The sequence below is a fragment of the Nycticebus coucang genome, unplaced genomic scaffold (genome assembly GCF_027406575.1).
Source record: "Nycticebus coucang isolate mNycCou1 unplaced genomic scaffold, mNycCou1.pri scaffold_43, whole genome shotgun sequence".
In the NCBI taxonomy this organism is placed as follows: Eukaryota; Metazoa; Chordata; class Mammalia; order Primates; family Lorisidae; genus Nycticebus; species Nycticebus coucang.
Window position 1 is genome coordinate 2,414,229 of NW_026515577.1, and position 71,554 is coordinate 2,485,782.

Consider the following 71,554-nt stretch of genomic DNA (forward strand, 5'->3'; position numbering starts at 1 on the left):
GCTCTGTGCCCTTGGGCAAGTGCTTTGGCCTCTCTGAGCCTTAGTTTCCTCCAGTGAGAGGGAAGACGATGATACTAACCACAGGGGCTTCTTGGAGGTGTCAGTGAGGGCTGTGAGTACAAGCACAGTGAGAGCTAGAAGCCTCCAGGCAGGTGGGAGCCATGCTGCGGACAGGAAGTGCATCTGTCTCAACCCCTCCAGCCACTTCTGCCCCCTCCCTCCATTTCTCTGACTGGCCCAGGATGCTGGCAAAGGGATTGCCAGCCTGGCAGGGAGTTTAATTTTAGAAGAAGAAGCCAAAGTAAGGACAATTCCATGTCCTACAGATCACAGTCCAGAGACTTGGCCTCCATATGTGTATGCCCCAGAAAAATACAACATGGCTTTTTCATGTCCCTTTCCTTCTCCTAAAATAAAATTCATAGATAGAAACACTTCTACACAGATAATTTTAGAAGCTCAGTAGAATCCCCTAACTGAAATGTAACACAGACCTGGACGGAACATACGCAGAGTATAATACACTGCAGGTTCCTGCTGGGACACGGGGTGTGACCAGGGAACTTGGCAGGTATCTGGTTCAACCACATGATCACTTATGAAATTCCTACAAATGCCCGCAGACAATGGAGGGCCCTATGGCAGCTCAAAGACCACAGGAGAATACTAATGGGATTTTCAGAGATGGAAGATAGAAATCCAAAATATAATTATCCATCAATTAATAAAATTGTGCCATGCTGGGATAACTCAATATACATTGAATAGTTGTCCTTAGCTCAAATGATATTAAATAGGTTTTGTTCCTATATAAATGCTCAGCAGATGGTCAGAATTCAGGGGAACCCAGGAGAATCTTCTCTGAGGGACATTTGTGTGCACCTTGTCTGGACACCTGACACCCAGCCCCAGCTGGGCACCCAACATTTAGGAACTATAAATGCCAATGCAGGTTTCCATGGTGCCGCTAGGTGGCAGTGCCACTCCTGTTGAGAAAGTCTGGCCCCAATTTAGGAATCAAAAATGGGGGGAGAAAATTGGATCCTTTAGGAGCCATACGAGTTTGTAGCAGCACAGTTATAACAGTAGCAGTGGCTCAGCCGGGGGAGATCAGCAGGAAATGAGCACCTGCTGGGACCTAGAGCTGGCAGGAAAGGTCCGGCTAGGAGTGAGATCACACTGAGATGCCGTTCATGAGTCCCTCTGTGTTAAGTCATTTATACAGTTCCTGCCACGTGCTGAGGACACCATCTCTACCCTAGAGTGGCTCCTGGTCTGGAAGCGCAGAGCACGACGTAATTACAAAGTCATGTGGGTCACCACGAAAAGCCATACATGGCCTGAGCTGCCTGGGGAGGGAGCTTCTAGGAGGACGTGACTGGCAGGATAGGTTTGGTGGGGTGCACAGGAGCAGATGGAAAGCTCCCGGGTAGGGGTGAAGGGAGAGGCCTCAGGCTACAGGTGACAGACACAAATGGGTCCGTTTTAGGGAGCACGGCAGGGTGGTGGGAAAAGGGGCACCAGGATGACACAAGCAATGCATCATCACGTAGACCCTGTAGAAGCCCTTGGGTGTTAGCGGGTGGAAGTTTTCACCCATGTGCACCTCCTCAAGGCTATGATCAGGGCTGAGTCTCCATCTCCCATCCTCAGCACTGTGCTTAGCACAGGGGAGGCCTCTGTCAATGTGAATCGTTAAGTATCCTGTGTTGGGGGCCTCCTGCTTCTCCCCTGTGGGACATAGAAAGAAGAAAGTGACAAGGACATGGTGTCCCCTTCCCGCTAAAGGAACCAGACCCCTGCACACAGAGGGGAACACACACCCCAGCTGGTCAGGCAGGGATGATCTGATCTCCTGCTTAACCCGAAGCTTCACACCGGTTCCACCCAGTTTGCTGGGCATCAGATCACAGTGGAAACAGGCAAATCCACGTAGTCAGAACAGATCAACTATTGCCAGGGGCTGAGCAGAGGTGGGAGATGGCAAGTGACTGCTACTGGGTGCAGAGCTCCCTCTCAGAGGGATGCAGTGCTCTGGAACCAGACAGCAGTGCTGGAGAAACAACAGGAAATGTACAAAAAACTCCTGACTTGCACACCTGAAAGCGGTAACTTTGATGGTAGGTGCATTTAAAAAAAAAAAAATCAATGGTGGGAGACGTCTGTGGCTCAGGAGTAGGGCCCTGGACCCAGATACCTGGGGTGTTGGGTTCAAGCCTGGCTCCAGCCAAAACTGCAAAAAAAAAAAAAAAAAAAAAAATTCAGTGGAAACAAAACAAAACACATCTGCAACATGGATAAAATTTAGAGAAGGGCCCATCGACCCGTGAGTGGATTAACAAATTGTGGTATATGTACACCATGGAGTACTATGCAGCCATAAAAAAGAAGGACACTTCACATCTTTTATGTTTACCAGGATGGAGCAGGAACATATTCTTCTTAGTAAAGTATCTGAACAATGGGGAAAAAAGTATCCAATGTACTCAGTACTACTATGAAATCAATATATAATCACCTACACACTCATACGAATGGCAAAACATAACTATAGTCTAGAAAGTAGAAGAGAAGAGGAGAGAGAGGGGAGGAAAGGGGGGCTATAGGAGGAGGGAAGGTATTTGGGGGACCTCACCTAATGTGCATGATGCAATAGTACATTTCAAAACTATTAAAGAATGAGTGCAGTTGTGATGGATGAGTTACTTAGTTCCATGTAAGCATTTCACATTGTATATCAAAGCAGTACCCTGAACCCCAAAAATGCATTAAAGTACAAAGTTTTCATTTAATAAAAAGCAATTTTATGAAATTGGAAAAGGGACGTTAGGAACCATGAGAATTATGATTTGTCTCTTTTTCTGTGACAAATCAGCTCTTTTTCTCCCCTTTTCAGGATATACACCAAGGACTCTTTGTCCAGCAGTTCAGGCCCTCACAGAAGCTGCAGCCAAGGATCAAGCTCAAGCTGTTTGGCCACTCGGGGCCAGGAAGACCACCCTGGTGGAGTCTCTCAAGTGAAGGCTGCTGAGGTGCTGGCCCAAACTGTCCTCCAGTAGCTGCAGCAGATTCCCGCCCTCGCCCCTGGCCACTAAGCCTGCAGGTAGGAGGCCCCTCCAGGGCCCTTGACCTATAGGCAGTGACTCTGCACTGCTCTGTTAGGAGAGAAGGTTCTGTTTCTGTGGCTTGATCCGGTGCCTTTAGTGACTTTCAATTATGGGTCAGGATGGCTGGTGGCCTTATGTGAGTCCCTCTAGTCCAGTGATGGCAAACTGCCCTGATAATAGCAGAACAAGGGCCTCGCAGACATCACAGCCACAGAAACTGAGGCTTATCATGCAACTATGCACGTGGCCCTCCTCAGGGCTCTGTCCTTGGAGGCAGAAGATACAGACCACATGGGCCCAAGCACAGCACAGTGAAGGAGGGCTGGGGGAAACCTCCCCTCTCATGCTTCTTCCTGGAGGGCTGCAGGGACACCCAGTGTTGTGAGGACCTGGAGCAGCAAAGTCAGATCCCCAGGGAGCCCCTTTCCTGCTCAGGTCAAAGTAAGTCAGGTAGTGGCTTCCAAAGGCCCCTCAGTGTTTCCACGTCTGTTGGTCTGGTCACAGGGACCCTACTGGGGAAGCTGCACCATCTCCCTGACCTTCCACAGACAAGGTTACAGAATCACAGCAGGGCTGGCAGGACTCACTCCCAGCACTGCAGAGCTGCCTCTCCTCCTGGGAGAGGGGCCCCTGCCGGGAGCAGAAGACAGAGCCCTCTTGGCCATGGTTGTTCCTGAACCCCTTTTGGAAGGAATTGATTGTTTTGAAGATATGAATAGAGGCCTTAGTAGAGTTTCCCACACAAAGTCAATTTGTGCTGTGTGTCTCGGATTCATACAAAAGAAAACAGGTCTGTCCCTGGGTGGAACACCAAAGTGTTAAAGTCTGCTTTGGTGACTTCCTTTCTCAGTGATGGAGGAGGTCTGAGGAGTGTGTGTAGCCAGGGGACACTGAGATTTACACACCCTCTTCCACTTCCTTTCTCTGAATACAGTAGAATTGAAATGCAGGGAGGCAAGACTAACTAGAAAGGATTTCTAATTCATGTGATGCAATATGGCTGGGACACATGCTAATAATTACTGAGCCCCAACTGTGCCAGGAACTGGGCAGAATAAAGTGCGTGTGACTCCTTAGTCAAGCCACACCACAGCCTTCCAGGGAGTTTCTACCACCATTTTACTGCAGCCTGGAGGGGTCAGGTGGCTGCCCTGAGTCTCACAGCCGGTGAGTCAGTGTCTGGTGCCTGAGCCAGTGCTCACTAGTGATGCTCTGGGAAGATTATTTAAGGCACTCATTTTCCAGATTTGATGATCAGGGCCCTCCTCTGTGGGTGTCCAGGTCAGTGTCACCTTCTCGCTCTGCTCCTCCCACAGTTCCTTCCGTCACCCCTAGAGAGAAGCAGCTTCCTCCTGCTTTGGGGTAAAGTCCCTGTACTGTGAGTGGGTATAAGCAGGGGTATGTGTGTGTGATGCAGGTGTCACTGACCGGGATTTCTGCGAGGCCTCCTCAGGTGTGAAGGTCATGCCCCTGGCATGTGAGGTTCCAGGAGGGAGAGATTTCACCTGTTGCTCCACACTCAGCCTCAGAGGACAGGCACCCCTCCATCATCTCCCTCTGGTCAGTTTTCCATGTCTAGTCTTTGATGCAGCTCGGAGTGGCCGCTTTGTAAACTTGCCCCACCAGGTGACAGCAACGTCACCAGTGCTTAGAGAGAAGTGGAACCTGGGAGCTATGACAGAACATCCTTTGGAGAGGACTAGAGGAGCCCCCAGCTGCCCTCAGCACGTGATCTTAGGAGTCTGATGAGGAGGCTGCTCCCCTGATCCTCGGCACCCCCATAGTCGGAGCAGCTTCCCCAGTCCCATGGCTGTTTCTAATTCAAGCCAACTGGCCAGGGGTGCACGGCTCCTGCTACCGTGTGGTTAGGCAGGGGGACACTGCTCGTCCCTGCCATTCAATCCTTTAGAACCCATCTGCTGTCCCATTATCTCAGGGGCTGCTGGCCATGACTACTAAGGGGAATTGAAGGGAGAGACAGTCCCATGTATGTCCCCTGCTCCTGGGAGCCAGTGTCTTTGTGGTCTCAGGAAGTACAGCTCTGAGAAAGTCCTCTAGGGAATTGCAAGTCTTAAGAGAGTGACATTACCAGAAAGATGCAGGACAAGGCAAAGGGGACCCCAAAAGGTGGTCTAGCTTGTATGGTTGATGCTCCTTGGGGACACAAAAACCAAAGGTGTATATAAACCTCTTTAGAAGCGAGACCCTGGGAAGGACCCCATAGGATTAGCAGGGCTCATACTGACCTGGGACCCAGGTGCTGCCACCTCCTCTCGGGTGATTCCCAGGTTGTGTCATGAACTCATTTCAGAGAAAAGAAACCTGAGCTCAGGGACATCGGGTGTGTGTGTAGGCAAAGTGGAAGGGCCCTGTCTGACAACTGCAGTAATCCATTGAGAATGAAAGGGAGGAGAAAGCCTGAATTTGTTGCTCACCTTTATAATCCAGATATTTCACCTGTAGTGAGATGTTTGCAGTCTTGTGGAAGATCAGAAGCTTTGGCCACACTGGTGTGGCCTCCCTGCCTGGTTAGTGGGGAGGAGGGCAGCTGCCCCTCCTCGAGGGACACAGGCTCTGCATTTCACGAAGGTCTCGCTCACCCCTTCCCCCAACCCAAAGGAGCAGGAGAGGGAGCACAGAAGCCCAAGTCTGTCCTAGAAGAAAATTTAGTCTGTTAACTGTCACATTTCAAATCTGTGGATAAAGGACAGTCCAGTGGAACAGGAATGCATGGGAGGGTGTGACCCCTTGGTAACGTCACCTGTATTCAATACCAGAGGGGTAATTTGGTCCCAGATGTGTTGGGAGTACCTGGCAAGGACAGAATAGGTGTTGGCCCCACTAAGGGCCACATTGCTTAATGCCCACATGGCCCCTCTGCTCCAGAGTTGTGGGTGGAGTTTTTTCCAGACAGTCCTTGGAAGAAAGGGGACTCATTTGCAGTTAATTGCAGCATTTGTTCAAGGTGTAAGGAGGCAGGAGGCTGTGCTGCAGGCCCCACAGCACTTTCTCCCCTGCCCATGTGGGATGAGCTCCTCCTGGTGGGTGCACCTGCAGCCTCTTGTCTGAAGGGGCTGCTGTCAGGAGGCCTACCTCAGCAGCTGACCCCAATGGTGTTTGGGACAGAGAAGATACCACCAGCACTGACTGGCCAGGTCACCAGTCTCTTGTCAGCCTCTCAGCTTGTGTGTCAGCACCAAGCAGCACCCTGGAAAAGCAGAGCTGGGCACAGATATAAAGCACTGTGGGACTCTCAGACAGGACTGTGCATGCCGTGGACTGGATGGCACAGCATGGCTTTGCTGGACAAGTAAGGAAAGTCCACACCTGAGCATGGTCCTCCCAGGATGGGACCTTATTCTGGAAGTAGCTGCATTGTCCCTCACAGTGGCACTGCGCCTGCCTGGTAGACCAGGCTCCGCTCACTCCCAGGCCAGGGGTCTGCAACTTGTGATCTCTCAAGATTTGTCAGGCCCTTTTCCTTTCATAGGGAGATGCCCACGTGGGGACATTTATATCATCAGACAGCAGAAGTTTGCTTCCTTTCAGAATTTTGGCCCTTTGCCATCACCATTCTCTTGAGAATGCTGGAGGCAAAGGCTGAGTTTGAGCCAGGAGACAGGATGGGACATGTGTCCTCCTGGTGGGCAGATGCATCTGACCTGTTTCCAGCAGCTCAGAGCAGGACCAGCTCCCTCAGGAGGCCAGTCAGCCCGGGCTTCCTTGGATGATCAGTGGAGCTTGAGAGGAGGGTGGCGAAAGGGTGGTTGCAGGATTCTGGCTGACACATCTCAGAGCTCCTGGACAGGCATTCAGGCTGGCAGGGACCTCTAGTGAGCCTCACACCACCATTGTCTAGCTGACACATGTGTCACTCAGCCTTGTGGACACTAAGGCTGTGGAGTGGTGCCCCACAGGAGGAAGGGCAACATCAGAGGTCACAGGTGGAGTAAAGTGCAGGAAGGGCACCTGAAGGGACCTCCTGATGCCCCCAGAACAGCCTGTGGGCAGGGCCCTCTGTACCACCAAGCAGTAGTCAGCAAAGGGAAAGATTTCCTTCTGGGACTTCAGCATTTCCCAAGAAATTGTCCCTTTAGTAATACTAAGTATCAACACCATCCTGACCTCTTATCCTCCCAATAAGAACTGTCACTGAGGAGAAATGACTGCAAATTACCAAACAGTGTCTGCTTCACTCAGCAAGCCCCTGCCCACATTATTGACCCTGACAAGTGGTCATCTGGACACAAGGTTTGGCCCTGACAGGTGACCTAGACACAGTTTCCAGGTCATAGCTAAATGAACAAACTTATTTTAGGTAAGCACCTTAGCTTTTGTAAGACTTGGACTATGATGTCCAGAGAAATACACTAAAGTGTTGGCTATTTTGACAAGGTTGGGGAAGCTGAGGCCTTTGGGGCCACATGTGACCTTGGGATCATCGAGTGAAGCCTTTTTATTGAATACAAATTTTACAGAACAAATCCCTTTCTTGTTTGTTGTCTTCTTACCTTTCTCTTTGCCAACTTTTCTGATTGTATAATCTGAAGTGTATGTGTGTGTTTGCATGATTTTAAGAATAAGTCTGATCTCATTCCCCGCCTCCTTTCCCTGTATCCAGCCCAACCTTTGGGTCTTCTTTCTTTCTTTTTTCTTTTCTTTTGTCTGAGAGTCTCACTTTGTCGCCCTTGGTAGAGTGCCATGGTTCACAGCAACCTCAAACTCTTGGGCTCAAGTGATTCTCTTGCCTCAGTGTCCAAAGTAGCTGGGATTATAGGCACAAGCCACAACGCCTGGCTATTTTTAAAGATGAGGTCTCACTTTGGCTGAAGCTGGTCTTGAACCTATGAGTTCAGTCAATCCACCTGCCTTGGTCTCCCACAGTGATAGGATTATAGGAGTGAACCACCAAGCCTGGCCCTTTGGGTCTGCTTTTTCCTTCTCATCTCCTTCTTTAGATTATCCCATTGTCCCCTTGTTCAGTCTTAAAGGTTTGGTTTTACATACAGGATTACCTTTGTGTTTGGAGCACAAATTTCGAATGTCAGATTGCCAAGTGAAATGTCACTTTCTTAGTGCCTTGCAATGTCTGCGGAGTGAATTGTGAACTCGCGATCCTTCCTAGTACCATTCAGCACCTTGAACCCCTTCCCCAGTGTATCTGCTCATAAATACTTAGGAGCACCCACTTGGATCCAGGCCCTGAGGCAGACAGACAGCTCTTCCCACACCTTGCTGGTGGCCCAGAAGGGATGGGAGGCTGGTAGGCCAGTGAGCAACTGGGAGGGTGAGGACACCCTGGGGCTGTGCTGGGCAAGCACAGTCTCTATTCTGTCACCAGGAGAACCAGATTTGCTATCAGCTAGCCACCAACCCCACATATTCCACCATTATTTATATGATAGTCTCTTTAAACTGGCTCACCTTTCCTTATTTACTAAAATACCTTGGTTTAAAAATGGAACACTTAAAATCCTTTGCCTAAAGAGAAAACCAGCACCACTGCCATAATAAAACTAAATACAATGAACACAAACCATGTGATTACAGTCTGACTGCATGCTCATGGCCAGTCCCTGTCATGATAAGGGAAGATGAGCAAGTATTGAGGAGATGCTAAAATCTTAAGGCTGCAAACTGAGACTTGCTGTTAGAGTATCTGAAAGGCCTTCTAGAAAACTTTAAAATGGAAAACTTCTGGGTTTTGTGACTCGGCATTATTTAGTGCCATGGCCTACTACTGCCTAAAATCACTTTGCATCCAACATAAAACAATCCCGTGTGTTAGAGAGAGAAGCCGCCCAGCGGGAGCTAGAGCCATGGAGAGGCACAGCTGCTGTCAGAGAAGTGCAGGAAGCCCCAGAAGGGAGGAAATCCTGGCCCTTCTTTCCTCCCACCCTCTCCAGTGCCTCCCCTTGGCTGGCCCCAGGCAGACACCAAATGACAAGCAAGCCTGGAGACGCAGCCCCTAGGCCAGCCTCTCAGGGTGCAAAGCAGGGCAGATAAGGGTCTTAGGGAGGTAGAAGGGAAGGGAAATGCCACCGCCTCCCTGGGAATTCCTGTGCCCAGCACACTTGGGGGCACACACCACCCAGCCTGAAGCCAGACTAAGGTGGGGACAGCAAGGCGGGAGGGAGACTTGCGTCCTTTCTGGCCAGCAGTCTCTGTGAGCATCAACAAGGCTGTACCCGGGCTCTGAGAACGTGAGCATGCGCAGCTGCAGCATTATGTTGGAGCCTGACCTCACCAAAGGAATGCTAGAGATGTTACTGGTCCTGTCCTGCCAGCCGCACTGCTCCGCCAACGACCAGTCCACCAAGGCCATCGACATCCAGAATACCTATTTGAATGGTATGCACCACCTGGTCCAGGGAGGGATCTCAGGTTTGCCTTTGACAGGGCTTAAGTCATTTCCCAAAGGGAGCTTGTCCCAAAGGGAGCTTGTCCGTGCCCCATGTGTCCCATCTGCAGCTATAGTAATTTACATTCCCACGACAGTGTGTAGGAGTTTCCCTTTTCTGTACAACCTCACCAGCATCTGTTAATTTTTGTCTCGTATCATAGCCATTCTAGTTGGAGTAAGTTGATATCTGATTGTTGGTTTGATTTGCATTTCCCTCACCATTAGTGATGTTGAGCACTTTGTTGTGTATCTGCTGGCATTTTTTCTTTTCGGAAATAGTCATTCATATCCTTTGCCCACTTATTTATTTATATTTTATATTAATATAAGGATACAAATGATGAGGCTACATTATTTGGGTTTCTGAAGTAAAGTTCAACTTGTAGTTGAGCCCTTCACCCAGACGTGCGGCAAACCCTTAGTTGTGCCCATTAGGTGAGAGCTTACCAATCCCCCTCCCTCCTCCTTTCCCCTTGCCCCTTTCCCTCCTCCCCTCTCCCCTCCAACTTGAATATTATTGTGTTTTTCTCTCTTGTGGGCATGTAGTTGTTTATCTATTGGTTTCATATTAGTATTGAGTACTACTTTTAAAGGATTTTTTGTTTGTTTGTTTTCTTACTGTTGAGTTCCTTGTATTTTGTGGATATTAATCCTTTCTCAGACAAATAGTTTGGTAATGTTTTCTCTCATTCAAAATGTTGTCTCTTTGCTCTGTTGATTGTTTCCTCAGCTGTGTAAAAGTTTTTTATCTTTAGTCCCATTCATTTGTTTTTGTTTTTGTCGCCTGTGCTTTTGAGGTTTTAGCTGTAATATCTTTGCAAGAATAGTGTCCTGAATTGTGTTTCTCCATATTTTCTTCTCATAGTTCTATAATTTCAGGTTGTGCATGTAAATCTCCAATCTATCTTAAGATGATTTTTGCATATGCTGAGAGATAGGGGTTCAATTTCATTCTTCTGCATATAGATGCCTAATTTTTCCTGTATCATTTATTGAAGAGGGTGTTCTTTATCCAATTTGTGTCCTTGGCACCTTTGTTGAAAATCACTTGGTGAGGCCAGGTTCAGTGGATCACACCTGTAATGCTAGCACTCTGGAAGGCTAGTGTATTGCTTGAGCTCAGTTGTTTGAGATCAGCCTGAGCAAGAGCAAGACCTGTCTCTATTAAAAATAGAAAAAAAATATAGCCGGGCCTTGTGGTGGACACCTGTTGTCTCAGCTACTTGGGAGACTGAGGCAAGAGAATCACTTAAGCCCAAGAGTTTGAGGTTGCTGTGAGCTGTGACCCCACAGCACTCTACTGAGGGCGATATAGTGAGACTCTGTCTCAAAAAAAAAAAATAGCCAGGGATTGTGGTGCAGGCCTGTAGTCTAGCTACTCAGGAGGCTGAGCAAGACAGAGGATCGCTTGATCCTAAGAATTGGAAGTTGCTGTGAGCTATGTGCCACAGCACTTCTACCTAGGGCATGGAGTAAGACTCTGTCTCAGAAAAGAAAGAAAAGAAAGCAAAGCAAGGAAATTCAATTGCCATTTGTGCCATGGCTCTCTGTGTCTATGTGATATTACCAATACCATACTGTTTTGCAATAATATGAGTAAAAGTCAGATAATGTGATGCCTCCAGCCTTGTTGTTTTCACTCAGGATTACTTTGGCTATGCAAGATCTTTTGTGGTTTCATATGATATATGTGTTTTTTTTTTTTCTATTTTTGTGAAAAGTGATATTGTTATTTATTTTTTTGTTTTGAGACAGACTCTCACATTGTTACCCTCAGTAGAGTGCCATGGTGTCACACCTCACAGAAAACTCAAGTTTTGGGGCTCAGCAATTCTCTTGATTTAGCCTCATGAGTTTCTGGGACTACAGCTGCCCGGCTCTTTTTAGAGATGGGGGTCTTACTCTTGGTCAGGCTGGTCTCAAACTCCTGAGCTCAGGCAATCCACCCACCTCAGCTTCCCAAAGTGCTAGGATTGCAAGTGTGAGCCATCATACCCGGCCAATATTTTTTCTTAAAATTTCTATGGAATAATTAATAATACATGGGATATATAATAAATACAGCTAAAAAACAGGAAATGCTTAGGGAGTATGGAAGTAAATCACAATATCTATGGAAATGCAATAGAAAACAAATGTATTTTAATTTATTCAGGGAAAAGCTTATTTAGAGAATGATCGTGGCACCACTGGTGATTTGCATGAAAAGAAGTTTGGACACCTATATTTCAGCATCTATATTATCTAAAAATACATAGATCAAAAATTTTAAATGTAAAATAAATAAATTTCATGACTTAAAATTTAGGAGAATGTATTTTTAAACTAAGTAGGTACTGGAGAGCTGGGCAAGGTGGCTAATGCCTGAAATACCAGCACCTGGGAGGCCAAGGCAGGTGGATTACCTGAGGTCACAGGTTCGAGACCAGCCTGAGCCAGTGTGAGACCTTGTCTCTGAAAACAGCTGGGCATTGTGGAGGTGCCTGTAGGGAGGCTGAGGCAAGAGAATTGCTTGAGCCCAAGACTTTGAGGTTGCTGTGAGTGGTGACGTCACAACACTCTACTGAGGGTGACACAGTGAGACTCTTTCTCAAAAAAAAAAAAAAAAAAAAAAGATTCATAAGTAGGTACTGGGAAACTTTCTAAACCAAGATAGGAAACCATAGAAGTTTTTGACTTGTTGCCTTCAGCACAGTAGTAATAGCACCAACCACATACACTCAGGCTGGCAGGTTTGAACCTAGCCTGGTCCAGCTAAAAAACAATGATAACTGCAATTAAAAAAAAAAAAAAAAGGCGTTGTGGCAGGCATCTGTGGTCTCAGCTACTTGGGAGGCTGAGGCAAGAGAACTGCTTACCCCCAAGAGTTAGAGGTTGCTGTGAGCTGTGACGTCATAGCACTCAACTGAGGGTGACATAGTGAGACTCTGTTTCAAAAAAAAAAGAAAAAAGAAAGAAACAAAGAAAACAATAGAAGTTTTCAGAGAAAACATACTAATTTAGGAACTTAACATTTTTTCTAATTTTTTTCTGGCAAGTGAATTCCATAAACAAAGGAAGGATAGAATAGACTTGGAAAAAAATATTTTAACACATTTGACGGATAAAAGGCTACAATCCATAATATTTGTATTTGAAAAGCTCACCAAAATTGGTAATCAAAGGGTAAATGTGTGAAATAGAAAAAATGCTAAAGTGGAAAAGTGCTCACATGTTCTCCTGCTACCACTGAAGCCCAGGCACACACTTGGGGAAGGTGTGTGCCTTCCTCCGGTCCCACCTCCTGTTGCATCCCCGCCCCCTTCCAAAACACTGCCCTGTCAAAACCAGGCTTCCTTTCCCATCATGCTTTAGGGATTCTCAGGAAACTCCTCTCTCATGAAAACTTGGCCCTTGAGTACCATCAATCCTTGCTTTCCTGAGTGGGTCACACCATGTCAGAATGAGCACATGGGGGAGTGTCTAGTGAGGCCTGGGAGGACTCTGGTCACAGAAACTAGTGGGCAAGTGATCTGAGCCTGTAGAAGGTCCTAGGCGTCCCCACCGTGTCTGGATTAAGGCTGCCTTCTCTAGACGGGAGAGAGCGAGTGACGATTTTGAATCCAGCTGTGGAGTGATCAGCTGCTCTGCCATTGAGGGAGAGAGGGAGTGAGGAAAGGACTGAGGAAGAAGTGAGTAAACATTAGGAGGTGGTGAATATTAGTTGATTGAATGATTGAGTCCACAATTCCAAAACATTTTTGGAAGTTTCACCATCTATTTGACATTATCAATATAACTAAAAAGCCTCTTATAAAACTTTATGTTTGAGAAATAGATTCGGTTTAAAACAATTGTAAGGAAATAACCAGCTCAGCCAGTACTCAGCCATAAAAGTGCTTACTCCTTCATCAAATCAACCCCGTGCAACATGCCTGAAGGAAAGGTGTCATCTCTACCTGGGTCCTCCTCAGAGCATCCACACTGTGAGCAAGGTCACCTGTCCTGCCCCACCTGTTGTTGGTCTGCCCTCCTATGACTCACCTGTGTGAGAAAATCATCTCCACGCTGCCTTCCTGGAGGAAGCTCAATGGGCTCAAGCAGCTGATGTCGCTACAGCAGTTTGTGTATGACGTGCAGGACCAGCTGAATCCCCCGGCCAGCGAGGAGGACCTCAGGCGCATAGCTCAGCAGCTCCACAATACAGATGAGGTGAGAGCGCCGCACACTCAAGTCTGTCCCAAAGTCCAGCTCTTGAAGGTGGTATGAGCTGGGGAGGCAGAGTGAAAATGACCCAACTACCCATAAAATTTCCAGACCTGTGACTTACATCCAGCCTCAAGTGACCCTTTGAGCCGCAGTTCCCTGCTTTCCTACCTCACGGTAGAAGCAGTCATTTGTCCTGTTTTGTTTGGCTTACCAGCTTCTCCTAGTTGGGGAGCACATTGTCTGCTACCCTGGGTAACTGGGCAGCTCTTCACTCTCCCTGGGCAGCCAGAACTTCCCTGCTATTCCTGGAAGCCCCCAGAAGGGCTGCTTTCCAAGGTATGTGAATGTACCATTTCTGAACAGATTCTTTGGGTTCACAATTGAAAAAGGCAGTGAGGTGTTCTCATAGAGACAATGTTTGAGACTTGACTAAGACAGAGATATAGTGCAGACACACAGAGTAATAAAAATGCAAGGAACACATTAAAAAAAGAAAAAAACAAACAAACAAACAAACAAACAAAAAAAAAAAAAAAAAAACAGCCAGTGATGCCTGCTAGAAATCACCCCAAAATGGGAGTCTTTGCTCTGGCTGTGTTACATTTGGCACTGGGGTGTGGTTTGGAAATCTGTTCTGATTACACCACCTGCCCGACCCCAGAAAAGGGACAAAGCTTTTGAGTCCCTCCATGAGGTGAAATCAGGAGACACAAGGTACTCTGGGCCAAGAAGAGTGATCTGAGTATTAAAACTGGAAGCAGCCCTGAAGTTATTGAAAGCCAGAAGCTGCCTTTGCAGTCTCGGCTGCCAGGTTTGCCTCTGTGAACCATGTGTTCTTGAGGCTAAACTTGAATCCAATGACCCTGAAAACTAGAGCCTCGGGCAGTAATTTTGTCAGCCAGTAAACTCCCAGTTCTACAGCAGCTGATCTGCTGACTCCTCCAGGAATAGTTTAAATGATTGAATATGAGGAAAAAGACAGGCACAGGATCAAAGCATAGATTATAAGATACTACTGGATATTAAAAAGTATTTTCTTTGTAATAAGAAACTCCTTTCACAGAATTCCCTTGCATTCTAGCATTTGACTAGCACCTTTCTAGATGGCAGCATATAATCTGCTTTCTCTGCCATCATCCCTCTCTGCCCTGAGACTTCACAGTACACGCAGACTTAAAGAAAGATGACAATAAAGGGGCGTCTACACCATATGCCCCTCCCCCAGCCCCAGCCCTCCCACAGTCTTGCCTTCTTCTGGTCTCTGATCTTCAGATCTCACTCCCATTTCCTCAGGAGCCCTTCTGATGTGTCCCTTCTGGTCCAGGGCCACACTGCATTTGGTTAGCTGTGTCACCTCCTCACTCTGCTCCACCGGGGGACAGTTTTCAATCTCTGTCTTTTGTGACACTAAGCAGACAGAAGTCTTTAGGAGGAAATTGCAAAGGGTGTTCCACCCAATGCCATGTCAAATACTTCATAGATATTGGCTCCACCTTCAGGAGTTGTTCCACCTAGGCTAATTTTTAAACAGAATCCTAGACAGAGGCCAAGTGGAAGGTTTAAGCCAGGCTGTGGGTAGAAATGTACTCCTGTTGTGCACAGAGTCTGAGCCTCCCTGGGAGGAAGGCGTCCACCTTGGGTGGCCATTATCCATAGAACTAGCCCGAAACAGGAGGGAAGACAGGATGTGGAACTGATGGGTAAAGGGAAAGTTACTTCTGTTTTTAGCCACATTTTTTTTTCCTTCTGACTTCTGATTTTTTAAGGAAGTAAGCAACCATAAACCTGAAGTCACCTCTGGTCACCATCCCCCATCTCATTGCTCCCCCCATCTCTGGGGCTAACAGTTATCATGGCAGCCTACCTTTCCAGACCTTTTTGTATGGTTGATTACAATTTACATAATGGAATATAACCTTCTGAATCCTTTTTGAAAAATCTTTTGAAAAATGTAAAGACTTCAGCAAAGTTGCAAGAGTAGTGCCACAGACCCTCATGCATGTGCCCTATACTTCACTGGCACTGTAACCGCTGTGCAATGGCGCTGAGCCCATTCACTTTTTTTATGTTTCTATTTATTTTGGGATTCAGAATCCAGTCTAAAATCACTCACTGCATTTGGTAGCAATTTCTTGTATTTTTTTCTTTCATTACTCTGACCTTTGTGAAAACTCAAGGGTAGCTGTTGTCCACAATCTCTCTTCTGACACTACCTTGATGCTTTTCCCATTTAGTGTTAACTCTTTGAGAGTCACCCTGGGTCACCCCTCAGAACATCAGCTCAGACGCTCTCACTGGGGTCAGGTCCTTTCCTGCTGAATGGCTGGTGCCCCCAGCCAGGGCTCCTTCCCTAAGCTGGACCGTCTTTCGCCCCCTCTGGCATATCAACATCATGCAGGGTGAGGTAGTCCAGGACGTGCTACTCCTGTACCCCCGCTGGCTCTGCACCAACGTGCTGGGAAAGCTGCTGTCCATGGAGACCCCGCGGGCCCTGCACCATTACCGGACAGCTACACCGTGGAGGACATCCAGCGCCTGGTGCCCGACAGTGACGTGGAGGAGCTGCTGCAGATCCTGGACGCCATGGACATCTGTGCCCAGGACCTGAGCAGTGGGACCATGGTGGACACGCCCGTGCTGGTCAAGACAGACAACCTGAACCGCTCCTGGGCTGATGAAGACAAGATGATGGTGTACCGCGGCATGCACATCATGCCAGTGGAGCACCTCACCCACTTTCCGTACTGAATCTTTCACAAGGTGCAGGTGAACCTGTACCAGTGGATCCACCAGCAGAGCACTGAGGGGGTCACAGACATCGCCTGTGGGTGAACGGCTACAAGGGGGCCAACTGCAGGCCGAGTTACTGGTGCTCCTGGTCAACCACAGCCAGGGTATGGAGGTGCAGGTGTGCGGGCTGGAGACGGGAAAGGTCAAGTGCTGCCTGCTGCTGGACTCGGTGTGCAGCACCATTGAGACCGTCATGGCCACCACGCTGCCGGGGCTGCTGACTGTGAAGCCTTACCTGAGCCCACAGTAGCCGGGAGCACCATGAGCCCGTCATGGTGAGACCTCCCTGAAAAACACCATGGGTACAAGGAAAGCTTCAGCAGCATCATGTGCTTCAGCTGCCACGAGGTCTACTAGCAGGCCAGCCTCGGCATGGACATCCACGTGTCCGACCTGAACCTCCTGATGCAGAGGAAGCTGAGTCGTCTGCTGGACCCGCCCGACCGCATGGGGAAGGACTGGTGCCTGCTAGCCATGAACTTGGGCCTCCCGGACCTCGTGGCAAAGTACAATAGCAGCGAGGCTGCCAAGGACTTCCTTCCCAGCCTGATGCATGCCCTGCTGCAGGAAAGGACCTCCTACCCCGACAGCGCAGTGAGCGTCCTCATGTCCAAACTGAGGGAGCTGGGCCACTGGGACGCAGCGGACATTCTGCTGAAGGCGTCCTCTGTGTTCAAAATCAACCTGGAGGGCAAAGGCCCGGACACCTACGCCTCCAGCTGCAACAGCGGCACCACCTACAATTTCATTAGCTCGGTGGTGGCCCAGTGAGGTTAGCTGTGACCGCAGAGCAAAGGGGGTGCGGCCCATCCTTGCACCCGAGATGCCCAGGGCGTTCCTTCCCTCACCCCATCCCGAGGGCTGCCCTCCCCTCCCTCCAGCTGGCCCTCGGCCCCTGCTGCCTTCCTTCCTCTCACCCATTCCCTTGTCTGTGGACAGTCTTCTAGTTCCAGAACAGAGCAGACCTTGACTTTGGCCATTTGAAAAGCTAGTGTAGCTCCTCCGTATTTTGGACATCATCTCGCCCTCCAGTACTTTGCTTTTACTGGAATTCTACTGGAATTCCTAACATTTCCATGAAATTTTTTTAGCTGCTCTATGGGTTGTCCTTTAAAAACAGAAAAGTGCACATTTATCCGAAGTATGTATTTCCTATACTCTTTGCTTTGTTATACCATCTCCTCCTCAGCTTCTCTCTTTTGTATGTGTAGGAGAAACTCCCACATACGGAATCCCACTGTATAATTTATAAACAGACACTATGTGAGTGCCTTTGCAGAAGAGAGTGTGTTTGAAATTGTCAGAGTCAGCCAGCAGCTGTCACCAAGGAAACGCTACCTCTCTCTCCCTGCTGTATGCTGATCACCGCCAGAGGTGCTTCACCCTGAATGTTCTCATTTTTATTCTTTCCAGCGATTTCTGTGTTTCGTTTGGCAAGGAAAGGAGAGAAAGGGATCTTCCTCCAGGGTAATTTCATGGTCAGTGTTGTTGCTATGAGAAGACGTTGTCATTTTCTTTGGTTTCAATGTCATTGTAAATGTCAGCAGCAAACCTACCGACTTAATCATTCCCTGTCATCTCAGGTAGAAAGTTGACACAGTTGCAGGGTTAGGGAGAGCTGTGTAAGAATTCAGAAGGTCCCTGATTCATCACTTGTGGCAGTCCGTTGTAATTGGTGCATAGCAGATGGCTTCCACTTTTAGATCCTGGTTTGATAACTTCCTGAAACATAGAAAATAAAGAAGGCAAGTTTTCTTCAGTGATTTTAAATTGTGATCGAGTTTTAAATTGATACGAGGGAACATGTCGAAATTCTTCTGTCCTGAGAAGCATGTGATGTTAATGTTATATAATATGTATATATACATATGCACTAAGTACATACTTATATATTAATACTGGTATTTTTACTTAATCTATAAGATGTCATAAGAAAGTTTATGATTTTTCTTGTTTCTTTTTTTTAATAAATGATTGTTGCATTACTTTTGTTAGTCTTTAATTCAAAATGATTTCTTTTTCTTTGTTGTGTTATCATTTCCAATAATCCCACATATCTTAAGACAGACCAATCTGAAATCCAAGAATTAATTAAGACTAAATGCTCAGAGGTTGAAAACACCCCATTTTATTTAGTTGATTAATTATTACTAACACTGGGAAGTTCAAAGAACCCAGATGACCTTCACATTTCTTCTTATTTTAAAGAAAAGAAGCCCCTTTCATTTTCCTTGGGTGAACCAAAAAGCCAAATGCAGTCTTTGAGCCTGGACACTGGGGAACAGAAAAAGCTTCGCTATTTCTATGCAAAAGTGAAGGAAATGGCGCCACGAGCAAGAGAAAACCTATAGCAAAAGGTATGTAATTTGTTGCCCCTCTTCAAATTCAAACTACATTTGAAGTTCATTTTTTCACCCAAATTGTCCACAAGAAATATGATTTACTTTTCTAGTGAGAGGAGAAATAGTAATGAATAAAATTAACAACTACATATAGCAATACCCAGAATGGGTTATGCCCAAACGTAAATGTTGAAGCCTTAAGGAGTGGAATATCCTTTCCTTGTCTTAACTCCTCCTCTAGGTGTTGGCCTCATTCTCTCCTACTTGAAAGGAGCTTTGTATTGCAGGGATATGGCAGAGAGGAGCTAAAACCAGAGCATCTGCATGTAAAACTCCAGAGAATGACTCTGATTGGACCAGTTGGGTCACGTAGCTGTCCCTGTGCAAATGTCAAAGGCTTGAGGAGACAGAGTTACTAGGACTGGGCTCGCCCCAGTGACCTTGTGTGGATATTGGGGGGAGGAAGCAGTTCTCTCCAAAAAGGAAGTTCTGGCAACAGAGGAAGGGGATGAGGGGAGGGTGTTGGGCAGAGAAATGCAAAGCATCTGAAGAGTGTTCATTACCTTTGGGCTCTGAAGGTGTTGCGGTCATACTCAGGAACCATTACATCCCAAACTTCAAGAGCTTAAGGATCACTGACCTCACTGCCCATCCTGGGAGATGCCCTGGGGGCATTGCATGGGGCAGTCTGGGGTCTTCTGTACCAGAGAGTGGTCAGGCTAAAACTGGCAAAGCCCCACCTGTGTAGCTGGCTCTGCCCCCTGAAGGAGGGGAGAAACCGGACAGTAGCTCCTATGGCCACCATAAGAATCAGAAGATGCAAGGACTTGGGAGCCTGAAAGAAAAGCCGGTCATGGAACCTTTCTCTTGGAATTGATGAAACGTCCTCAGGCCACATGTTCCTCATCACCGTTGGGCTGTGGTATGGCTGCTCCTGGGTATCAAGTTCCATCTTTGGTCACCCGGGGGTGTCTGAGGTCTCCAGTATGGACAAAAGCATCCCAAGGACAGAAAGCCTCTATGGTGTAGTCTTGAGGACACTTGTGGGACTTCCAGTGGACTCAGAATCTGGATTCTCACCAATTCTAAACAGAATCAGATCTCTGGGGTGAATGGTGGTGGTCTTTTCTGTAAAAAGGGGTTCACAACGACAACTGCAGGACTCACAGAAATCATGAGAGTACATTTGGCCTATCAATGTCCACAGAACATACCAGTCTTCCAGATCCTGAAAAGCCACTCCAAAGAACAGGGCCAGGCTGGCTATTCCTGTGTAAAGGGCTGCCGGCTGCCAGCCAGACTGTACAAGCCAAAGGGCAGTCAGGACATCTGAGCCTAGAAGTGGAAGGCTTTCATTAAGGGTAAAAAGATGGTTTCAGTTCTGCAGATAAAAGTGTTCCGGAGATGAATTAGTCACAATTGCACAGCAGTGTGAATATGTTTAATGGCACTGACCCGGCCAGTTCCAATGGTTAGAATGGTAAGTTTTATGTTATGTATCTTTTATAATTTTTATATAAGGGGTAAAAGGTAAAGCTGGACTCTAAAAATGTCCAGGTAACAACAAAGCTGCCAGAGTAATGGACGAGGCTACCCACTGTATTTAGAGCAGCCCAGCAAAGCTGAGCCCCCCCACCCCAAAGTGGGATAAAAAAAATGATTGCTTGCCTTTGGAAAGAATTTGGGACTTGGGATTTAAACAAACAAACAAAGAAACAAACCCTTTAAAGTGGTCATATAGGGGAAGGAGTGAGAGTTTTCATTGGCTTCTCTGTTTACAGTTATTATTTTTTTTTTTTCTGATTTGAATTCATGCACAGGATGGTGCCCTGGTCTTTGTAGGACTTTAGATTCTTGAGGGCTTACTGAGCCCACACTGTTTAGAAGGCTGTTTAGGAGGAGTGAGTAGCGAGCTATGTTTCATCATTCCCCAGAGGGTTGTTGAGCACCTATGATGCTGCCAACCCCATGCTGGTGACAGGGACACATAGCTGGGTGCAGCTGAGCCTGGCTCAACAACCAGGCCCCAGGGCTCAGCTCCACAGCTGTCTGAGGAAATTGCTCTCGGGGCTATATACAGAGATCATGGCTGGGTTTTCCTGAGGGTGAGGTCAGACATTACCATTGAAACCAAAAGTCACATGCTGATGGGAGGCTGGAGGTGCCAAACTCCACAGCTTCCAGATGGGGGCTAAGGAGGACAGGTTCGTCTGCCCCAGATATATGCTCCGGCCAGAGAAAGTAGACCAAGGGCACCCCTGAAAGGAGGTTTCAAGGAGCAGTCATTCCCCTTCCACCTCCACTGGGCAGAAAGCCCAGGAAATGCCCCAGGACAGAGCTGCTAATCCCTTCTAAGAACAAATTCTTTGTTGTTGTTTGTTCTTTTCTCTTTGAGATGGAGCCTCACTTTGCTGCCCAGCTAGAGTGCTGTGGCATCAGCCAAGCTCTCAGCAACCTCAGAGTCTTGGGCTAAAGTGATCCTCCTGCCTCAGCCTACCAGGTAACTGGGACTACAGGTGCTCACAACAATGCCCAGCTAGTGTTTCTATTTTTGGTAGAGATGGGGTCTTGCTCTTTATCAGCCTGGTCTCAAACTCTTGATCTCAAACAATCCTCCCATCTTTGCCTCCCAGAATTCTGAGATTACAGACTTGAGCCACTGCACCATCTAGGAACAAATTTTCCACCTGTGTGAACATGGTAGGGGTTGGGGATAGGTCCTCAGAGATCCTGGGCTGTTCCTGACACCATCACTCTCAGGGGCAAAGGCAGGTGAGGGTGACCTGACATGTGCCCTGGGCTGTATCTCAAGCCCATGGAATTCTTGTCTGGGTATAGAGAAGCAGCTCAGGTGAGTTGTGGGTGGATGAGACCAACTTTCCCACTGAAGTCACAGACTTTCACAACTAGGATCTATTTTGTTGTTGTTTATTTCATATTATTACTACTTTTTATTAAATCATAACTTTGTACATTGATGCATTTATGAGGTTCAGGGTACTGCTTCAATATACAATGGGAAATGCTTACATTGAACTAAGTAACACATCTATCACAATTATACTCATTTTTTAATAGTTTTGAAATGTACCGTTGCATCATGCACCTTAGGTGAGGTCCCCCCAAATACTCTGCCTCCTCCCATATCCTCCCTCTCCTCCCCTGTCTCTCCTCTTCCCTTCTAATTTCTGGACTATAGTTATATTTTGGCATTCATGTGAATGTGTAGGGAGGTGATTATATATTAATTTCATAGTAGTTTTGAGTACATTGGATTCTTGTTTTTCCATTCTTGAGATACTTAGAAGAATATGTTCCAGTTCCATCCAGGTAAACATAAACGTCTCCAACTTTTTTATGGCTGCACAGTACTCCATGGTGTACATACACCACAATTTGTTAATTCATTCATGGGTCAGTGGGCACTTGGGCTGTTTCCCTGTCTTGGCTATTATGAATTGGGTTGCAATAAACATTCTTGTGCAAATGTCACAACTACGATCTTGAAGACGGCTTGGTTCCACTACCCTCTTTGAGATAGATAGAAAAGACATTAAAAGATGTAGATGTGATCAGTCATGGACCGTTCAGACTAAGTGTCAGGACATTGACCACCCTGAGGACCCTTTATACTTCATGTTATACTGTGTGCGCACATGTGTGTGAATGTGTGTCATAAGTATACCTGTGTCTGCATGCATATTGTATGTGTGCATTTGTGTACATGTACAGAAGTGTATGTGTATGTGTCCTGTGCACATGTGCATGCACTTGTGTAATTGAGTTGGTGTGTATGTGTGCAACAGGGGTGTGTGCATGTGTATATGTGTGTAAGTGCATGTGTGTGCAAGTTTGTGTGTTCGTGTGTATGTATGTGCATATATGTGTGTGGGGTGTGGGGTGTGGGTAGGGCTACATCTTTCTCTGGCCAGAAAGGCTTGTTTTTCTGGCCAAGAGCCTTGATTCCTGCTGATTCAGCTGTGAGAGTGTTTCCCACAATCAAAATGACTAAACAGAACATCGTGAGAACTTCCTTCTGCTCTGCCCTTCCCACTTGGTGCCACCGTCGGGCCTCAGATTCTGAGGCCCCAGCCCCAGCCTGAGCCCCACAGGAGCTCTGCAGAGCTGTCAGATTGTGTCACATCCAGTGTGGATGAGAATCATTTCATCTTCCAAGAAGGGAAGGCCAGTCACTCGAGACGGAGGCCAGGGCTGCTGCCTCTAAATCACAGGATTTTCTGACTGGAATTCACAGGGAACCAGGCAGTGATGACTGAGGGTCCAGCTCCTGCAACCGAGCTGAGCGTCAGCAGCCACTATCCCCCTGGCCCGGCCTCCACAGCCACTGGCCCCTTGGCTCTCAGGCAATTTGAAGCAATGGAAGTTTTTATTCCCCTTGGCTGTTTCTAGACAGATTTTAATGTCACTGAAATCCTAGAAGTGTTTGATTGTATATACCCTATGATTTTTTTTCTAAGATTACAATGTCGCTATTTTTCAGTGTTATTAGAAGCTTTTCAGAAACATCAGTTTTCACGGTGACATAGTTCTGCAATAACATTGTTAGGTCCCAACTCCTACTATGAAACACTCAGGCATCGTTACCTACTGTTAATACAGCCAGGATAAACATCTTCAGGCACATTTCATTCTGTATTTTGGACTGGGCATGAAATACATGTTTTTGTGTTTTTTTTTTTTTTTTAATTTTGGGGACAAAAAAATTAAAATCCAAGGAGAGAAAGCACCTAGTATAGTTGAGCAAAAACATTTGTGTTGCTGTCTATCTGCTTTTCTGTTTTCCTAGAAAAAAAGATCATTTTATTAACTGCTAATAAACCTTAGGATAATTTTTCTACATTGTTTAGCATTAATAGCTTAATGCTAAGACTGCACTATATGGTCAAGGGAAGAGGCTCACACTTACAGATGTCTCTCTCTTCTAGTTTCCAGAAGTAAATATTTATAAAATGAGAAAGGTCACATTTATGTGGCCCTTAGGATAGTCAGGGGAGGCTGCTAAGGACTAGATTCTGCTTTTTTTTTGTTTTTGTTTTTTTGAGACAGAGTCTATGTCACCCTAGGTAGAGCGCCATGGCATCACAGCTCACAGCAACCTCAAACTCTTCAGCTTAAGCGATTCTCTTGCCTCAGCCTCCCAAGTAGCTGGGACAACAGATGCCCACCACAACGCCTGGCTATTTTTTTGTTGTAGTTGTCATTGTCATTTTAGCAGGTCTGGGCTGGGTTTGAACCCACCTGCCCCAGTATATGTGGCCGGTGCCCTAACCACTGAGGTATAGACCCTGAGCCATAGATGCTTTAACACTTTTTTTTTTGTTTTTTTGAGACAGAGTCTCATTTTGTCACCCTCGGTAGAATACTGTGGCATCACAGCTCACAGAAACCTCCAACTCCTGGGTTCAGGTGATTCTCTTGCATCAGCCTCCTGAGCATTTGGGACTATAGGCATCCACCACACACTCAGCTATTTTTTGTTGCAGTTTGGCCAGGGATGGGTTTGAACCCACCATCCTCATTATATGGAGCCAGCAGCTTACCCACTGAGCCACAGGTGACACCTTGCTTTAACACTTTGGCCCTCCTAGGTCCCACCCTGACACCAAGGACTGAGAGTCAATAGCTTAACATATGCCTGGCTTGGGGGTACTACATATCTGTTACACGGCTGATGTAGAGGGCAGGGACTCTATTTCAAAGATTACAAAAACTGTGGACAATACAATGAATCAAGATTGAAATAAAATAAGAAATTGATAGATTCCTGGATTTGCAAATTGAATCACTGAATTATCAAGGATGTGTGTGTGTGTGTGTGTGTATGTATGTGTGTTTGTGTGTGTGTGTGAAACATGTCCCCAAAGTCTTTTGTACAGTTCATGCTTTGCTAACTCCAGAAAAATATGTCCTACAAATTTATCCCCACAATCACTGCAGTTATAGATAAATTTTTATTTTAGTTAAATAAAATTGTTATTATATACTTAGTTTTATATTAAATATACATATTATTGAATAACAAATAAGATATTGAATAACGAGTTGCTAGTTTTAATTATTTGAAGCAACCCTTCTGATTGGGAATGAAAATGGCTGACTTTAAAACAAAATGTTTGCTAACAAACTTCTTAAAACTAAATAAATTCAAAACAATTTTAGGTTTCATAGCAGGGTTAATGGGAGGCAAAAGCATTCTATAGATAACATTGTTGTGACAATGTGTGTGATCCCAAGACTATTAATGTCTAGAACATTCGGAAATTCCAGGCACTATTTCAGACTTTCAAGGTCCAAGTTAAGGGTTTGCATGGTAACAGGGGCTTGGGTAATATCTGGATGATGGATGAAAGAAAGAAAAGTTCACTGAGGCAAATATATCAGATAAAGAAGGATAAAGTTGGAAAACATGATGGGGGTGGGGGGCAGAGGGCCCAGGAGGGATGGAGGGATCTGCTGGGCTGTTGGCAGCAGGAGAAGGATAGTGGCCACACCCTCCTCCTGCTCTTCCCTATCACCCTCAGAAACTCTCTGTGACTCTCCTGGGCACTGTGACGCAGGCCTGGGACCATATATACCTATGTCCTTGCACCCTAGGCCACAGTAGCTTCAGGTAGCATAGCTATTGAGAGAATGGAAAATATTTTCATTTCTCTGAATAGTAATCCTGAATTATGGAGGAGCCTACACACTACCATTTTTTTCCTTTTTTTATTTTTATTAAATCATAGCTGTGTACAATAATATGATCATGGGGCATCATACACTTGGTTCATAGATCATTTGACACATTTTCATCACACTAGTTAACATAGCTTTCATAGCATTTTCTTAGTTATTTTGCTGAGACCTTTACATTGCACATTTACTAGGATTCACATGTACCCTTGTAAGATGCACCACAGGTGTAATCCCATTAATCCCCCTCCCTCCACCTCCCTCCCTTCTACATCCCCTCATTTTCCCCATTCTCCCTATTCTTAGGTTGTAACTGGGTTAGCTTTCTCCAAGGCCCTGGGTCCCTTCCCTGTGCTACCCTCCCTCCGGCTCAGCAGGGCAGAGACTGGGGACAAGGGTGAACAAGGAGGGCAGAAGTGGAATGCAGTGAAGTCGCCAAGCTTCTCAGATGTGACATTCCCGCCCAGAGCCCGGTCCCTCATAAGATAGCCCGCCACCTAAGCTGTTCACTCCCTTTTGGTTTTCTCCAATCTTCAGGCAGATTTCCCGCGGCAAGGGGTCTAAGGGGCCAAGCATTCAGGTCTGAGAATTCTCAGTTTCCCTCACGCCCTTCACCCGGTCATCAGCAACATCTCTGAGTGGCGATGGGGGAACAGGCTTGGATCACTGTGCTCTGCGACTGGAGAGGCTGTGATATTTTTCACTGAGTCCTCTCCTCGCGTCCACTGGCTTCTATCTGGAGTGAGATCTACTTGGCTTCTGCGCGTCAGACCCTGGCAAATGGAACTTCACAGCCTCGAATCATCCCCCCACTCGTCTCAGTCTGAGGTTCTCTGGACGCCACGCGCTTAACGTGGAGCCTCTTTACGGAAGGAACATCGGTTTTCCCAGGAGCTCTGGAGAGTCAAAAAGCATTCCTGGGCTCAAGGATAATATCAGCCTAGATTTGTCAGGTGGTGTCAGGTTTCGATTTGTCTGGCAGACCTCCCTCTGAGGGGAGAGACAATGCAGAATGACTAGTCACGCGTGTTCAGTACCCCTGTGCCATTAGGATGCACTGATGCCAAAGTTGGATCCCTGCTGGGGCGCGGCGGTCACACCTGTGCAAGGGAGGTCCCCGCTGTCTGACTGCCCAGCGCACAGTGCAAAGCTCCTGCCCACTCCAGGCTTCCTTTTCTAGTCCCTTTTCAAAACCCTTTGGCTTTGCCCCTTGGCACTCACAGATTCCCGGAAAAACTCGGGAGCTTCGTGTCAGACGACTGAATTTAGACGCCACCCTTGCCTTTTGTGAGCCGAGAGATGGGTCTCTTTCAGCGACTGGGTGACCATCACACTCACTTGTCTGGTTGTCCGCGTCGGGAGATCAGACGGCGCACACGATACAGAGTCTTTTGTCGAAGCTGTAAAGTAGACCGACAGACCAACCAGATCCTTGGAAAGTTGAACGTGGCAGAAAGGCCTCCACTTCTCCTGAGCACTACTTCTTGTCCCATCCACAGCTGATGGAGTGCCAACTCAAACTGGATTTTCCCCCTTACCTAGAGAAGAAGAAGGAGGGAAGCGAACGGGAAAGTAGTTGCCAGGCTACCGCTGATGGTGGCTAGTCGCCCGAGAATGTGGGTCTTCCTTGGCCAGGACCCTTTAGGGAACGTGAGCGGATGGTGGAGACAGTATCAGGTAATGGGTGAAAGGTGTGGCTTTGACTCCTCCATCTCCTCGTGTACAGGGCAAATCGGGAAAATCAGGTGGGGGTATCTCTTTACACATGGTCTGGTCGGGGCACCAAATCTTTTACTTCCACTGAAGGGAATTGAAATGCGTCTTTGGTTGCAGAGCTTCAGAGACCAACGTCTCGCCCCAACTCCCCCAAGCTCTGCAGCCCTCGCTGTTAGGAGAGAAGGAGATTTGGGTTTTCTGGCGCCAAGGCTGTCGAGTCGGGTCCTGAGCACAGGCAGCCCTTTTCGCTGGAGGTTGGGGCGCCACTTGCTCTCCAGACCTGGCTTCCCTGACCAGGCCTGGCCTCCGTCCAACCCTGCCCTCACCGAGCTCCAGAGGGTCGGCCATCCTTGCCGTCTTCTGCCAGAGGGCGTTGCATTTAGTAAGTGTTCCGTGTGTATGACTGGCCCTGGGAGATGAACCCTGCCTCCGAGTATGATTCTCAGAGCCTCTGGCCCCCGGCTCAGGGAGCCAGAGACAGGACTGAGCCACGCATGCCCAGGCCCCTTCCTCCTGGTAGAAGCTGACCAGCAAATGGAGGTTTCTCCCCATGGCAGAGAGCAGCCTCTTCCCCATGCTGCCCTGAGCGGTGTCCGCAGGAAAAGGTAGTGTGGATTTCGTTGCCAAGCTGTGGTCACTGGCCAAGCCCCGGTGGTGGGCGTGACTGAGAGAACGGGGGCTCTGCCTCTGCTCCTTGTCTGGACCTCGTCTCCCCGGCCCCTCCTCAGGGCATCCGGGGGACACCAAAGGAGGCGTCCTGAGGGCTGATTCGAAGCCCTCTGGGTCCAGGCTGGCCGTCTAGAACCCTCCATACCCCTCCTATGTTCCCCCCCAAAGCCTCACCGGAAAACCAAGCTGCAAGGCCAAGCGGCAGCCGAGCTGAGGTTGGGGTTTGGGGCAACCGCGGCCTTTGCCGGTGAACAAGAGAGCCAAGCATCCCTACGGTCTCTCTCCTTCCCATCCTACGGAGGCGAGGGTTCCCCCCAGGTAGTCTCCCAATCTTTGACACCGAGTCCACCCCACATTCTGAGGTCTGATCCACACCTCGCCACCCGCTCCCTGCCCTGACCGGTAGCCTTTGTCCTCCCCTTGAACACCACCAGCCCGCCCCACCCCAGGAGGGGGCCTGCTGCACCAGGGACCTCCTGCTCCCTCAGGCCCCACCCTGCTTGGGACTCTCCAGGGTTGGGGGTGGCTGTTCTCAGCTGGGCCTTGCCTGCAGCCCAGGTCTCCACGAGGTGAGGGCAGGACCTGACTCCCGTCCAGGGCTGGCACGGGCTAGAAACGCAACCCACAAGGACACGTGGAAAGGCTGGCCTTCGTCAATCAACGCTAATTGAAGACAGACCCCTTGCAGACCTGGGAGATGAAGAATAGATTTCGATCATGACCGTTTGGGCCCAAGTAGGTGGACACAGGCTCTCCTGCACAGTGTGGAGCAGCACTGTGGGAGAGCACTGTGGCCACGTCTGGCAACGTCTAAATGCACATATCCCACAGATGAAACGTTCAAGCCATGAAGATCTATCTCTCTGTAGCCCAGGGTCCAGGGCAGTGAGCGTAGTGTGCAATACAGAAAAATCGGCAGTGAGCCGACCGTCAGCAGAGGGCGCTGATGAGACCGTGTCTCAAGAAAACTCGCCAGCCAGGATAAAGAGTCAAGGACAAGTTCTAGAATCCGGCTGGCCAGGGCAGCGCTCACCTTCCAAAATCCTAAGTTGTTTGTTTCTCTTCCTGATCGATATCAAAAGAGGTTGATTTAGCTTCGGAATCAGCTAGTTACCGGCCAGACGCTAAGGGAGGGAGGCTGCAGAGGCAGGGCGGGGAAGCGGGATGAGGAGAAGGAGGTGGAGCGATCACCCTGGTCCCTCGCCAGGATGGCACAGCACCTCTTGGAAGATGGGAGCGCAAAAGGGCAGGGGTTGAGACATGGCCTGGGGGTTGTGAGCGGGGCAGTCCCGGGTTTGGGATGGAGAGGAGGGCCCGCGGCAGCAGCCATTGACTTGCTGGGTGTAGAGCAGAGGTCCCGGTGCACAGACAGGGCTTTGGAAGGACCCTGGCCACGGTAACCTGGGGACCCAGAGCTGGCGTTCAGAGGGAAGGGGACTGAGCTCAGGGCGCAGGAGGAGGAACAGCTGGGGAAGCAGCGGGAGTGCCCTGGGCTGGATCCGGCGGCGAGTGGGACAGAGAGGCGTCCAGGATCCGAGAGGGGACCCTTGAGGGAGGGGGCTTCTGAGGACCGTTTGGGGTTCCCCGGATCTGATTTCGGAGATAAGGGAGTCTGCGTGCGCGGGGCTGTCCCGAGATCGGGGAGCCACAGACCTCCCCACGCCCTGGGAGGGGTGGGGGGGGCGGGTTTCAGAGGCACCACTGGGTTCGGGGTTGGTTTAGCCGGGAGAGCGGCCTCTCTCAGGTCCAGTAGTTCATAGAAGTCTTTAAAGGAGGACTTCAAGGGTCCCGCTTGACCCACCCCACACCCTCTCTTCTTAGAGTGGGCGGGCCCGGTGCTGGTGCTCGTGGGCAACTTCCATTGTGAGTCTACTAGGCGGGGCTGCCCGGCCAGGGCCCCTTTGGCTGGCGCCCTACTCTTCGACCAATAGACCAGGAACATTGAGGTCTCGCCCACCCACATCTGTTTCCCTGCTAACTCTGGGCCCCACCTGTCCTGGCTCAGTTGTTTTTCTGTCCCGCTAGGGATTGGAGTCTGTCTGCACGTGTTGCTGTACTCAGCTGGGTCTCATCCATGAGTTCCCATTCCTGTTCCCGTAGGTCCCGCTTTCCCTCCCCCGCCACCACCCGGGATGTCGGAAGAAATCCGACAGGAAAAACTGGCCAGATCCAGGAAGAAAGTCCAACGTGCCAGGGCGGCGGCTCCCAATACAGGCCGCAGACCCCACCCCACCCCAGGCTCCCAGGCCAGGACCACGGCTACAGTCTGTGTGCCACACCTGAGACACGCAGAGCTGCCTTCCAGGGCGCCCTCGGCTCCCTCCCCAACGTCTCCTCAGCTGTTCCTGGCCCCTTACAGACAGCCTGGTGGTCCCCCAGTGACTCTGGGCTGCTGTTTCCCCCTAGTCCGGGCTCTTCCCTGGGCCCAGGCCTCCTGCAACCTCAATCTTGTCCTCCCTTTGTTTGGCGTCCTTTCCTATCCAAGGCCCTGGGTCACTGCCCTGTGCTCCCTCCCTCCCTCCCTCCCAGCACAGCAGAGAGTGGGGACACGGGTGGACTCGGTATGCAGGAGTAGAACGCATTGAAGTCACCATGCTGTTCACTCCCTTTCGGCATTCGCCCATCTCCACGCAGATTACCCGGGGCAAGGGGTCTAAGGAGCAGAGCATTCAGGTCTGAGAAGTCTCAGGCTCCCTCACTCCCTTCACTCAGTCATCAGCAACATCTCTGAGTGGCGGATGGGGAAACAGGCTTGGTTCACTGTGCTCTGCAACTGGAGAGACTGTGATATTTTTTCACTGAGTTCTCTCCTCGCGTTCACTCGCTTCTATATGGAGTGAGATTTACTTGGCTTGTGTGGATCAGACCCTGGCAATGTGAACGTCACAGCCTCGCATATTCCCCCAATCGTCTCAACCTGAGGTTCTCTGGCTGCCACACGCTTACCGTGGGGCATCTTTGCAGAGCATCGGTTTTCCCTAAAGCTCTGAGGACCCAAAAAGCATTCAGGGGCTCAAGGATAAGACCTGCCTAGATTTTCAGGTTGTGTCAGGTTGTGATTTTTCAGGTAGACCTCTCTCTGAAATGATGTTCAGCTTGGCCTCTTTCTCTGAGGTTCCCAGATTGACTGGGCGCGCGTGTTCACCACCCTTGTGTCATTATGATACTCTGACATCAAAGTTGGATCTGTGCTGGGGCGCGGCGGTCTCCCACTTGTGCAAGGGAGGACCCTGCTGTCTGACTCCACAGTGCACAGTGCACAGCTCCTGCCCTCTCGAGGCTTCCTTTTCTGGTTCCTTTTCAAAATCCTTTAATTTTCTTCCCCCCCTGGCACTCGCAGATTCCCGGCAAAACTCGGGAGCTTCTCATCAGACGACTGAATTTAGGCGCCACTCTTACCTTTTGTGAGCCATGTAATGGGTCCCTTTCAGCCACTGAGTGACCATCACACTCACTTGTCTGGTCGTCTGCGTCATTAGATCAGATGGTTCACACGATACAGAGTCTTTTTTCAAAACTGTGAAATAGACCAACAGAGGATAACTATTCCTGTCTGACTGCAGTCAACAAGTCCTCACCATTTGCTACTTCCCAGGAATGAATTTTTCACAACTGTGGCCTAATTGCTGTATTCATCCAGGTTGCAAATAAGTGAAGGATTACCAGCATGTTCGAATGCTGAGTACTGGAGCCAGGAGCATTGATCTTCATGAGGTACATTTTATTCTATGTTGAGATAGTTTTTTTATCCCAACCTTGAAACAGAAAAGTAGTCAAAACTTTGCATAAAGAAACAAATGCAATAAGTGTAACTTGGTTTCTGGTATCTTCAATGAATCCCCAATAATAAAAATAAGTCTTCAGAGACTCTTGTTAGGATGGATTTAGATTTGTACGTTTGGAATGAGGCTCTCAGAAATGTCTCCTGCTCAGCATCTGCAGTTTGTATTGTGTGTGGCTTCTCTTTTCCAGGTTTTTGAAAACTGAGTGCTGCAGTGCATAGATTGAGAGCTGGCAGCCATAGCAGCTCAGGCAAAGCAGAAGAGGTAAGCCTTGATCTGACCCCCACAGTAGAATGAATAAACAGCTGATTTTGTTAATTGATTTGAAGAATAGGATATCAAATGATGAAATCACCCCCAAATAGCTGGAATTACTGGCAGATTGTGTAGTGGTGAGCCTGTGGTTTTCTGAGGATATCTTTTCTTGTGCGAATGGCTGTTGGTCAGAGCAGGAAGAGAAACTGAAATTTAGTTTCTTTGCAGGCTGCATCCCCCGAGGATGGATGCCAGTCTGTGAAGGACCAAGAGCTGCTATCAACTTGGATTCTGAAAACCTAACTGTTGAACATTTGGTGTAGAAATATGCCTTGTGGATCAGGACATTCTCAACAAAGCTAAGAGAGTATTGGGCAACAGTTTTCTGTAACTGGCACATTTGGTATCATTCATTAAATTTTCTAGCATTGTCCCTTGCCAGCCTATCCAACAGGAGCTTATACAAATTGGTTGTTATGTTGGGAGCTAGTTCTTTAAAATGGTAATTGTTAGTTCCCCTTGAGTAATGTTTTCATTCATTTACCATGAACTAATACCATAATAAAGAATGGTCTTTGGTATTGGTTGTTACAAATGTGTATTTGAAGAAAAAGTAAATTTGACTATTGCTGTCAGGTATTAGCAGTCCAGTTGTAAGCACTCAAGCTTGTAAACTTCCTTACAGTCAAAATTCTTTGCTCTTAACAGTTTTATACCTTAGAGGGCAACAATTCCAAAGCATTTAATACATGGACACAAAGAGTTCTAATCCCTGCTGCCTCTTGAGTACTATCCCTTTGCATAGCTTTGTTCAATCTCCTTCAGCATTTAAATGACTTTGTAGCCAAAACCCTTGACAGTATGCAAGGCCCCATCTTGCTGCCTGCCTGGATTGAGGCCCATCAGGCAGTGCTTACTCATACTGTTTTCTGGTTCATGAATGACTGTTCCCCGAAGAGACCTGGGACTAGGGGTTGCCTGTTTTTTTCTAGGTGGGATTCTTTCAGCAAAAGTGTTTGAGTGTAAGGGGATCAGGTAAGCTGAAAAATCTTTGCTCAATTAGGCTCTCCTGGGAGCTTCCAGGTGACTGATTTTGTTTGGGCCTGCTGAGAATTTGGATTCAACTTGGTGGGTTTTTAAGAGCCTTCTGTAGTAGGTTTTTAGAAATACTCTCAAAGAAAGGGTTGATGGCAAGTACCTTGGCCTTCACACACCAGAGATATTGGATCTCACATGAAGGCCTGGCTGAATGGGCCTTCACGTGCATGCCTCAGTCACTACTACTTGGTGCTGATGTATTGAAGGATATAGTTGTGATAGGTAGCCCTGGGGGAAGGTGTGTAGAATCATGGGGGAGGGGTGGGGACAGCACTCAGGAGAGGTAGAAGTTGAGAGAAGTTCCATGTAGTCCAAGGCTCCATAAGGAAGGAGGTAGACCGTTAGCATACGTGGAACTAGGCTTCTCCCCCCAGTTTCTTCAGCTAGGAGTTTTGGTAAAAATTGCACCCTCCTAGAGTGTGGTACCTTCAGCATTTGGCTGGAGTCACTCCCCTAGATAAAACAAGTGACCCAGAATGGGAACATCTGGGTTACTTTTAGGGCCCCAACTACACTGGGGGAAAGCATTCTCATGAGCTCAACCTGCTGGCACTCAGCATACAATATGCCTCTTCTTATAAGCCTTTGGGGGGAGGCCAAGGGCTGACTTGGGAGGGGTGTCTAGAGCTTCAAGCCAGGGATGACTTCATAGGAGCCAAAATGCAGGTAGTATGATTTATAGGGGGCAGATGGAGAGGAACAAGAAGTAAAAGGCCCCTTTCCCAGGTGCTGTGGCTTGCCTTTTGTGATAGGGTTGGCCAGGCCAACTTTGGCAATAGCCTGAGCCTCCTGACAGGAGCCCCTGGTCTGCCTTGACCATCTCTACCCCATGAGGGCTCCCTGGTGAGGCCCCTTCCATGTCATATCGCTAATGCTGCTATAGTCTCCTTGACCTCATGGTGGTCTTTGGCCAAGGACACAGGACCCCCTCCAGGGTCCTCCTGGTCCACTGTCCCTTCCTGGGCCTCTTCCCCACTGCCTGGGCCCTCACCCAGCTCCAGGATAGTGAGTAGGTGGTCCTGCTTCGGGGACCGCTTGTGTAGGCTGAGCAGAAAGGGCTGGGGCAAAGAGAAGATGTCCACATTGTTGCCAAGGTCGATCCACATGACATTGGGGAACTTGCTGGGGTCCTTAAGGATGTCAGTAGCATGGCCCGCATCAGTCGGTTGCCGTTGAGTGCCAGCGTGGTTAGGCGGGGCAGGGTGCTGAGTGCTGGCAGCAGCTGCAGGACCACGTCGTGCGTGAGGCCTGTGAAGCCCAGCTCCACACTGTCCACCTGCTCCCCACAGCTCTGCAGATAGCTGGTCACCCGGTCCAGATCACGGGAGGTCAGTGGGATGCCTGACAGGTCCACCGTGTTGTCTGGAGGGCTCCCGGCCAGGACAGCCTTGAGGCTGAAGGGGAAAGAGGCAGGCAAAGTCAAGCAAATGGTACAAGCCTCCTCAGAAGCAGAAGTGCTCTCTGCGTCTAGTGATCATTTTTATAAAACTTGCAGATCAAACTCAAGGGAGAATCCAGGGAGCTCCAGGCCCTTGGCACTACCCCACATCCTGGCTGGCCAGAACCCAAGTTCTGACTGCCCTTCCTGTCTCCATAAGGGGTGTCTGCATTTGCATCTTTACATTTTCCCTTCCTATTCTGTGACTTTATACTCTGCACCTGTTATTATCCTAAAAAATGGAGTTAATGGGGTTGTTATGTGAAGTTAATATATGTAAAACAGAACAATGCCTTGTATAGGTAAGTGATGGACAAATAGTTGCTGCTGCTGCTATTATTAATTACTTGGGTTGAGCTCCCTGCTTCTACCACCCTTGGCTGGTAGCTGTGTTGCCCCAGGATTCGCACAAAGGATCTCAGAGGCCCCATCTTTCCCACCATGCGGAGGGATCTGTAGGGTGAGCCCTGCAGGGGAGGGGACGGGGGATCCAGGCCTGGGGCTGAGTGTTCTCCACCCATCCCGCTCCCTGCTAGCTGCCACCCTTGTCCTTTGTTCCCCTGCTTCTTGCCCTGGGTCAGAGCCTAGGCTGCTCCAGCAGATGGTGTGTCCTTTCCACCAGCCCGTTCTGTTTACTAGTGGTGCTGAGATGCTCATTCCCCACATTTTCAAGTGCCCTGGGAGGGGGTTCCCTCCCTGTTCAAACAGCACATGTTAATAGCAGCTCAGGAGTCAGCCTGGGCCTCCTGGCAAGGCAGGGTAAGTCCCCTGCTTCAGGGATCTGAAGCTGTCCACAGTTTGCTCATTTTGCCTCTGACTGGGGTCCAGCCCCAGGGTGTTTGAAGGTAAAGCTTTCATGGCATGACATTTAAGTGCTTGCAACACTGCCTGGCATCTATTCAGCAGGATTTAACTGTTGGCTGCTGGTATCAATGTTAATAAAGCAGACCCAGTACCCCAGTGAGACTGTGGTGACCAGCCCAGCCCCACCCATACTAGTCAAACAGCAACAGTGCTGTCTTCTGCCCCATTCATTCCTTCAACAAGTGTGTGTTAAGCTCCTACTGGGAGCCAGGCACTAGTGTCACTGAACAGGACGGACAATCTCTGCTTTCATTCTTGGGGTGGGGGGAGGCAGACCACAAACTTGAGGGAGAAGTGATAGAGTAGCTGGGCACTGGTCTATATAGAGGGAGGTGGCATTTGACCTGAAGGGAAGAAAAAAGGTGCAGGCCATCAGAAGAGTTGGAAGAAGTTCCAGGAGAAGACAGAAAGGCCTTAGGGCTGGAAAGGGTTGGGTGTGATTGTGAACCACCTGGGAGGCTGTGGCTGGGACTGGGGAGTGGGTGAAGGACAGGTCACAAAGGGCCCGTCTGGATTGCTTTTAAGTGTGATGAGAAACCAACAGAGGGGAAGGAGACCTCATTTTCAATGGCTCCCAAAGAAGAATGGCTTCACTGCCCATGAGTTGGGGGAGATAGAAGAGGCTCCTGTATTCCAGTTTCCACACCCCCATCCTGTTCTATCCCCATATGTGACCCTTCCCTCCACCCAGGTGGAGCTCCATAAGAGCCTCCCAGGGGTCTCCTTCCCAGTGTTGGGGTAGGGGTGGCCAGAGTGGAAGGAGGTGCCAGAGCTTGCTCTTCTCCAAGAGGGAGGGGGACAGTTCTTCCTCCCCCGCCTTTGGGACCAACAAGCAAAGCCAGCAGTAGCATCAAGACCTTGCCAAAGAGTCTTCGAAGGCCAGGCACCCTGCCCGTGGTCATTTGCATAAAAGGCAGGAGTGCTTCCTCCTCCAGGAAGCCTTCCAGGGTACCCTCTCTGTTTCTGATGGTACCTACCAGTTGTAGCTCACAAGGTCTATGTCCTATGTGCCACCCTCCACCATCAATCTTCTCAGGGACTATCAAGCCCCTGAGAGTCCTTCCTGCTGTATGGACCAGGGTTTTGATCTGGGCCCCTTGGGGACACCCCAGAGAACTGGGGGGTTCAGTTGGGAGTGCCCACTTTTAGCACACTAGGTATGAGAAGCTGCTCATGTCCCCTCGCTTCCAGCCCCATCTAAGTGGGCCCATACTCCCCAGCTCCCACCCTATAGCCAGGGTGCCTCCTGAAGCTCCTCACACCCACCAGGAATGCCCTCCTGGCTGTTCCTCTGACTGAGTCCTCCCTCCAAGTGTCCCTCTGGCTCTGCCCTTCTTCCAGCCCAGGGAGGGGCACCATGTGTCACACACTCAGACTGGCATAGACGCACTGTGGATTGCAACTCACCAGGCCTGTGGCTTCCTCTTCACCAGTCCCCGGTGTCGCCTCCACTGGGAGTGGGGGCTGAGGTGGTATGTACCTCTGGTAGGTACCATAAGAAACAGAGAGGGTACCCTGGAAGGCTTTCTGGAGGAGGAAGCTGGCGGCATAGCTTCTCCATGGCGCCCAGCACATCGCTTTCCTGCAGAAGGGGGTAGGTCCTGAGTCGCTGGAGCAGCTGAGTAGATGCCCCTCACAGACAGCAGTGGTTGCAACCAGTCTGTACAATGGTTTTTATTTTGTTGTTGCAGTTTTTGGCCAGGCTGGGTTTGAACCCGCCACCTCTGGTATATGGGGCCGGCGCCCTACTCCTTGAGCCACAGGTGCTTCCCCAATGGTTTTAGTTTTTGTGGATTAGTTGCTAGCACTGAGAAACAGATTTATGTACCTAAGTCTTGGTTTCAGGCAGTCCAACAACAGTTGGCAGGAGCTGAGTGCCCACTGACCCCTTGGCCAGGATCCACCCAGGATCTCCAAGGGCCATCCTGTTCATTCGTTTGCTCAACAAATATTTACTGAGCACTTACTAGGTGCCAGGCACTTCTAGGCATCTGAGATATGGCCATGAACATCCTGGTTTTGTATTTCACATTGTAAAGAGGAAAGTGTAATATTTTTACCTATTTCTCAAATGTGGGAATATAAAAGAGTGAAGGGGACAGGTCTTTCCCAGCCTAATCCATTCATCCATGTTACCCCTCTGGCCCATCAGTATTTGAGTTTGAGACTCTGGGCATTATGGGCTGAATTGTGTCCCCCACAAATTTATATGATGTCCTAACCCCTAATACCTCAGAATATGACTAATTGGAAACAAGGTCTTTAAAGAGGTGATCAAGGTAAAGTGAGGTCACAGGTGAGGCCTTGATCCAATATGACTGGTGTCCTTATAGGAAAAAATCAGGATACATAAGTACAGAGGGAAAGACCATGTGAGGACAAGGCTAGACAGTGGTCATCTACAAACCTAGGAGAGAAAGCAAACCTACCAATGTTGGACTTCCGGCCTCTAGAAGTGTGAGACAATTAATGTCTGTTGTTTCAGCCACCCAGACTGTGGTATTTTGTTCGGGTGGCCCACCCAAACAGAGACACTGGGATAAAGGATGCAGCAGGAAGACCCAGGAGAGACTCCAATTCTGATGTCCCCAGGGAAGTCAGTCCAACAGGCCCTGAGCCAAAGCTGTGTGGGAGCAGGGGTGTGAATCCCATCTAGGGGGGTGGAGTGTGGGCCACGAGTGTACTTCTGCCAGACCAAGGGTTAGCAAGTGTACTTCATGCCATGGCCAAGGGTTAGCAAGAGCCAGGCAGAGACCCATGTGTGGCCAACAGCTCTGGTGAGGGGAGGGTCAATGCCCTGACCTGTGTAGCCCCCAGCCACACAGTGAGCACTCAGCAGGCTGCTTTGCTATGTGACTCCAGGATCCCTCTATTAATGGAGGAGCTGTGCAGAGTAGTGAAGAGCACACACCTGGGGTCAAACTGCATGGATTTCAGTTGGCTTTAGTCACAAAATGTGGCCTTGGGCAAACACCTGACCTCTCTGTGTCTCTGATGGGCATCTGTGAGGGGATCTCACAAGAGTTTTTCTGAGGGTTTAAGTGAGTTATGACTTGTACTGTGCTTTGGTAGAGACCAGCATGCAGCAAGCTCTCCAGGCTGGCTCGGTCAGCGAATACTGTGCTGCACCAGCGCACTGAACTTGGGCAGGGGAAAGAAGGGAGACTACTTCACTCAAATTGGAGCTGAGCTTTTAAGAGCAGGTGGGTTAGTGATTATTCTATGGAAACAGGAAACACAAGGAATCCCTGAGCGAAGAGGAAACAATCTGAGCAAGGGCTTGGGGGTCTTGGGAGGGTTGAGACTTCAGAGGTGAAGAGGGCAAAAAGGCAGGGCAGGGGATGACCCACTCACGCAGGGCCATGGTGAGTTGAGGGGCCTCTGGGACCCCCAGCTGGGGGTACCATTGGATTTATCAGGCAGGGGCTCCAGACAGGTCTGAGCTAAATGCATCCATCAGCAGCTGATGTGCACCCCTGGCCAGGGAATGAACCAAGAGGGATGTGGGGGCCACCAGACACATAGGAGTGAGAAAAGGAGAAAGAAGTAGAGCCTGGGCACCAAGGGAAAGGGTGGCCAGAGGGGTCAGATCCCCAAGGAGGCCACAGGGTCTCAGCCAGCACAGGCTCAGGAAGGGGCGGTTGTGGTGGGGGCCCAGATGAGGGCTGACTTTGGAGGCCAAAGAGAGAATGGGAAGTGACACCAGAGATGGCACACCTAGAGCCACAGTTGCCCACCTTGGAACTTTGCACACCAGGATCCTAAGACACTGATGCCCTGGCCACCTAAGTGATGGTGGGCAGCTCGGGTACAGGGATTTCTAAAAGTTCTTCAAGTGATTCCCTTGTGCAGCCACGGTGGAGAAGTGCTGCAGGCGGATTTGGGTGATCTGGCCAGCATCACTTCAGGAGCCCCCTACCCAAGGACAGAACGCTGCCAGCCTCCAAAGTTGAGAACTGAGCTCAGCTGACCCTCCTTCTCCAACCACTTCCCAGAGTTTCTAAGATCCTGGTCAGGGGCCCTCCCTCTCCACCCTCTAGGCCAGGGCAGCTGAGCCTTGCAGGAAGGGAACAAAGAGGAAGAGGAAGCGTCAATGCCGCGCCACAGCCACAGGGGGGCAGCCGCGCCAGGGCGCGGCTCGTGATGACTTAGCTCAGCCGCTGCCGTTAGAGAACCGACCCCTCCCTGGCCAAACGGGGACAAAGACAGGCACACCTAACAGAGCTGTCTTGAGACTAGGCGTGCGCCAGTGTTCTCACAGAAGTGAGAGTTCCCATCTGCTTGTCCAAACGGAATAAATAATAGCTTCCGGGACACAGTAAACATCTCTGTGCACTTGGGACTCAGAACGTGACACCCCAAGTATGGCACCTTGGCATGCCGAGCACTGTGAGCAAAGGACATTGGAAGGACTTGGAACCAAGGTCCCTCTGTCCTTCTCCTGTCCTCTCGTGCCCCCCCAGGATTCCTCTTTGCTTAGGAAGCTCATAGAAGCAAGAACCCCTCTCACCAAAGCCAGCCACAAAACTTAAAAAGGTCGCTCTCCCTGCCTCTGGAGTACTCTCCTTCCGGGGGGGCTGTTCCACCCTGGGGGCGAAGTGTAGCTGAACAGGCCAAGTGGAGTTGAGCAGCCGCCTGCTCCCCTCCCCATGCCTACACAGGCCCTTCGTTGGGTCACTTAGGGCTGATGGTCTCATCAGACCTGAGAATAAAAAGTTTTCCCTGGGTTTTGGAGTCTTCTTTTCTCTCTCTCTTTTTTTTTTTAGATACAGAATCTCACTCTGTTGCCCAGGCTGGGGTGCAGTGGTGGGATCCTAGCTTACTGCAGCTTTGAACTCCTGGACTCAAGCCATACTCTCACTTTAGCCTTCTAAGTAGCTGGGACTACAGACATATCACTATGCCTGGCTATTTTTTTTTTTTTTTTGGTAGAGACAGAGTCTCACTTTTTCACCCTCGGTGGGGTGCCGTGGCAGCACACAGTTCACAGCAACCTCCAACTTCTGGGCTTAGGCGATTCTCTTGCCTCAGCCTCCCGAATAGCTGGGACTACAGGCGCCCTTCACAAGGTCAGGCTATTTTTTTGTTGTTGCAGTTTGGCTGGGCCCGGGTTTGAACCCGCCACCCTTGGTATATACACCCTTGGTATATGAGCCACAGATGCTGCCCAATGCCTGGCTAATTTTTTTAAGAGACAGGGTTTTGTTGTGTTGCCCAGGCTGTTCTTGAACTTCAAGTGATTCTTTCACATCAGCTTCCCAAAGTGTCAGTATCATAGGTGTGAGGCACCATACCCAGCAGAGCTTCATTTCTGAAGGCTCCCATGTCACACAGAACTTTGATTAAATAAATCTGTTATGCTTGTCTCTTGTTAAGTGTCAGCCGTGTCCCTTATAATGGGTGAAGAAGGGTGTCACACCATTCTGCCCCTACAACTCACTACAGTCCCGTACCTCACAAGAATCCCAGGGAGTGGGAGGTACTACTCACACTCCCACTTGGCATATGAAGGAACTGAGGCATAGAGGAGTTAGCAGACTGGCACACAGTCTGTAAGAAGGAGTCGGGACCCACATCTCATCAGAGGCACCAAGGCTGCTGCTGTCTCCTAACCACCATCCCAGGTGTTCCCTGCGCTGAGAAAGCTTGTCTTGTCTTTGGCTTAGCTGAACTCAAGGCGTTCTATCACTTACAACCAGAAAAGCCTTTAGCTCAACCACCTGCTACTGACCCAGCTCCCTCCTGGGGGGAACAGGCCTGGCCCAGAGTGCAGGAGGAATAGGAGAAGGTGGGGAAGGGAGGAAAGGGAGTGTCCTTCCTGCAAGTTTGCAACACTGTATGGAGCAAGAGCTGCAACCCAGGCTGGAGCTCTGTGATACCAGCACTGCCTTGTCCTACGTGTCCAGGTGCCCTGTGCCCAGCACTGGCCAGGACTGCAGCCCTATCCTCTGGGAACTTTATTCTCCTCTAAAGTGGTGCAGCTTAGCAGCCCTATTTATTTATTTATTTATTTATTTTTGAGACAGAGCCTCACTATTGCCCTGAGTAGAGTGTGGTGGCATCATAGCTCACAGTAACCTCAAACTCCTGGGCTCAATTGATCCTCCTGCCTCAGTCTCCTGAGTAGCTGGGACTATAGGCATCTGCCACATGCTTGGCTAGTATTTTTCTATTTTTAGTAGAGACAGGGTCTCCCTCTTGCTCAGGCTGGTCTCCAACTCCTGAGCTCAGGGAATCCACCCACTTTTGCCTCCTAGAGTGCTGAGATTATAGGCCTGAGCCAGCACACCTGGTCCTCCAGCAGCCCTCTTGTGTGACCAGACCCCCCTGCTGACTGAGACGACATACCAGCCCTTTCCCTGGAACCTAGACTTGATAATAAGCAAAACTCCTCCATGGCTAGAACCTGACTGGTAAACTGGGGGCACAGGCAGCCCTTCAGGGTGTAGAGTGGACAGGGAGGGAGGTCAGGTGGGCAGCCAGGAGGTGACACCACAGTACCTTTGGGGATGATTCTCTTCCAGGCTTCAGCCAGCCTAAAGTCAGTGTGCTGTGGGTGGGGTGCAGTCAGGGAAACTTAGGACATTGCTGGGTCAAGTGTGGGGTGGGGACTCTCCAGACCTGCCCAGTGACACTGCCAGGGCCTTGGGGAAGAATGAATGTGTTTGGGGGCTTCTCACGGACCCCCAGGGAAAGATGCTCCAGGTGAACTGCAGGCCTTCCCCAGCATCTGATACTGCTCCATTTCTGCACTGCCAGGCAAGGTTTCCATCTGCCACCTTCACACCCCATGCACCCCAGAACTGCCCCGGGACCCCACCAAGCACAGCCCTCCACTGCCTGCACTCAAAGGTGACCCTTGTTCATTTCTAAATTATTTCCATCATCCACCTGTCCAATGCTGACTGCCCTGCTCACTTCACTGAGCACCAGGCACTGTTGCAGAGGTGGGGACCCTGTGCTGGTTTTCTCTGCTTACTCCTTCCCCATCGCCTGTTCCCTGCCCTTCCCTGTGCTCAAGAGGGCTGAGCTCTGGAGTTCCCTCCATGCTTCAGCAAAAGTCCTCACCCCAGCATCCATCTCCTTCCACGCTGGATCAGGGATGGCCTGGGTGACACCAGAACCTACAGAATGGCAGCAGTGATGGTTTGTGACTTCTGAGATGAGGTCATAAATGTACTGCGGCTTCCCTCTTACCACCTGCTTTGGCACAAGTCAGCACAACAGCCATGATGCCAGAGGACTCAAGTGGTTCTACGGAGGGGCCCTTAGGGCAAGGAACGAGGCCTCCTGCCAACAACCCTATAATGTGCCATCTTGGAAGTGGACCTGCCACCCTCTGCCAAGCCTTCTGATACCTGCAGCCCTGACTGATGCCTCGGGAGACCCTAAGCTAGAACTACCAAGCTAAGCTGCCCCTGAATGCCTGACCTACAGAGGCTGTAGGACACATGTCCTTTGCTTCTAGCCACTGAGTTTTGGGATAATTTGTTACATTGTGACGAACACAGTGTGGCTCTGGACCCTGCATTCTCACCCTGCTCTGCCATCAGGTCCCCCCACTGCCTGCAGGGTAGCAACTTCCTGCTGCTTGGAGGCTTTGGTGTCTCAATGTTCTCTGCTGATTTCTTTTATCCTGCCCACAAGCCTTTATTAACCCTTCTTAAAAATTCACAGTGGAATGTGTCACTTGCTTTCTGCCTGGAACAGGATGCAATTGTGAAGGAAAGAGACATCACCATTGTGGTGGGGAAAGCAGAAAATAAATTAGCAAGGTGGTTTCAGAGACCAGCAAGTAAAATGCAGAAATGAATGAGGAAACGAACAGGGCTCAGGTAGACCAGGAGGCCGACCCTAGGCAGGCTTGTTGAGAAAGGCCTCTTGGGAACTTTTAGGAAGGAAGCTCAGAGGAAGGAGGGGGTGTCATGTAGTCATAAGGGCAGCAAAGTCCCTAGGGCAGGAGACAGAGGCAGCTGTGTGGTTGCAGCAGAGCATGCAGGGCAACAGTGGGAAAGATGAGACTGCCTTGCTTGTACAGAGACGGTGCTAAAGCATTTTCAGGGAGATGCAGGTGATCCCACATACATGTTAGATGGCGTTCTCTGTACAATGCATACTACTAACAGCAGGCTGCACCTACCCTCAGCCTGGGGAACGCATAGCTTAGGGATCTCCCACCTTTGCCTCATCCACAGCTAGGAGAGTTCTTCAGAAGAGCCATTCCCCTGTCACACAGCTTTGGGCATTGGCAGGGACCCCCAGGCCTACAGCAGGGCCGGCCCCCACTAGCTGGGTTTGGAACTCCTGAGCAGGGACCAGACCATTACTCTTTAGGTCTCTGAGCCTGCAGGGCTCATGGCCCAGGGACCAGGTCTTCCTGACAACTAGCCTGCTGGGCCTTTGCACACCACTCAGCACATGGCAGGTGCCCACCAACTGGTTAGCACCTTCTGGGCACTGTGTGCTCACATGTGCCAGGCACACAGAAGAGCTTCTTGTGAACCATCTTATCTGACTCTCCAAACAGCTTGACAGGAGAGAGATTATTTTTATGTCCATTTTAGAGTTGAAGAGGACCAAGTCCAAGTAATTCAGTGATTGGAGAAAGGTTACAATATGCCATGGATTGAAATCATCTCCCCAGAATTCATATGTTGAAACCCTAATCCTCAAGGTGATGGTATCAGGAGGTGGTGCCTTGGGGGGATTAGGTCATCAGGGTTGAGCCCTCATGATGGGATTAGTGCCCTTACAGGGGAGGCCAGGCCAAGGAGCTCCCTAACCTACCTTTCTTTCTTTCTTTCTTTCTTTCTTTCTTTCTTTCTTTCTTTCTTTCTTTCTTTCTTTCTTTCTTTCTTTCTTTCTTTCTTTCTTTCTTTCTTTTGAGACAGAGTCTCACTTCGTTGCCCTCAGTAGAGTGCTGTGGTGTCACAGCTCACAGTAACCTCAAACACTTGGACTCAAGCAATTCTCTTGCTTTAGCAAGATAATTCTCTATGAGGTTTCTGTGAGCTGTGATGCCACAGGGCATTGAAGTGAGATTCTGTCTAAAAAAAAAAGCTGCTGGTGATTGAGAGATGTGATAGAAGGGGAAAAAAAGACAGAGGAGAGCTCAGTGTGGAGTTGCCTGGCTCTCCCCTGACTTCCCAGTTGGGGAAGGGTGTCCAACTGCTCATCCCTGGGTAAGTCAGCCTGGCACCCCACAAGGCCCAGCCTAGGCCCCAGCTCGCAGGACAGGAGTAGAACCTCCCTCCAGAAGGGGCTGAGGAACAGTTTGGGTGCCTGGAGAGTCCTAGGGCTTTTCCTTCCGAAAAGGAAGGGGGATGCTGGGCAAGGTGGGTGGGACAGCCAACTTTTTCAGGCAGGAAATGAACATGACCCAGGGGGTGGGTCATCTTGGATTTAAAGACAACTAACTGGGAGTAGTGGGGATTGAGGTAAACTAGAGAGCCCCATGCAGGGCTGCTGTCATCCTTGTATGGCTTCTTTGTGCAAATAAGAAGTCCGCCTTTAGGAGGACACAGTTCTGCACCATGGTCATGGTTTGGTTGGTGGAGAGAGGGCTGGGTTTTAATTATTCCCTGCTTCTCTCCAATCTCTACCTCTCTCTGAGCATGTATTTGTGCAGTGTACAACCTGAACAACTGTACATGGTGTACCTGGCCCTGAATAACAGAGATGGCTACTCAGCTGCAGCCCTGTAGGAATCAGGGCTTCATGTTGCTGAAGCTTCTAGTTTTTTAAGGGCTGCTGAATATAGGGATCGTGTGAAAAATCCTGTTTTTAAATGTTGGCAATGAATTCACCCCAGGTGCCAAACCAAACCCATCTGTGCTGATGGCACCAAGGGAGGGCACCTTGGGGCTGCTCTCTTGGTGCCTGCAGGAGGGGATTCTCTTGCTCAGAAAGGTGCCCACCTCATACCCCGGGAACTGGACTGCAGAGCCCTACCAGCTTGGGGCAGTGGATGTAGCGTGCCAGGCTGATGATGAGGTCGTGAGTGATGCGGTCCACCAGGTTCCGGAAACTAGCATAGCAATACAGAACGTCATCCAGCCAGGTTGAATCCATTCCCAGGTCCTGCAAGAGCAGAGGGCGCCAGAGGTCAGGATGGCTGCTTCACTCACCTTGCCCAACACACTGGGACAAGTGGGCACAGGCCACTGGGTGCCCCTGCTGGCAGCTCAGCATCCCCCGGAACTCTGGCAGGGAAGTGTCTGCAGGTCCCTAGTGGGCCTGGATGAGCCCAGGCCTCTTTCTCTCTCTCTGAGCCGAGGAAAAGTGGGCTGGACGTTCACGGGCGCCACAGTCTATGCAGGTCCCAGTGTGTTCACCTCTCCTGTGATGTCACTGGCCTATTCCTCTCCATTTTCCCAGAGGATGAAGCCAAGGGTGGCCTGCCACAATGTTAGTGGCTGTTTCCCCACTGGGGGCAAAATTTGGAACCAGCATGCATAGCAAAACTCCTCTGTCTTGTCACAGGATTGTTCATTGATAGAGTTGTGTTTTCAGCTTGGTGCCTATAGCACGGTGGTTACAGTGCCAGCCACATACACTGAGGCTGGCAGGTTCGAACCAGGCCCAGGGCCAGCTAAAACAACAATGACAACTGCAACAAAAAATAGCTTGGCGTTGAGGCAGGCATCTGTAGTCCCAGCTACTCGAGGGTCTGAGGCAAGAGAATTGTTTAAGCCTAAGAATTTGAGGTTGCTGTGAGCTGAGATGCGACAGCACTCTAGTGCGGGTGACATAGTGAGACTCTTGTCTAAAAAAAAAAAAAAAAAAAAAGTGTGCTTTCTTCCTGCTTCTGAAGTTATATTTACTTCTCCTTAGGCAGATGTGGCCACAGTACCCCTCTGCCTTGGGAGCTTTTGAGTTGCAGGCCAGAGGAGGAGGAGGGTCCCAGCCCCAGTGGCCAGGAGGGAGGGGGGGAAAGGTGTGGGTGACCATCTGAGTTGCTGCAGGGGCTTGCTTCTTGTTTTGTTGGGATATTCTGGTCTTTTCTAAACACCTTCCCCATGATTCTGAAACATCACAAAAAGGTGGGACATTCAACAAGATGGGATCTGTGCAGAACAAGTCCCCAGATACCGACTCCTCCAGCTGTCAGAATCTCAGGAAGGTGGGGATGACCTAGACTCAGCCTGGGGCTGTCCTGCACAGACCCCCATCTGCTCTTATCCACCATGGGATGAGCTGGGCAGGAGGCAGGGGGAGGGCAGCGACTCGGCTCTCTGGCTGACATTTCTATAATATAAAAAGGGTCTTTCCCACGTGGGTCTGGAGGGGCCAGGGTGTCTCCTGGGGGCAGGCTCTCTGAGTCTCTGAGCTGGTCAGGTCCAACCTGCACTGGTAGGGGCATTCTGCCTCCTGCCCCTTGGACAGCTTTGTTGGTGCTGTGGTGAGGACAGGAGGGGCCAGTCTGGAGGGCTTTGTTTTCCACATGGCAGGAATGAACCTTTGAGGCAAACTGCCAGCCCTGCTCCTGGGTGTCTGGCTGCTGACATAATTACAGGGACCTGTGTCCGGGGGCTCAGGGTCTGGCACAGCTGCAGTGGCAGGAAGCTTCTCAAGTGTTGGCCTAGAGCCTGGCCCCTTGTAAAACCAAGTGTCACACTAGCCTTAGACCTCTGGTCCTGCTCTGGCATCTTCAATCTCTCAGGCAGTACTGTACCCTGAAGCAGATGACCTAATATCACTGAGCCTCAGTTTCCTCATCTGTCAGATGGGGACAGTGACTCCAGCATCATGAGTAGATAAGAGAAACACCACCAAGTGACATATGTAAAGTATCTGGCAGGGAAGAGAGTCACCAAGAGTGGTTGCCCTGAGCCCACTTCACTTCCATTTCTTTATTTCTGCCCCCTTCACTGGGAAAGACCCCTCCCCTTATATAGTGGTTCTTAACTCCTTTTTGGATCAGAGACCCATTTGAGAATGTGTCAAGAGCCATGCTCCTTTTTTCAAGAAAAATACAGGAGTGAGAGAAGGGTTCGGACTTTCCACACTGGTCGCATGGTCAGGAGGGTGTGTGGGAGCCATGTGACCTGTGGAATTCTGGGACACAAACCATCACCCAGTAACATGCAGAATCTCAGGGCAGGAGGAGGCTGGGAAGGTGGGAAGGCCGAAGGTCAAAAGGGCTTGTGGTCTCGGGTCTCAGAGGCCTGCGTGGCCAAAAGAGCTGTGGCCTAGTGCCTGGCTCCCCAGCCGGACCTCGCTTACACCTTGAGGCTCTCCTTCCTGGGGCCAGAGAGGTAAGGAAGGAAGGAAGGAAGGCAGAAGACGACCGTGAAAACAGACACTGTCATTCCCATGGTCAGAGGCTAGACTGTGGCCATGGGAGGAGGCCAGAGGCTGCAGTTATTTTTCTTCTATGGGCTGTCTGCAAGCTAGGATCCTCCTCTGTGGCTGTCAACATCATGTCAGCCTCTTTCCCTCCCCTGCTTCCCCTGTGCATTCCCCCTGGCACCTAGCGGTCTTCCCCTTACAGCCATCCTTGCTCCCTGTCCCCGGATGACCCTGAGAGAAAAAGCTGGACACGGGCCCGGCTGAAGCCCAGCTAACTGAAAGTCTGTGGCAAGGCCCCTCTCTCTGTGATCTCCTTCTCCCTCTGTGAAATGGCAGGTGAACCACACAGTAGTTTTTAAGTTGTATTCTAAGATCTTGGGGCTGACAGGTGGGGGCAGGTTTGGGCAGGAGAGGGGAGAGAGGGGCAGCAAGGCTGTGGGCTGTGGTGCTCAGGAGTGGCTCCTGGCTACAGACAGACACACAAAGGTAGTTCTGTTGTCAAAGAAAAGCCTGGCACCCTGCCTGGGTGACCATTAGGGTTTCTCATGCTCCTGCCAGCCCCACTTCATCTTCCCAGCTTCCACCACATTTCAAGGCCAGTCGAGGCTGACCTGTCCTGGAAGGACCAAGAAAACCCTAGATGCCAACCCAGAGGCTGTGGCAGGTCTGAGCAGATGCTGAATGTCCTTTCCCAGAGCCACGCTCCCACCATCCCCTCCTCTGGCCGGTCGCCCCAGGTGCCCGGCTTGCTGTGGCTGCCCTCTGTGTTTGTACCATCCTTCCTTGGGATGGGGCAGTGGGGAGAGGGGATCCCCCAGGCGGGCGCTCTGGGTCACTGTGAGTCATGGCCACCTCCCTCCCTGTGAATTCCAGCTGGGTGGGGCTCCCCAGTGTTCCAAGGCCAGGGCAGTGAAACCCAGGCGGAGCCTGGCCAAAGGCTGCTGCATGCTTTATTGCTTTATTTTTCTATCTCGAGTCTGCCTAGGTCCTCAGAATGCTTATGCTGTTTCAGGGCACTTCACAGTCCCGAGGACCTTGGCCACGTTCAGGTGTCCTCTCCACATCTACTCCCAGTAAGCCAGTTTACTGGGGATGACTGTGTCCCCGCCCATGGGGACTACTTATGGTACTGGGTGACGGAGGGGCGCTCCTTGAACACTCAGGTGTCACAGAAGGCTGCAGCCTGGGCCATAGCCCTGGGAAGTGTCCAATCTGTAAATGGCCCCTGTAAATGGCCGCACAGACACTGCCCAACACTGCCCGTTCGGCACTCCACTCTGCCCTGACTTCCAGGAAGAGATGGGGGGACAGGCATGTGAGACCCGCTGCCTGTGTGAGGAACCTGGGAGAACCAGATCCAGATGTGGCCCCTCCTGAGCACAGCCCTAGCCCAGGAGGGGCTGGTTTGCCGGCAGAGTTCCAAGCATTGAGGAAAAGCTCATCTTCCTCCGTATGGGTCTGGGTTCCACCTCTAGGAACAGCCCCCAAACCCAGCTATTCAACTTCAGTCGTGTGGGACCCACTTCCTCGCGATGGTGCCTCCTGGAGAGGCTCGTTGCAAGTGGGGTAAAGGGTACAGGGTGGAGGGTACGGATTTCTAAAAAGAGAGTAGAGATTCACATGGGCGGGGTTGGTATTAAAACAGCATTTCTCAAAGTGTCTTCTGAAGATCTCGGGGAGGAGTCATTGAAGCCATTTTGGGGGCACAGCCACATTCTCTCCCCACCGGCCCAGGGTGTGGATGCCAGACCTACTTCAGCCAAAGCAGCCTGTCACAAGGCGGGCATGTGGGCGCGACACGTCCGAGAACCCGCTGTCTTCTAGGGTGTCACAAACATGGGAAACTCCACCTTCCTCATTTTCTCCTTTGGAGAGTATAGTCATTTTGTAAAAATGTATTTCTTCCCCAGGTGACCTTACTAATTTTAAATGAATGAATAAAGATGTTCTTGTTTTAATTTCTCCCACAGAAAATAGCATTAGATATGTGATTCAACCCACGTAGAGAAAACGTCTTTGAGGGCCTCAGTAATTTTAAAGGTATTAAAGGGCTCCTGAAACCCAAAAAAGTTTGAGCCTTGGGGTGAGAAGAATGTGGTGCCCTGAAGGAAGGGGCTGAGAGTGGGGTGCCAGGTTAGGAAGTGGGGGCCCCCTGGGAAGGATGTAGCTTCCTCTGGACCTCTTCTCTGTCCCCCACACCTGACGCCTTATGAGGCTCTCTGGCAGTGCAGATACAGATTTGTGTGGTGCCACTGAGGGTCCAGAAGAGCCCCGGCCCACACTGGGGTCTGGCAGAAGGAGACACATCCAACCCAAGGGAATGTGTTAAAAAATTTGAACCACTATGGACCCTATTGGTAATTGCTGGAGGAGAGGAGTCCATGAACAGACCACCAATTATGGCTCTCGTGGTGCTAACTCCCTTGTGCAAACATATTTACATCAGTGCAAACCTATGGCCCTCCACCAGCAGCACCAGCTATAGGAGGGGAATCCACCAGTCGATCTAACCGTTTCTGTTCCAGTGGTGCAAACATTCCTTGTGAAAACCATTTCAAGGAAGCTGTAGCACTACCCCTAAAATCTGATTTGTAGACTTGGTACAAGGCAGCCATCACCTGTGGCTGGGGAGGAGGATCTGGTTCCTGGACCTTCCCAGCCTAGGTCACCTGAGACTAGGAATGTCTCTCTCTAAGTTGGCAGGAGGGGTGTGAGGAGACACTGGGCACAGTTACTGGGCAAGAACTCTCCAGAGGGTAGAGAAAAGATCCTCCTTAGAACAAGGGAGATCCAGGAGAATCCATGCCATCTCAAAGGGAGTGTTGCACAGCCACAATTGCCTCTCACAACTAGGGATGGGTAGCATTTGACTCAGTGGCCCACACAATAGAGAGGTCTCTGAGAGATCTTGTCAAACACCCTGACATCTGCGGGGGGTATTCTGTCAGGCAACCAGAAAGTGGAGAGGATGGGCTGTGGGCTCAGGATTGCAGAGGAAAATTTGTTCCCTTTTGCCGCATGCAGCATGGGAAACCAGAGGTGAGAATTTCTTGGCATAAAAGAAGAGGCTTCATGGCTCTCAAAGAGGTCCTTTGTTCCTGGCTTACTCACAGAAAGCCCATGGCAGGCTCCCCATTTGGGGGGATGTCTCCCTTTCCGGTTGGCAACAGGTGCATTCTGTCTAGTTGCTCCTTATCTGATCTCTATTCTCTTTCTCACCCTCTCAGTTTGCCTTAGTGGGGATAATGTGTACCTTTTTATTTATTTTTTTGTCATTGTGTTCAACTCTCCAATTTCAGTTTCCTAAAGTTGCCTTCAGTTTAATTTTTCTTCTTTTGGACATGGGCTTTTGGTGAATGTTGCTTCTAGTTGTTCATCTTGTCCCATTATTTATTTATTTATTTATTTGGAGACAGAGTCTCAAGCTGTCACCCTGGATAGTGCCATGGTGTCACAGCCCACTGCAACCTCAAACTGTTGGGATTAAGCAGTTCTCTTGCCTCAATCTCCCAAGTAGCTGGGACTACAGACACCAGACACAATGCCCAGCTACTTTTTTTTTTTTGGGGGGGGCGCTGTAGTTGTCATCATTTAGCAGGGCTGGGCTAGATTTGAACCCACCAGCTCTGGTGTATGTGGTTGGTGCCCTAGCCGCTGACCTTCCCCTCTTGATATGTTACAATTGTATATGACAATATTGAACTCTATTGTTTAGCATGATTAAAAATTTCACTATAAATCACTTATTTATTCATTTCCAATAAAATTCTCTCTGAATTTTGATATCTCTCTGTTTGAGAGATATCTGTTGATATCTCTCTGTTTATTAGCCTGTATGAATAAAAAAATATCTCTAGTATGTTTGTTTTAGTGGTTTTGGTCAAAATGTGGTTGATTCTGTCTAGGTGAGTATTCATGAAAATTGTGATTTCTGCAACTATATATTGATGAATATGTATTACATTTATGTGAGAGAGCTACTTTTGTAATTTGAAGGGAAATTTTGAGAAGTTTTATAAGTGTATATTTGAGATATAATTTTTCTTCTCGTTATTGTAAAACACAATATAAAATTCACAATTTAATTATTCACATCAGTCATGTTAATTATATTTACAATGTTATGCAATGTATGTCTAAAATGCACACATCTTGCGAGACTAAAATTCAGTAATATAAAACAAAAACCCATTTCACCATTGCCTAACCCCTGAAAAATATCATTATTTTATTTTGTTTCCAAGAGTGTAACTACATCAGAAATAGTATTATATAAGTGCAATCAGATATGCTACATCTGTATATTTTTGACTTATATTTAAATATGCATAATGTCATCAAGGTATATATCTCTATTGCATCTATGATAAGTTTATCTGCTTCTGAAAACCTCAAAAATAATACATTATATTCCAAATTGTATTTCTTAGTAAGGGCAGTTTGGATTGCTTTCATCTCCTGGTTTTTGTGAACATTAGTGCATTAATGTGGGTTTGTAAATAGCTGTTAGAAAATACATGCAAGAATTTATACCTATGTTTCTTCTGATTTATTGGTTTAGTTGCCTGCCTTTTTGTCAGTACAAAACTACTTTGATTACTATAGCTTTTTAATGTTGTGAAATCAGAAAGTGTGGTGTCTGTAACATTGTTTCTCTTTCTAATGATTGTTTGGATCTCTGTGGTGCCTTAGGATTCCAGGGGATTTGAGGGGTGACTGTTTTTCTTTTTGCAAAAATAAAATGGGAGTTTTAAAAGGATTACATTTAATCAGCAAATAAATTTGAGCAGTATGGGCATCTTCTCAGCATTAAATCTTCGAGTGCTTGAACAAGAGTTTATTTCCATGTATTTGTGGATTTTTTCTGTTCTTTCTAATTGATTTATACTTCTTTTCCATTTTCGTAAGAAATGAAAGTATAAAATTTCAATTTTTAAAATTGTGACAGAACGGTTGGTTGTTCCAGGAAAATGTTTTATGAGCTAATGAGAAGATTGTATATTCTGATATTCTATGTCTCTATATACCTATTAGGCCTAATTACTTTATAGTATTTTCAAGTTTTTTTTTATTAATAATCTGAATTTATTTATTACTGAAAGTAGAATATTGAAGTATTCTATTATATGTTTTTTTTTATTTCTTGCTGCAATTCTGTCAATGTGTTTACATTTTTTGTGACCTTCAGTTCAAGAGAAAGATATATATATATATATATTATGCATACATATATTATTTATGCTTCCAAGCAAGACAATTTTATTATTTAATGAACCTTATCTCTTGTGAAAGTAAAGTATATTTTTTAAAATGTAATATTTTTAACATAAAATGTGATGTGCCTACAATAATTGTGATCTCCACTGCTCTCATATTCTTTTTTTTTTTTTTTTTTTTTTTGAGACAGAGTCTCACTATGTCACCCTCGGTAATACCGCTCACAGAAACCTCAAACTCTTGGACTTAAACAATTCTCTTGTCCCAGACTCCCAAGTAGCTGGGACTACAGGTGCCCACCACAATGCCTGGCCATTTTTTGTTGCAGTTGTTATTGTTGTTTTGCAGGCCTGGGATTGGGCTCGAATCTGCCACCTTGTGTGTATGTGGCCAGTGCCCCACTCACTGAGCTACGGGAGCTGAGCCTGCTCTCTTCTTATTAACATCTTTTTTTGGCATGTTTCTTCTATCACACCAATTTTAGTACATTGCTTTTATTAGATACGAAGTTGAGACTTGTACACAATGTAGTTGGATTTTTGATAGTCCCTTTGTGGAAGAGATTTCCATATGTCTTTTAAGTGGAGCATCTATTGCATCAACTTCATGTAATTTTTAAAAAGGCAACAACTTATTCTTTCTCTGATGTTTTCTATGTTTGTCAGAATTTGCTGTTTTTCTCATTGTTATCCTTTGTGTCTCATTGACTTTTAGAGACATAGTGTATTTTCACATTTTCTTCTCTGTATCTCTGTAAGTATTCTTTATTTTTATCATGAGAATTTCCTAAAATCTTTTGAATTTACAAGATACATTAAAAAGGTGTAACTTAGCATTACTTCTGTATAAAATTTTATTGACTTTCGAATTTTATAGCACAATTAAAATGTTTTATGCACTATTATTATAACACCACAGTTTTCTTTTCTTTTTATTTCTTTATATTTCTTTTCAGACAGAGTCTCCAGCTGTTGCTGTGGGTAGAGAACTGTGGCATCACGTTCAGAGAAAGCTCAAACTCCTGGGCTTAAGTGATTACTCTTGCCTCGGCCTCCCAAGTACCTGGGATTACAGGCGCCCGTCACAATGCCTGCCTGCTTTTTGGTTGTAGTTGTCATTGTTTGGTGGGCACACTCCTGGAAAACAGGCTGGGGATTGATCAGGAGCTGTGTAGAGAACTGTGGGGCCAACGGGGGACTTTCCCTTGGGCTCAGAGAGCTGAGTTGGGAGGAGAGGTCATTGGCCAGAGACAAGAGGAGCTTGTGTGCAGATGTGCCACAGACACACATGTGAACACGATTCACTGCCACCGGCTCACCTGTACTCAGGCCTGTCCCCTTTCAGCAGCAGGTGAAGCTCTACCCCTTCATCCCCCCAAAACTCTGAGAATCTTGGTGTCTCTTCCTTAACTCCCCAGCTGTCAGTCCCCTGTTTTTGGATTCATTCCTGTCTCTCATGTCCCTTCTGCCCTCTCTTTTCCTTCTTTTTTCCCCACTCTCCCCTCCTGCTCGCCTTTTCCCTCCTCTCTCCTGGTCCTCTGCTGGGGATGCTGGCTGCTCTTGCCTCCTTCGACCAGTAGATGGGAGCCTCTCCGCAGCAATGGCACCCACATTTTTGTTTGGGCTAAAACTCAACAGGCTCTTCTCCCTCTGCACCCTGGAACTTCTGAGCTTTGGGTGTGGTGTTCTTAGGAACCATGCTCGGTCCTGGGGATAGCAGAATCCCCAGAAGCCCACACATGGGGGAGGAGGAGCCTGGAGACATCACTGGTCTAGTTCTCTGCTTCAGAGCTGGGGCCCCAGGACACCTTTTCATTGCTCCATTAGTAAAAGAAAAACAAAACAAACAAACAAAAAAATCGACCAAAACCAAAAACCTCTCCTGTATTTAAAATCCAGGATATCTTACAGAGCATATCAGGCAGTCTCTGAGAATTTCAGAAAACGTGGCAGCAGGGGCCTCAAGCTTTCTGGGGCACAGGAGCAGAAGCAGTGTCCCGTGTCTCTCTGGACAGATGAGGTGTTTTCAGATCCGCCTTGGTGTGTACACCTACTCCACCCATTTCCCCCAGGCAGAAAGTCTTCTGTTTTCCAGGAGTGTGTTGTCCAGCTGGAAGTTCCCCCAAAGCAACTTCTATGAGGTGGGGACCTCCTGTCAAAGGAATTTCATCAGCATCTTGCAATGTAAAGGCAGCAAGGACTAAGTATCTGGGCGCAGTCTTTGTGGTCTCGGTCTCGCAGCATTATTTGCCATCCCAGTGCAAATACCTAAGCCAGGAGAATCCTGAGGTCCCCCAAGAGGGTACCGTACACCTGAGGGAGCGGGCTGCGCATTTTAGAAAACCTTGGAGACTGTTCTGTAATGGGCTATGTGTGGTCGTGGTGGGGAGTTCAGCTGACCAATTTCCAGATTTATCATCACCAGGGTATTGGGAACATATATGAGGGTAAAATATGTTTTTACTCTTGGAAAAATGTAAAAGAAGAAAGACCTCAATTTATTTCTGTTCAATTATGTCTTCAGTGAGACAATGGGCATTTATGGAGCGCCTGCCATGTGCAAGGCTTGAGGGTGTAATGTGGGGTGAGGTCAAGTTGTTCCTTCTTTGCACAGGAGAGAGGAGAAGAAAACAGGTAAAAGACCTGGATACAGAGTCACACAGACCCATGAATCTTCCAACCAGCCAGTCCCTCTCTGCTAATTTTGTGCAGGTGGGAGAGGATGTTCCCAGGACACAAGGGCATCTTAGTCTGGGGCCTGGCACGAGCTCAGTAACACCCAGTGTCAGAGGCTACCCTCTCGCTTAGTATCCCTGTAGGCTCCAGTTTCTTCCTAGAACAAGGCTGGATGGCTTCTCCAGGTGGCATAAGGAGGGAAGGTTAGTGCATGCACTGGGGTCAAGCTGCCTGGGTTCAAATCTCCTGTCTTCTGCCCCCATTAGCTATGAGACCTTGGAAAGTTCCACCATTCCTTTGGGCTGAAGTGTTCTGCCTGTGAAATTGTTCATAATTATTGTTCTCGCATAGCTATACGCATGTGGATTGAATAAGAAAATCCATCCAAAGAAGGCTCTTTACATGGTGCCTAGCTCATGTAAGCCCCTACTGAACACAGGCTGTTATTCTGTCCTATTGTTTTATCTTCTACGCTCTGCCAGGTTTGAAACTGAGATTCTGAAGAGACTGATACCAGCTAATGGATTTTTCACTCTGAGATTCAAAAAGACTTTTGTTTGGTTTTGTTGGGGAAGGGATTTTCAACAACTGCTAATCTGGTCCTATGTCCCCAAAGACACGAGCCATTTCTGGACTTGGTGCCAGCAGCACATGAGTAAGTAGAGGCAGTGTCCACCTGTCAGCTGTGTCTCTGCGAGGGAGGCTGAGACAGCACCAGCATACAGAAGGTGCACAGTTCATTCTCTGGGGTGAACGGACAATTTCCCATTGCAGGGCCCGGACTGTCCTGCTGTTCTATCCTACATTCTTCCCCCATCCGATCCTGCCCATCCTTAGGTTCCAGCCTCAGACTTCCTTGAGACCATTCCCTACGACTCACTCTCCCATTCGATCATCTGTTTACTTGCTCAATTAGTGCACATGCATGCCAGGCCCATGACAGATCCCAACAGGGCAAGGATGGACAAATCCTTATTACTGTCTGCCAGGAGATGGCCGTGGGGTAGGCAGACAAGTACCTGGGTGACTACAATTCATTAGGCAGTGTCCCCGTGACACCTGTTCAGGCCTGTTTTAGGGGAAGGGGTTGGTCTGAGTCCTAGAGGAAGTTATTAAGTGCCTGTGACACAAACGAGGCCTTCACAACTGGGAGCAGATTTCTCTGATCCCTCAGGGAGGCTGCCCTGCTCCAAGAGGCTGGAGAGGATGCAGAGGGTATGGAGGGGTGGAGGCATGGACAAGGAGCAGGGCTGGAGAAAGACAATGACCATGCTATGAAGATGGCCGCCTCATCCAGGTGGCTCTGGGGCTCACAGGCAGAGCACCCGTGATTGGAGCAGAAAAGGAAAGGGCAGAGTGGAGACCCCAAGCACTGCAGGGGCCTGGACTCGGCCTGGAGAGAGGTGGCTCTTTTTCAGCACCCAGAGGTAGCAGGAGGTGGGCAGTTCACAGCAACCTTCGGATGTGCCTAATTCATGTGTGTAGCACCTGTGATGTCTCGTGAAGGGATGTTAAAAATAAATGGTAACCATTTGCTGCAGTGTTGAACAAATGGCATCAGTCCGATGGGTCTCAATTCCAAAATGCATTCTAACCCTAGCAGTTTTCAAGACCCTCACTTGGTGAGCTTCCCCAGAGCATTTGTCTTTGCCTGATGTCACTAGAAGTGATGCTGGGAGGGTCTGAGCCTCTAGGAAGGAGGTGGACCAGCTAAAAATCACCCCAGAATGTCTCTCATCACAGGGATTCTCAAGGGTCCAGTCAGCATTTTGCGTCCCAAGGGTACTTCTCAGTACCGTGGGACACCTCCCCCATCCAGCCAAGGCTTTGTAGTTCTCAAACTTCCTAATTCTACAACCCTTAAATACAGTTCCTCATGTTGTGGTGACCCCAAACCATAAAATTATTTTTGTTGCTACTTCGTAATTGTAATTTTGCTCCTGTTGTGAATCTTAATGTAGATATCGGATGCACGATTTATTTTCATTGTTACAAATTGTAGGTTGAGAACCGCTGCTCTAGGGTCATGCAGCTATTCACTTGGTCACCTTATTCTCAGCCTAGGTTCATTTTTTCTCCACAAGAAAAATATAATAGATTACTTGGCCACAGAAACTAAACCAGGACAGAGGAATTAACTTCCCTTTTTGTTCTGTGACTCAGAATTTCTGACAAGTGATTACCAAAAGGTGCGTCCTTTTCTGGCGGTTCCTGTGTGTTGGGAAACCCCAGACTGTGCTCTTAATGTAGAAACTCAGGTCATCCCCAGGGCTTCCTCCACCCTCTGTGTCATGGGCATTTCCAAGCTGTTGTGTTGAACTGCAAAATTTTATGTAATAATACATGCACACGAACTAGTAAATTGATGAACACAAACTAGATTCAACAAGCGTTTTGAGACCTTAGCCTGGCCTTACATTAAACACGGGTATTACTTCTACAGAAAAGTGAATTTTTGGATCCATACAGAAAACAAGGTCAAATCTGAAAGATCAGCTTCAAAACTTCCTCCTTGTTTATAATGATGTTTTAATCTGGTTTCTGTCCATTCCTAGCTCAAAAATCTGTTAATAAGAACGTGAGAGGCTGATGAGAAGCTCTGGTTTAAACACACACACACCACTTACATCTACTTTCTTCCACTTACGAGTTCTGTGACTTTAGATTTTAGTTCCTGGATTCCTCTAGAATCAGATCCTGAGAAAAAGATTTGGGCATAGCCAATTTTTTGGGGGGTAGAAGATCACAGGGTACAGAAGGGAGGCTGGGGATATGAGACAGGGCCACGGGAATCTCACAGTAGCTTCCTCAGTCCTGCTGGGGACCCTCATGGGAACCATATAGGTCAGACCCAAGGAAGCTGGGGTCTTTTACCTGGCCCCGCAGAGGCATGCATGACATTGTGACATTACCTTCCTTTCGTCATGTTTCTGTTTGGTCTTCTCTTCCCAGACTCCTGCTCAGTTTCAGCTATCTGCTCTCTTCTAGCCGGGACAATTCCAGATGCCCAACCGTGGGGTCCTGAATCCACAAAAAGTGTTCTCTTTGTCTTTTAGGAGCTGACTCAGGTCTTAGTCTTCACACCTGACAGGACACTGGCATCCCCACCACCAACACAGCTCCATTGCCCTGCTCATCCCGGCAAGTTTAAAATGAAAATGATGGCAAATTAGAGTGATACCGAGAAGCCACAGCAAGTCTTTCCTCATTTGGCTGAAGCCTTGGTGCCCTCAGTGCTGCCACCTGTCCCTTTCTCCGGAGTATACCTCCATCCTCACGCATGCGCGCGCGCACACACACACACACACACACACCGGTGTGGCCAAAAACCACTCAAGCACACACCCCAATTTCAGGTTCCCCATCTTGATGGCTAAAATACTCCCAGTGACCAACACACAGCCCTTTTCTCCTACATTGCCATTTTACGTTACTTGAATGCTTGTGTTAATCTAATAGTTTAGATTTATGTTGGGTTTTGTAGCACATTATATTTTGACCGATACTAACATTCCAACATTTAGATGGAATAAGATAAGAAAACTCTCTTAATCTCTGCACTTGGGTTCCATCAGCTGTCAATAATTCATCATTTGAGTCCTTCAGACAGATTTACAAGTTTGAATATATTGCATCCATCACTGAAATTAACTTTAGGGGCAAAATGATGTGCAAGGTCACACAACTTCTCCAGGAGGCAGATAGTGTGTTTCAGAGATGAGTCAACTCTTGACACATTTATGTGGAGGAGGCAGGCTGGCAGCATTGAAGCAGCAGTTTGATAGGGGCCCAGGTGGACAGGGACTGCTGGCAGGGCATCACTCAGTGTCCTGTAAACAGAGCTCTCTGCTGGCACCAAGAGTCTTGTGCCATGCACCAAACACAACGCACCATGAACCACTTGAAGCTGGCGAGGGTGCAGTTGTGCTGTGTGTTAGGCAAAATCAGGCACGGATCATGTCAGGTGAAGGCATCTCCTTTGGTGGAATTCTGCTTGTCCTGCTCTCATGGTGAATTCTTGGGAAGCAGAACTGGAGTTAAGGATTCAGGTTGACCTGATGTGACCAATAACTTATTCGCAGGAAGGGAAAGAGGCTAGCAATGTGTGTGCTGTCAAGCCCAGTGGGCAGCTGGAGCTTTGGTGCACTCCAGGAGTTACCCCACCTTAGAGATGAGGACAGTCCATTTGCCAGACAAATCACCACCCATCTTGGAGGAGGCCAACTTGAACCCTAGACATGAACTCCAAGACACATCCCATTTTTTGGAAGGCTTGTCTCTGTAGCCTTGGGAAGTCAATGAAAGCCTCTAGTAGCGTGTGAGGTGGTCATACGGGCATTTCCAATGGGTGGCTTTTGGCATTTAGACAAGAGGACCAAGTAGACAGGGCAGGGCAGCTCAGACATGGTCCCTCCAGACATGCCTGCAGTCAAGGAGGAGAATGAGACCAGGCCGATTGAGCAGGTCATTGGGTATCAGGCTGGACTGCACTGCCCACCTTCCCCCCTTTTCCTCAACCTCAGTTTCCATGAGAGACTTATGCAGCTGAAGGTGGCTGGGAGGCACATACAACAGTACAAAGCTCAGTTTCTCTACCTGGCTTCATATTATTTGGCTTTGATTCCTGTAGCTATCTATAGGATGATGACTACTAATCTTAGAATTGTTTTCTCCTATCTCTGGGGATGTGGATATGCCATTTAAAGTTTGGGATAGAGATGCTTATTAGGGTTAGCACAGCTCCTCTCCATTTCTTCTGTGTAAATAGACAAACAAATTTGCCCTCAATTTTGCTGACTCAAGTGTTCAAGATGCAATGAGCCTAGAGCCTTAGTGCTCCAAAGTAGGTTTCTGTTGTCCCACAGCAGGACAGTGAGCAGAAAGCTCAGAGAGAAATGTGGGGAACACTCAAAGAACCTTAGTTACAGTGTTCTCTGCGTGAGATTTATGTTTCTGCTTCATATGCAGAGGCGATAGTAGTGAATACTCCAATTCCTGTGTCTCCTGGTACCCCAAAGAAAGATGAGATATTTGTAGACTTTTTGGTCTAGTTATTCTTTACCAAGGAGGCATGATTAGAGCGACAGAGATGACAACCCTCAGAACTTCTCTCTATGAAAGTGGTGTTCAATAGTGAGGGTTCACAGAAATGTCTTCTGCTTTTAAACTCCAAATGCTTCAAGAAATTCCTTGACATTTAGTGTCTTTTGACATAGGCTATTTTGGGTGTACCAGATAATTATTCCCTTGCTTTTAACTATGCACAATCTGAATGTAAAACCTTGTGCATAAAGTCTTAGTCATGCTTATTGAGACTCCATGGCAAATTTGTGCATGTGTAAATCATGTGGCTTTCACTCTTCAAGTCCATTCTCTGCACCATATACCAGAAAGTGATGGGGTTCTCCCTCCCCCCCCAAGGAGAAGGCGCCCTTGTCATGATCAGCAGCATTATATGGGAACGTCTCTGTATTGCAAATATCCACTATAACTTCATTGCTATTGGAGAAGTGGTTAATAAATGAAGGTAGCAGAAAATATGATTTCATATCAGTTAATAAAATTATTCATGTAGGTTTAAATACTTTTTACAGTTGATTTAAAATTTGTGACTGGTTTATGCGTGATGATACAGGTTGTTATTTGCATCTTTGCAATTTTATTTCAATTTAGAAACAGTACAATTATTACTTTTTTCCAATAACGGAGCCTTTGAGAATTAAGCTTGTCTTTTCTTAAAACACATTTTATGAAAATGATTTTAGTATGATTTTAACTGTATTTCTGAGGAGTATTTTGCAAGGAAACTCCTTTAATGGGACTTAAACAGAAGATCCTTTTGAGACCAAGGTGGACGGTTTTTAAGAACGAGACCTTGTTTGTGGGAGAATGACCTGAATCTTTTCTACAGTTGAAGAAATTTCTGAAGTTTCTAGAAATGGTTTATTAAGGATAAGAGTCCAATTGGAGTAAACATTGGCTCATACTCAGTTGGTTGCCTGGATCACACTGGGACCAGGCCAGCTGGATCTGTGCAAAGAAACAGGCAACTGGCAGTTGCTTTTTGTTTCATAGGCTTCTGCATGGGTTACCTTAGGATCATTTATGTCTAAATTTTGTCTTACTTTAGTAGATCTTATCTTAATATCTGGGTGACTGGTGTGCAATTGTCATATTTGGTCCTATTGATTTGACTTCTAAAGATCCCCTGTTGTCTTGTCGTGAACCTACAGAGTGCATCCCGGGCTGAAAGGACAGGGTCCTTGTCACCCACCTCCCTGGCCACAGTCAGCTGCACTCAACCATCTGCCATCGTAAGGGGCTGTGGCCACAGGGCCACCCAGGGTAGCACAGTGTACCTTGCCAAGGGCACTCACCAAAGCTCCAAGGCCCAGAGCCTCAGTAGCAAAGGAGATCCAGGGGAACAGGAGAAGTAGGCAACACACTGACCCTTTGGCCCTATCTGGCTCTGCTTTTCTGATGCTGCAGATACAGATAACTGCACTACTTTATGAATCAAATGTTATTACAAACTGAAGACAACCAATGACTCTGATTCTTTTGTGAATTTATTTTCCCTGGAATCTAGAAACCCTTTTACAATCCCCTGAAGTGCTTGTCACATAAGAAAAAGCCAAGTCCGAGTGTTGGATGTGAACTGGTTTCTCTGATTCGGGGGAGATTTGGTGAACCCCAGGAACACTCTGCCCAGGAAAGGGAGGAGAGGCTCTCAGAAAGGGAATGGGGTCTCTAAGTCCTCTAGGTTCAGGGCCCTGGAGCAGAGGGAAGCACTCTGACAGGCACAGGTAGTCCCCCAGCCATCACCCTGATTCCCCAAATGTCCTTCCATGGAAGCAGGAGAAGCAGAGTTTAGACACTTCTCCCTGCTGTGGTTGAGAAAGTCAAAAGCTTGAGTGTCCATTGTGGGTTTATTTTTAAAAAGAAAAATATTTCAAGAGTTTGAGATGAGAAATCAGACTGCAAATGATCCACAAAAAAGCATATATGCAACATCTAGAAATAATTACCAACCGCTCAGAAGAAGCAAGGGGAAGTTTTTGTTAAGGGGCTACAGAAGCCTCCCAGGGGGCTTGCATCCCCCAAAGTTTCAGCCACTTACGACAACAACAGGGTGGTGCTCAGCACCTGGGGCAGGAGTGGCAACCTGTGTGTGTGTGCGTGCGCGTGCGCACACGCGCCCATGCCTGCATGTGCCGGGGTCCCTGGCAGGGTCAAAGAGACTCAGATCCTGGTGTAGCTGAACGGAGAGATTTTACAGTCCAGCCTTTGACTCTGGCTGTAGGCACAGACACCTACAAGGTGCTTTCAAAACTGAAGATCGTAGGCAGCGCCGGCAGCCTCCAGAGTCACTATCCTGGTTGCTGGAACCTTGGGGCCAGACAGGGAGCCTCGAGAGAAATCAGATATATGCTGAGAACCACCCCCTGAAGGCTACCACACATCCTGAAGTCCAAATGCTGAGGGACTGGATACCTGCATTTTGTCTCTTCTAATGGATGGTTCTTATTTATTACCAGGCATTGGGGAAATGCAGGGTAAAGGTAAACAGCCAGGACCTTCTGCTACTGGACCTCTCAGCAGCAAAATCTCTAAAGGGGACAAGAGGACTGGGCCATCATCCACTACTGAATCTTCCAGGATTCCTCAGAGCTCCTTGTTAGCCCCCTGGGCTCCTTCAAACCCTTAGACCCTTACTGCTTTGGGGTTTACTTCTGATTTTTGTTCTCTGGCCATCTGTCACTTAAATATTTATTCAAAAATAAAGAGAAATGCATGCCAAATATTTAACAAGTCCCAGGAAATAGTTGTAGGGTGGCTGTACCTTCTTAAGCATAGAGCCGGTGGAAGAACACATGATTTATTCTTCCATGCAGAAGAAAGGGTGGAGTGACTGCCCAGGCCTCAAATCCCACTGCAGGATGGCCATTCAATAAAAGCTCAGGACTGTCTTTATCCATTCATTGGCCTTATTTTTTATTTTTGAAAATTAATACATTCACGGGGTGGGTTATCAATAGCTCTTCTCCTTAACCACTGCTCCAAAAATGTCTCTGAAGAGAGAATGATTTCACAGCCACAGTTAGACTACTGAGTGAGGCCCAGGGTGATGAAGAGAAAGAGAGCAGGCAGAAGTGTGTTTATTGGCTGCTGCAGAGACCAGGGGAACTGGGGAGGGAGACCAGGAAAGCCTTGGGCTGGAGGCCCCAGGTGTTTGTGCCCAGAATGAGTGTTGCTCCTGCAATAACAGTCCCGCCCTGAATGGGGGAGGCTGAGCCCTTGCCAAGGGGGTGCCGGAGGCCTGGGCTTGTGAAGTGGCTGTAGCAGGCAATCTCAGCAGGAAAGCCAAGGGCAGGTGTATGTCCACTGCTAACAATCTGCAGACTTGATTGGCTTGACTCACCCAGAGCCTCTGAAAGCCTGGAATTGCTGGTTGATGTTTAGAACTCCAGGGATTTCACATAAAAATATGTTTCTGGCTTCTTGGGAAATTTCAAAAGGATTTGGGCCCTCAAGCTGTTTGGCTGATGAGCCATGGTCAGCCAGAGCTGCTGGCCTTCTGACAAAAAGGGTCTGGCTCTGGGTGCCCAGTTCCACCCAGACCAGGTCAGGAATCGGAGTTCCATGCTATATGCTCAGCTGGGTGGGCTTCCTGCCACCTGAACATCTGGTCTTTCTTCACCCACTGGGAAAGACTCAGACTAAGGGGAGGCAGGGAAAGCCAGGGAACATGGGACAAGGCTGGGGTGGATGCTGTCAGGTGGAGTAAAGGAAACACTCGCAGATCTGGAGGCTCGGGTGACCATCCTGGCTCTGCTCTGTTATGCCAGGAGCAAGAGGGGAGAAGGCGAAGACCCATCTGTAGACTCAGCTGTCCCTCAATAGGCCCATTTGACAAATGTCTTTCTACAATCCTTACAGATCGCTAGCCTGCTGGGGGGGCTCTCCACCCCATCCCAGCTGTGCTAAACCCAAGGCAACCTTATTAGATCTGGGACAAATAGGCCTGTATCCTTTATGGACGGGCAACATCTACTTTAAGGAAGTGAGTGCCCAGGAGGGTCATTACTCGGTTTTTCTGAAGGAAAGGAACCCAAAAAGGTCCTGATTCACCAAGCTTTAGGCTGATCTGTGTGCTAGGTCCCTGCCAGGTGCTGAGAAGTTTGAGCAACAAGCAGCCAAGAGGCAGCACTGAGCTTGGGGTGGAGCCAGCAAGGGATGTGGAGCTGGATGTGCTGAGGACTCAGAGGGGACTTCCTGGAGGGAGCATGTGAGCTGTGGGGATGCGGGTGTCCCCAGCAGAAAGCACAGCCTAAAAGCTGTTCACATAAAGTGCAAGGAGTCCCTCTTTGGTGTCTCTAGCCCGCTATTCTTTTCTTTCTTTGTTTTTTTAAATAAATTTTTTATTTCAATTTCATATGAAAGCACAAATTTTTAGGTTATATTGTTCTCACTTCCAAAGTAAAGTTCAAGATGTAGAAAAACCCCTCACCAAGGGGGCATGCTAAACACTCTATCATTGTGCACTTAGGTGGGATGCACCAAATACCTTCTCTCCTCCAATCAACTACCCTTCCCACATCCCCCTCCCATTTCCTTCCTCACCTCTCCCCCTTTCTAGACTATATTTTTCTTTTGTCATTTATATAAGGATGTAATTGTTTATATATTATTTTCATATTGTTATTGAGTACATGGGACTTTTTTTCTTGAGATACTTTACTAAGAGGAATGTACCTCCATCCAGGTAAATATAAAAGATTGTAAGTCTTTATGTCAAGAATGTTTCAATCCATCCAGGTAAACATAAAAGATGTTAAGTCTCTATTTTTTTATGGCTGAATAGTATTCTATGGTATGCATGTACCACAATTTGTTAATCTGTTCATGGGTTGATGAGTGTTTGGGCTGCTTCCATGACTTGGCAATTATGAATTGAGTTTCAGTAAACACTCTGGTGAAAATGTCTTTGTGGTAAAATGATTTTGTAGATGCCTAATTAGGGGATTGTGAGATCAATGTGAACCTCCATAGAGTTTATATTAGTTTGCAATCCCACCAGCACTGTAAAAGTGTTTCCTTTTCTCCACATCCACACCAGCATCTGCAGTTTTGACAGTTTGTGATGTAGGCTAATTTTACTGGAGTTAGGTAATATCTCACCTGAGTGGTTTTGATTTGCATTGCCCTGATGATTAAAGACGATGAGCATTTCTTCATGTGTTTGTTGGCTATTCATCTGTCTTCTTCAGAGAAGTTTCTGTTCAAGTCTCGTGACCACATAGAAGTGGGGTTGTTTGCTCTTTTTTGTGGTGATTAATTTGAGTTCTCTGTAAATTCTAGTTATCAGGATTTTGTCAGATTCATCACAGGAGAAATTTTCTTCCATTCCTAAGGCTATCTGTTTGCTTTGTTTGTGGTACCCTTAGCTACACAGAAACTTTTAGCGTGATCAAATCCCATTTATATATTTGTAGTGTTGCTAGATTTGCCATGGGTATATTCCTCATATAGTTTTTCCCAAGGCCAATATCTTGAAGTGTCTTTTCCTCACACTCTCTTCTAGAATTTCTATTGTTTTATGTCTTAAATTTAAATCTTTTATCCAGTGAGAATTAATGTTTTTCAGTGGTGAGAGGTGCAGGTCCAGTTTCAGTCTTTCACATGTGGCTGACACGTTCTCCCAGCATCATTGGTTAAACAAGAATTATTTTTCCTAGTGGGTCCTTTTGTTAGGCTTATCAAGATCATCTGGCTGTATGTGGCTGCGTTCCTCTCTAGATTCTCTAATCTATTCCATAGATCTGAATCTCTGTTTTTGTGCCAGTACCTTGCTATTATGAGTACTATAGACTTGTAGTATAATCTGAATTCTGATAACATGATGCCTTCAGATTTATTGTTATTTCTAGCTGGCTTTCACTGGGATGCTACTGTGGAAGCTGTATGGGCATTCTAAGGCCTCTTCCTTGCAGGTTTTAGGGCATCACTGTGCCTGGTAGATGCTGGTGGTGTTAAATGGTTTCCTTGATCTTCTATCTCCTATTGTCATCATTAGGATTCCAGAAAGCCAGCCTGTTGTCTGGTTTAGGAGGCTGGAGACTCCTGCAAACTTTTCTCATTTGATGGCTCCTAATTAATCAGGAGCATAAGTGGCTATGTCTTCATAGCCATCCTATAGTCGCTGGGTACCCCCCCTTCCCTGATGGCATTTCCACTGTGTGAGAAAGAATAGCACCCCGGGAATCCACAATGGTGTTAGCCTAGCCAATATGGACTCTGACAGTCATTAACTGTGTCCTAGAGGAGGCTTTCCTGAAGACGGGGTCACTCCACTGTGTTTTCTGTAAGTCATTTGTTCATTATTGACCGTGAAAAGAAAAGGGAAAAAGGCAGGGCAGTCCCAGAAAAGTAGAGTGGAGGGAAGACAAAGGAGCCTGTGTGGATTTTTGTGTCCTGCTGAGAAAACCAGGAGGAAGGAGCTTGAGGACCACCCAATGCAGAAAAGCCACATTTTCAAATCCCCAAGCTATGGGTCTCACCTACTCCTAACCTGGACAGTCAGTGGATCAAATAATAATTGGAACTCTTAGAACACTCCCAAGTTTTGGTGTTGCCCATGATCCCACCACGAACTGAGGCCTGGAGGCAAAGGTATGTTTCCCCAGGGCAGGAGGATGTATCGAGTGATTATAAGATGTACTGAGAGTTGCAGAGACAGGTGGCTTTAGTTCCATCTTTTCTCCCTTAATTGTAAAATACTAATTATATTACGTCATGTGTTTTGATTAGTGAAACTTATTTCGAGTAGTCTATCTGATCCTTCCCATCTCAGGAGGGCAAGTCAGTCCTTCCCACTGACTTTTGAGAATTGAGAGATTTCACTTACAGCAGAAAAATAGGCCCTTCAGCCAGGAAATTGAGAGTCTGTGATTCTGTGGGCCAGGAGGACTCCACAGAGCTGAGTATTCAAAGATAGACTTCCACCCAGGCCATGCAAACACTGGGCTGCTAATAATGCAATGATCAGACCCTGCAACTTCTTTCCATTCTTTATTTTGTCCCATTTTTGAAAAATCTGACCCATATTCCTGACTTGCAAAAGAGTATGTGAAACAAAATTTAATTGAAATAAATTACACACTGCCACATTCCCACATAAAGGTTGTGAGAAGCCAGTGAAATCCACACTTTGATGAATTTCAGCTCTCGCTATGCCAGGAGCCTTTTGCCATGTATAGGACCAGGGCATCAAAGAGGTGTTTACCGTCCTCATCCACCATGAGGAGGTGTTTGTCCTTGAATGCTGAATTAGCAGCCAACATCATGGCCATAGCCACAGATAACGGTGTTGGTCTGTTGGGCCTATCCTCTGTTTCTGAGAAATATGCAAGCATTAATACCTTTGACAGATGAGAAAAATGAAGTCTTGGCAATTAGGAGCTTGCTCAAGAGCATGCAGCTGTTAAGTGCTGGAATTGGAGCTGTCTCCCAAGCTGAGACCCAGGTGCTCTCCTTGCTCCTGGGAATCCACAATGGTGGCAGCCTAGCCAGTTCAATCATTTGAATCTGTTTGAAGTAATTTGGGGCTTCAAGGTAATGCTGGACATGACATTAACCTGTTGTTTTGAAATGTTTATCCATGACGCATAGTATGCTGAAAACTTGTCTGTGTTTGCAGAGAGAGGAGATGTGATAGACCTTACCCAGCCAAAAAAAGGCTTTTTTTTTTTTTTTTTTTGGAGGGATGCTCACTTCTCTTTACCCATTCCAGTTTTCTAAACTTCTTTCATAGGGTTGAGGGGGAGGAGTTTAGAGAGTTTAATCATGTGGGTAACATTTCTGATTGGTTGTGGTCAATGCTGCAACAATATGGCTGTCAGATAGGAAAAAAAAGAAGGACAGCCTAGGCCTTGGTCAGGTATATGGATACACTTGTGTGTTTGGAGTGACCATCAGTGACCAGGATCAGACTTCCTGAGGCTGCATCCCTGTGCATCATGCAGAAGAGTGTGTGCAAAAGCTCTTAGCAAGTGAGACAGCCGGGTGCTAATAGTGATGGTAAAAGGAAAAAGAAATAGGAAACAAAAAAGAAAGGCTGACATGCTTTTTTATTCACGGCTTCAAGGAACAGAATTGGGTTTTATTTCTAGATACTAGAAAGTGAAACTTTCACTGTGACTTTTTGTTTCACATGTATTTAAAAAATAAAATAACCTACTGGTTGTTTGAAAGCAAATGAGGCTCCCTCTTTCCTTCCTGAAACATCTCACCATCCCCAATTTTAGCGAAACTGTGTGTGTAAACAGTATCTTAATTGACTTCAGGTTAAGGAAGTCTGGAAAACAAGTTACAATTTATGAAATCATAATGGACATCCTTGAGACCTCTTCACTAAATAAACTACAGGGATTTATTTTCCAACCACAAACTGAGTGCAGGATGTTTGCTACATATTCAGTGGGTGTAAACAAATAGCAGAAAGACTGGACTAGTGTGCTAGAGGACTACATTTGGGGAGAAAAGATTCTCCCTGCAAAGCAGAGGGCCAGTGCCAAACTTGGTCCTAGATGATCAACCCGCACAATGAAGTTGGTAATGGAGGCACATTTAGATCTCATTCATGTCTAATCTCTCTGTCTCTGTTTAGTGCTGTGTCTATTTTGAGATTCAGAAAATAAATATTTGTATTTGCAAAGTAAATTGTCTTTTGGTTGTTCATTAATGATCATGTACATTTTCCTGTTTGATCCCTTGGAGCTAAATCTCAGCCTTTAGGTTTCACCTGTAAAGCGGGATCATGGGCTTCTTTGGTAGTTCAGAGAGGCGGCATCTGGAGCCATAACGCCTGGTTTCAAACAACAGCATCCCCAGTTCCTGCTTCACCTGGGCACATTACTCACTGTCTTTCCTCCTCAGTTTTTGCACCTGAAAAAGGGGAGGATCATAATAATGGGACTTACGTTTAGGGTGGTGTTAGGGCTGAATGACACAAAATCTCTCATCCCATTCTTAAAACAGATAGTATCTGATTAAAAAAAATCTCCCAAATATGAATGATTTTTCCCCATTTTGGTAATGTTGGATCTTCTTTCCTTTTCATTTTAGTAAATCATTTTAAAGGATTTTCATAGCTTGACTGAATATACTGGCTGGCTACTAGGAGTTTTATGATCTGGGGTTGGGGGTCAGTGAGGTTGCTTCTAACAGTCCGAGTTGCAAAAGGTAGAAGAACATGTTTGCAGAGGAGTTTAGGGGGCAGGTAGAGCAGATCAATTTGTGTAGACTAGATGCCTCCTGAACAAAATCCCCAGTATCTTAGAAAAGCAAACTAATCCAGATGGCTGACTGGCTGGACAGGCAGAGTTTAGCAGCCTCTTTCTGTATTAGGTGGTCACCTCTACTGTCCCCCACCCCACATACACATGCCAAAAAAGACAGACTTAGCATCTGGGCCATTTATCCCAAAATTTAACATTTGTAGTGCTCCACGACGACTGCACATTGAAAAGTTTATGCTTCCCCATCATCCCCTTTTATTTTGTAATTCTCTGTTCTTCACAGTACTGATTTGTAGAATTGGGCATGATAAAGAGTAGCTATTTTAAATTTATCCAATATGCCCATCTGTATGGATATAGACTGCGGGTATGGACCAGTGTCTCATTTCTTTATGAAAGGAGAGATGTGCCATTCCCTCTCACACATAATAGACTGACATTAAAACAATACAATGGCCCTGAATGTTGATAAATGTGACTGCTCTTGTGATACTGTTTTTGGTGAGATGACTGCAATCCATATGGGCTCCAAGAAATACATTAATGTTTTCATGAAAGATGTGCACAGTTAGTAAATTATCTGCAAATAACCTTGGGTATCAGCTTTCAGTGGACTGGATATTTATTTACTTAAAGCATTTTGTGTTGGTGGTTTCATAGGTCTGTTCCTACCTCACATGTGATTTTGGAGGAGGCAGGGCACAGCACAACCTTGGCAAAAGCCAAGTTACAATATTGTCTCCCCTCCCATTTTAAAATTGTATGATGAAACAAACTACAATTAAGGGTTAATGTGTTCATTTTAAGTGACACAATGCAAAACAGGAAATGATTGAACCAGTAGAGATCACCCACTAGTTTATTTAACTGGGTATGTACGGGTAGGGAACTCCTCTGCTGAGAGAAAAAGCACACAAAAAATCACGCAGTCCTCCTGACATTGGTATTTAGACAAGGTTGCTACAAAGCAGAGATTGGAAACTCTAACACCACAGATGCCTGGCTGCTGAAGCCCAGCAGAGATGCCACTTGGATCCCAGGCAGCACTTATCACTAGGACCTGGCACTGAGGTGGCTGTATCCAGAAAGATCTTGCCAGACCTTTTCACTTCTCAGGAGAAAATGGAAATCCATTTTGTTATGTGATTTTTTTTTTTTAAGTTAACATTGGCCATTCATTACTTTTTTTTTCTTTAATAGTTTTGGGGACAGAAAATTAAAAATAAATGTGAGTGTCTCCAGCTTGTAACCTTTGGGAAGGATGGATGTATTTATGTGTACAGGAGTGATGGGATCTATGATACTGCCACTGAGCCACCACGGGGAAAAGAATGTGGACTTTGGGGACTCATAGTCATATTGGGCAGACCCATCCCTGCCCCATGAGGAAGCAGTTAAGGTGGAGGGAGAAAGTAGGAAATGAAAAGGCAAACAGACCCTGATTTGCATTCTCTTCCCCAAACTCTTCAGCACCCCCTTCAGCACATAGGCCTTGCAGAAATGGGCTATTAAATAAACATATCCTGCTGAGACAGGGGATTAGTCCAAAGTTACAGCAGATCCTTGTAAACCGACATTCCTATTCTCAGTTCCCCTGGTAACTAACCAACACTCAACCTTGTAAATCTAACCTGGCAAAGGCTTGCTTTTCTTCCCCACCCCACATGAAAGAAAGGTATAAAAACTCTCTTCTTTTGTCATGCAGGTGCAGAGAATTTTCAGA

General features: G+C 47.8%; 1 non-coding gene and 2 pseudogenes across 1 annotated transcript; 2 read left to right on the forward strand and 1 right to left on the reverse strand.

Moving 5' to 3' along the window:
* The first annotated feature begins 13,107 nt into the window (after positions 1 to 13,107).
* On the forward strand, positions 13,108 to 17,651 carry LOC128579279 (death-associated protein kinase 1-like; annotated as a pseudogene).
* Positions 17,652 to 32,033: 14,382 nt separating this feature from the next.
* Positions 32,034 to 32,107, forward strand: LOC128579290 (small nucleolar RNA SNORD65). The gene has a single exon (XR_008378116.1). It is a non-coding gene; the product is annotated as a small nucleolar RNA SNORD65 (small nucleolar RNA).
* Positions 32,108 to 33,906: 1,799 nt separating this feature from the next.
* Positions 33,907 to 56,348, reverse strand: LOC128579261 (leucine-rich repeat-containing protein 75A-like; annotated as a pseudogene).
* Between the last annotated feature and the right edge of the window lie 15,206 nt (positions 56,349 to 71,554).